General features: G+C 30.4%; 3 protein-coding genes across 5 annotated transcripts; 1 reads left to right on the forward strand and 2 right to left on the reverse strand.

Annotated features, from left to right (window-relative positions):
- Nucleotides 1–6,916: 6,916 nt before the first annotated feature.
- On the reverse strand, nt 6,917–8,698 carry MYB117 (myb domain protein 117). The gene is made up of 3 exons (XM_016338199.3): nt 8,040–8,698; nt 7,502–7,951; nt 6,917–7,418 (listed from the first exon to the last, which is right to left on the reverse strand). The coding sequence occupies exons 1-3, from the start codon at nt 8,470–8,472 to the stop codon at nt 7,033–7,035; spliced, it is 1,269 nt and encodes a 422-aa protein (XP_016193685.1). The 5' UTR covers nt 8,473–8,698; the 3' UTR covers nt 6,917–7,032.
- Nucleotides 8,699–33,122: 24,424 nt separating this feature from the next.
- LOC107631864 (agamous-like MADS-box protein AGL30) lies at nt 33,123–36,946 on the forward strand. 3 transcript variants are annotated; one of them, XM_016335435.3, is made up of 12 exons: nt 33,124–33,429; nt 33,578–33,763; nt 34,066–34,125; nt 34,244–34,262; nt 34,388–34,452; nt 34,541–34,556; nt 34,647–34,708; nt 34,798–34,894; nt 34,976–35,023; nt 35,124–35,248; nt 35,705–36,116; nt 36,346–36,946. In XM_016335435.3, exons 2-12 carry the CDS (start codon nt 33,579–33,581, stop codon nt 36,355–36,357), a joined length of 1,101 nt encoding a protein of 366 aa, XP_016190921.1. In that variant the 5' UTR covers nt 33,124–33,429; nt 33,578; the 3' UTR covers nt 36,358–36,946. The 3 variants fall into 3 exon arrangements, with proteins under 3 accessions (XP_016190920.1, XP_016190921.1, XP_016190919.1); XM_016335434.3 differs by lacking the exon at nt 36,346–36,946 and having other exon boundaries at nt 33,123–33,319; nt 35,705–36,267; XM_016335433.3 differs by lacking the exon at nt 36,346–36,946 and having other exon boundaries at nt 35,705–36,267.
- A 2,218-nt stretch (nt 36,947–39,164) lies between these two features.
- Nucleotides 39,165–40,790, reverse strand: LOC107631863 (expansin-A1). Its single transcript, XM_016335432.3, has 3 exons — nt 40,540–40,790; nt 40,118–40,430; nt 39,165–39,996 (listed from the first exon to the last, which is right to left on the reverse strand). The coding sequence occupies exons 1-3, from the start codon at nt 40,667–40,669 to the stop codon at nt 39,690–39,692; spliced, it is 750 nt and encodes a 249-aa protein (XP_016190918.1). The 5' UTR covers nt 40,670–40,790; the 3' UTR covers nt 39,165–39,689.
- Between the last annotated feature and the right edge of the window lie 31,299 nt (nt 40,791–72,089).

The following is a 72,089-nucleotide window of genomic DNA, read 5'->3' on the forward strand; positions in this document are numbered from 1 at the left end:
TTGTCCCACTAGGTAGAGTCGGCTACATGAATCAAACAATGCCATTGAGCTCTGTCATGTATCATGTCTACAGAAAAATCGTTGACATGTAAATCTCGTTTGACCACCTCATGGATGGTCTTCTTAGCTCTTCCTCTGCCTCTCACCCCTTGTCCATCTTCCATCTCATCCACCCTCTTGACTAAGTGTTCTGTCGGTCTTCTTTCTACATGTCCAAACCACCTAAGATGCGATTCTACCATTTTTTTCACAATGGGTGCTACTCTAACTCTCTTTCTTATATCCCCGTTCCTTATTTTAATCCAATCGCGTATAACTATTCATTCATCTCAACATCTTCATATCTGCCACACTCAACTTATGTTCGTGCTCTCATTTGGCCTTCCAACACTCCGTACCATAAAGTATAGCTGGTCTTATAGTAGTGTGATAGAATTTACCTTTAAGTTTTAAAGATACTTTTTTGTCACATATAAAATTAGATACACTTCGCTATTTTAATCAACCTACTTGAATCTTATAATTTACATCCTGTTCAATCTTTTCATTATCCTATACGATGCACCAAAGGTTTTGAGTTCGAGACCTTGTAAATACAACTACATATATTGTATTCTAAAACTCACCCATCATAATCAAATTAAATGTTCAATTGGATAAGTATTTCAGGACATCCATATGTTTAATACGTAGTGTGTATTTCACTATATATTTTGGATAATTTTTAGACCAATTTATAGGTGTGTAGTAGTGCTTGTGGCATGCATTGTAATAAATTAATTGTGAGCAGTGCGTCCGTACAGTCACTGAAATTGTTGTCCAATTAATATAATCAATTTGCTACAATGCAACAACTCTACAATTATGGGAGGGAAGTACAATCCTTAGTAGTATTAAAATTAAAAAGGCAGCTTTAAACATTTCTCGCTGAAAATAATGTGAAGTGCACCACCTTTATTGACATATATCTAAAAAAGAAAAAGACAAGCAAGAAGTCTATACAACTTTTGGTAATTTGGAGCATAGCAACATATAATTGGTTGATTGATAGTGCGAATGCAATAGGATAATATTAATTCAAAAATGTTATTCTTATATCAAAATTAGCTACTAAAATTAATTAATATATTTATATATAAATATATGTGTGAGTTTAATTTATTTTTAATATATATTTATATTTTAATATATATTTTATATTAATAATTCATTTTAATAACTAATATTAATATATACATAACATAATCGATATTAATTTCATCGAAGGGAAAAAGATCAGAAGAAAATAATTATACTAGAGTATACATTAAAGTCGAACATCAACATACAGTGGATTATTCTAAAAAGGACATATGATACAAGAAGAATCATGTTTATATACCATTTAATTAATTATCAAATTAATTATTATATATTTATATATTATTTTATATATTTTGAATATATATTTTATATTTTAATATATATTTTATATAAATAATTTATTTTATAGTTAATTTTATATGTACATAATTAAAATAGGATTTTAATCCAAATACCCATAAAACGTTTCAGATACAAATTAAACATGCATTTTGTGTCCTATAATAATAAGATTTTAAAAATCAAATAAGTAGAATTAGAGGTTTAAAAATTTAAAAATTTAATCAAATAAAAAGAATATTTTTTATTTTATTATTTTAAACCAATTAACCAAAAAAAATATTTTACCAATTCAATCGATTAATCGATTATTTGATTGATTTTTCTAGTTTTTTGATCAATTTGTTGCCAACAAATTTTTTATCTGAATCATATTATTTTAGTGATGGTTTTTCGGTTACTCCAATTGAACCGATCAATTCGGTCTGGTCCCAGAAATATATATAATAGAATAGTTTCTATTAACTACTAAGTTGAAAATGTAATATTCTCTAAATGAATAAATAAAAAAAAATGATGTTGTTTTAATTTTTAAACAAGAGTTAAGCGATTCAGATGTGTAAAGATAAATATCTTTTGTTTTCCACCGTATATTTTAAGTTTTTAACTCGATATGTTAAGCATTAATCAAGAATAAATCCCTTGCATATTAAAGCTTCATCATTAAAGACTAACCACTAGAATACTAAGCCAACCCAAGTTTTCCTTTTTATTCATACAACTTACACTCTACTAGGGGTGGAAAAAGATCAGGCGGCCTGCCAGGGGCCTGCAGCCTGGCCTGTGTTTGGCCTGGCCTGACCTGGCCTGTTATAAAATAGGTACAGGCCCAAGTTCTTTTAAAAGCTTTAATATATTAATAGGCCAGACCCAGGCTTACTAATTAGCCTTATAGGCCTGTCAGACCTGTCTGGGCCTGTTAAAATATAATTAAATATATAAATAATTATTTATTATTAATAAAATTATGAGATATTTTAAATTTATTATATTTTATTATAAATATTTTTGTATATTTTAAATATGTTAAAAGTTTAAAATTTTTTATAAATATTAAATATATGACATATTACATATAACTATTTTTATTAAAAAATAATTTTTTTAAATAATATTTTTATTTTTGTAAAAAAAAATTAGCAGGCCTTTTAACAGGTTTCAGGCCAGGCCAGGCTGAATAACAGGCCAGACCTAGTACTTTATAAAGAGCCTATAACAGGTTGCAGGCCAGGCTCAAGCCAATCAACTGTATGACAGGCCAGGCCTGTTAAGAGCAAAGCCTGGCCTGACCTGGCCTGTTTCCACCCCTACACTCTACTTAAAGGTTCTTAATTCACTGTTTTCATTGAGACTCGAATCCTGGGATGTGGTCTATGAGACTTACATATTTATACTAGCTTCGGATCCACACCACACTAAGCCAAGTTCATTAAATATCTTTTATTTTATCAAAGTTAAATATTTTTCATTGAGTTAATAGTCAAATTAATCCATAAATTTAAATTCGTTTCTAAAATATTTTTTTTAATCAAATTGATCATTCAAAGATTACGAAATAATCATATTTGTCCTTCAGTTATTCCATTCACAATTTTCGTCAACAATTAAGAATGTAAAATGTTAACTGATAGCATACATGACACATAACATGTTCAATTGTGTTTACGAAAATCTATCAATTTAGTCACTAGGTCACATTTAGAATAGGATTTTTGTAATTGAAAAAAAATAACTAAATTGATAAATTTTCATAAATATATTTGGTTAATATCCAATTAGACATATCATGTATTATATATGTTATCAACTAACGTTTTACAACATTAATCTTTGAAAAAAATTGTTAATCGAATGACTGAAGGACAAATATGATTAATTCGTAATCTCTGAAGGACTAATTTAATTAAAAAAATTAAAAAATGTCTTATTTTTAAGGACTAATTTAATTATTAATCATCTTTTATCACTTGTTTTTAATTTTTTATATTTTCTTTTTTTTTTTCCTTTTTGGTAATGACTTGTTTTATGTTTTCGGTCAACCATACTGTCACAGTTCTAAATATGGGCCAAACCTCTAATATCTGGGCTCAAGCCCTTTTTCAATATCGGCTTCCATTTATTGATAAACAATTAACACTTTTACCAAAAGTCGCTATTGACCCAAATCTTTAATATTGCGTCTAACAAGTAACAACAAATATTTGTTGTTTTTACCAAAAAAAAAAAAAACAAATATTTGTTGTTTAAAATAAAAACAGCAACTAATATTTATAGTTGTAGTCTTGTAGAATCCTTTTCAATATTGTGCCACATGCTAGATTGTTATAATCCATAAGCTGATTTCTCTCTCTTTTTTTTTTTGGGTAAGGACTAGGGATAAACTGATTTCTTTAATTTGAAGCACTATAGTGCTAGAGGAATGGTTCATGGAGATCGCACATTGTTGAATTTGGAAGATTTATCTTTTTTTTTGTTAGACAACGGAGCTTAAAAGCCCAAGAAAACTACCAGAAGGCTACTCGGGGCATAAAAACCCTAACCTTGGCCCAGGATTTTTTTATAAATTAAAGAAATTATTATTTCCAAACAAAAAATAAAACAATATTATTTACCAAAATAGAATTTTTTTTTTTTTGGGATATTGCATCCAATTCACCAAATGAGTAGACGAACTGTGTTCGCCCAGTAATTAGATAATTGCTCCTCAACCGTGGCGAATTAGTTACAGCCCAACTTGATATAATTTGGTACAATTTGAAATGTATTGATATATTTTTAATTTTTAATTAATTTAATTTTATTTAAATAATCTAAAATTTTAAAATTATTAAATTTTGAATTAAAATTTAAATAAATAAAAATTTAAATTAATAATTAAATTTATTTTGATAAAAATAAATATACTCGTATTATTGTATTTTTATGATTAATTATATTAATTTGATTTTAAAAAAAATAATTGTTTAAAACCGTTAATTTTAAATTAAAAAATAAATATCCTTGTATTATTTTTAAATTATAAATTTTAATTTAAAAATTTAAAATTAATACAAGTATTTTTTTTTAAATTATTAATTTAAAACAATACGGATACGTTTATTTAAATAAAAAATTAAAATAATATAAGTATGTTTATTTAAATTTAGTAATTTAAAATTTAAAAATAATACTAGTTTTCTTATTTTTAAATTTAAATTTAACTATTTCAAACATTTATTTCTTCCAAAACCGAATAAACATAATTAATTTTACGAGAATAATGATATGAGTATCAAATTATATCAAATTGGGTTGTAGATCATATTATTTGTCTTATCACTAGGAAATAAAAATACTGTTTGTATATTAAAATCAACTACTAAAATTAGTTAATAATATATTCTATATAAATATATGTGTGATTTAATTTATTTTTAATATATATTTATATTTTAACATATATTTTATACTAATAACTAATTATAATATACACTCAGCATAGTTGACCGAGAAAACTACTTGAAGAGTAGTTTGCCTATTCAAGTATTCATTCATTGGGCGAATTACATGTAATATCCAAAATAAAATCGTATAGTAATAAATAATATTGTTTTATTTTCTTTTTGAAAATAATAATTTTTTATGATATAAATAATAATTTTTTTTAATTTGTAAAAACAAAACCCCCTTGGCCCACGTCCTAATAGATTTCTTCGCAATTGGACTGATGGCCCACAACCGTGGCCCTTTTAGTTCTTACAACCCCAAGAAATTCAGGATTTTATGGTCTATCATTCTATAACTTTTGGAACTGTTTTTGTTCAAAGAAAATTGGACTGCGCATGTATATTAATCAGAAATGAGTCTAATACAAACCTCACACCATCTGTTGAAAAATTCTTATTTGCTATTAAAAGAATTTTTTATAATTAAGAATGTCTGGAACACAAGAATACTTATAAGTAATACGGATATTCTCTCATTTCACGTGCTACCTTTCATTCTTGGCTACATTTTAAAAATAACTTGCACACGTAAGCAACTTTTTCAAATGTCTTGAAACATATATTTTCTATTTCGAAAACAAAACTCATGAATTGTAGAATTGATTTCCATCCCTCACATGACAGTCCACATTCTGCGCTAACTGGCTTTACCTATATATATAATAATCGTCATGGTCTCATGAAATATAGCCAAATTTGTTTGGCAGAATATGACAGTGAGGGATGGTGATAGGATTCAATTTATCTCATACCCGGAAACAAATAGCTAATCATCTTTGCCCTTCAAATAAATATCTACTAATCATGCACGTTTAATCTTATATTTTCGGTTAAAACTGCCTCAGAAAGTGGAACACTTAGTGCGTTGGTGGTGATTGGTGTTGCATAAGAGACAAACAGACTCAAAATGTGAATTTTCATCTACGCATAAGATTTCACGGTGACACTCCTTAAAACAGTTAACATGAATGTGTCACTTCCCCCAACAACCAAGCTACTTTTCTTGTGCCAATGAATAATAGTTCAAATAGCAGTCTTCACATACTCAATTAAGAGAGGTTGTGGGTTCGAGTCTCATATCTTTTGTTAAAAAAAATAAAAAAAAGCTACTTTTCTTGTCTCAAAAATATATAAAAAAAAATTCACGGAATTCTTCTTTTTGAGAGACAAAAGACTAATTCTTTGCTAATAAGGTATTGCATGAACAAAACAAAATTCAATCCTGTCATTTATTTAAGCCTGAGACCACCAAAAAAGAAACTCTTTGATCAACACACAAAAAATAAAACAACAAATAACAACCCCATGTCATGTGAGTGGCATGAATCATGATCCTTAATAAAGATTTGATGAGAGAGAGAGAGAGAGAGAGGTTGATGATGTGCGTTGAACAGTTTTCCCCATCTTGAATGCACATTTGGGAATCAGTTGCTGAATTTGTGCCTGAGTTATTGCAATGGCAGGGCCATGAGAAAACGATGTTCCAAACACAGTTCCCATTCCCAAACCCCCAACCCTCTTTATTTTCTTTTTTAGCTATCCTCATCAATTTCATCATCATACCCCAAAATAGTCCAAGAAATCCTCTTTTATGTAGCGACAAACTTAAACAACCATTCCCTCAACCCAAACTAGAAACACACATCTTTCAAACGAAAATAACTCCCCCCAGCTATCTACATTATTCCACACCCTAAATAATTGTTTTAGTTAGTACCTTCCTTTCTTTAACTATTCTCTGTACAATGCCCCCAAGACACATTTAATAACACAAATAATGATCCCCATTAACAATGAATTAAAATGAAAATGAAATTGAACTATATAGAGGTAGGGGAAGAGGGCGTAGGGGGGGGTCCTCATGTGAGTCAGAAATGAAAATCACAAGAGAGAAAAGGTTTGATATATGTTAATAAGAGAAGTGACGCAATGGGGTACACAGTCACCAAACTGAAGCAAAGTATCCTTTCTGTTTACCTCGAATGGCTTCTAAGCAAATGTTGGACCACACCTATATTGAGAATCCTCCGCTGGAAATAAAGGCTTGCAGCTTTTTTTTTCTTTTTTTTCTTTTTTTTTTGGGTTCTAAATTTCTAATAAATATAAAAAGAAACTTTGGTTTCATTCATGTTGTGGCTCCTACTCCAAGGAAGTCAATAAATAACGGAGTCTCTGGGATTGTTGTTGGGGGGTCACTGGCTTCTTCATGATCTCTGTGTTGTTGTTCTGCCATGGATGATAGTGAAGGATCACTGCCTAGCACCTGTGCTACTGTGGTGCTTGAATTTGATGAGAAGCTGTAAAAATTCTTGTTATGGTTGTTGTTTTGATGCTGTTGCACTGATGGCATCATCATCATCATATACTGATGATTAGGATAACGAGTGTAGTAAGCATGATTATTATTATGTGCTTGCTGCTGATTATAATGATGATGATGATTACTTCCATAATAATACTCTCCTCCTACCATCTCACTGTTACTACTACTATTATTATTGCCTCTACCTCCTGCATTAGTTAATTCAACAATCAAATATTAACTTGGTTGAAGTAGCTAGTGTGAGAGATAGAGGAACAGAAAAGACACATACCAGAGAAGAAATTGAAGGTGGAAGAAGAAGAGGAAGCAACAGCAGCATAAGGCTTATTATTGGCACCAAAGTCAAGAACACCACCATGAAACGGTAGTGATGAGAAGCCAGCCACAAAACAGTGTGGTGGTGGTGATGATTCTGATGATACATTATTATTATTATTATGATTATTATTATGGTCAATTCTTCTGTAAAAGTTGTTTGATTGTGTGAGCCTTCTTCTCCTATAAGCACTGGATTGTTCCCTATACTTTCTAGCCATAATAACATGCCAATGATTTTTAACAGCGTTATCGGTTCTTCCAGGGAACAACCTTGCAATCATGGCCCATTTGTTGCCATAAATCCTATGAGCCTGCATCAGCCTCTCTTCCTCTTCTTCACTGAAAGCTCTCCTCGTTATTCTCGGGTCAAGCTGGTTGAACCATCTCAGTCTACAACTCTTCCCTTCAATTCACAAAACAACAAACGTCTTCAATAATAATATTATAATATCATGTTACATGTATATCTATCTATCTCTATATATATATACCTGATCTTCCTTCTAGCTTTTCAGCTATGAGGTTCCAGTTCTGAGGGCCATAAAGAGCAACAAGCTCCTTCAGTTTTGAATCTTCTGCTGGTCTCCAGTGACCTCTTGCACAAAGCTTTGACTGTCCGCTACTACTCTCTCCCTCTTTATTATTAGGGTTGTTATTATTGTTGTTGTTGTTGTTGTTATTGTTTTCTCCAATAACCCCATTATCTTCGCTGCTATCAGAACCTTTTGTAGTACCCTCCACAAGATCACTGTTGTGAGTGGGGTGCTCCTCAAAGGGGAAGCCCCAGCTGGGTGCGGAGGGGGTGAGAGTGTAGTTGGAGCAAAGAGAAAGAGAAGCCATGTCTTCATAAACCATCCCCATTGAATTACTGGTATTTTGCTGTGATGAGGAAGAGTATATAAAGGTAGATGGGCATGAGTTCATACTAGTGTATAAGGAAAGCACTCAAAGGGTTTTTGACATGACAGGCAGTAGTGAATGAAGAAGAAGAAGAAGAAGAAGATAGAAGAAGGAAAGTAAATTAAACAACTGAAAACAGCAAAAGTACTTTCCAAGTTTTGGAGGGTTTTTCAAACACATACCCACACGGATTCTTCAGAGTTCAAGAAAGAGATGAAGTAGTTAAGAAAAAGAGAAGAGAGTGAAGGATATAGACACAGATGGATGTGTGATTTTTCTTTTAAAACCAGTTGCTGTCATTATGTTAGTATTTATTCATTCTCTCCCTTTTAACAAATCATCACACAACTTCTCTCTCTTCTCACACGTGTGAGAGTGAGAGTGCTAACTTGAGCTTGTGCACCATCAGGGGCACCTTTCTTGTCATGCATCAATATTCAATATTTTACAAGATTACTATATTATAGACTAGATTAAATTAAAGAATTAAAGTTACTTAAAATATATTGATTTAATGTAAGGAAGTATAATTGAGGAGGTAAGGTGGTAGTTGCAAGAGAAGAGAAGAGGGGGAGGTAGGGTAGTAAATGATGGTATGATATGATATGATAGCAATTTTGATGTCTCTCTATCTGTCCAAGTCACAATCAGGATCAGTGTAGCATGCAGCAAGTGTATGTGAATGTGTTTGTGTCATGTTGATGTTTGTATTAACTTAACTGGACGCACTTGTTTCTTTAACCTTGGTTTCAGTTGATGAGTTAACCGACTGAAGTCGACCCAACAACTAAACACTTTGGGTAACTAATTACTCCATCCATCTCACTCCTCTTCCTCCCTTCTCTAACTAATTTTAACAGCTCCCAAACTACAATTCTCTTTCTCTCATTAATGCTTTCTCTAATTATATTCATGCTTTTTTCTCTTATTCTTCAATGCAATTGCACTGTTCACTTCTTTTTATTTTTTTAAAATCTGCTGTCACACAAAAAATTATTTGCCGAACGGATTCTTAAACATACAATATATATATAAGATATGCCTATATAAAATAATAAATATAAAAGATAAAAATATGAGTTTAGTGAATATATAAATTTTATGTCTTCTCATCATATATTGAATACGTAAAATATAAGTTTAATTTTTCGGTGTCCTAATAAAATAATTTATACATATAATCTCTCAATCACATTCTCTTTTTATAACCATTTACAAAGTAAGTAGTATAGAATTATTGCTATTAACGATGTGCAAATCTTATTTGAAAAAAAAAAACACATAGTAAAAAGAAAAAATATAGATATAAACAATGGTTTTTTTTTTTTCTTTTTTTCGGTAAAAAGTTATGTCAATAATATTCTTAATATTAGATTAAATAAAATATGAATAGATTTTGACGTTAACAAGAAGGCATGATATATACAATTATAGCCTTCACTAACTGCAATTAATTAACATAACAGTGAGCTTGAAAGAGCCGTTAAATGTTTAAATAGTTGGGGACTTGCTAGTTGCTACACTTAGTTGATTGAATTCCTAAATCCTATATATTCATTCCATCGTAGCTGATTTGTACTGATTTTAGATCTTGGAAGATTATTTTGTCCTTTACTCCTTTTTATGCGCCTTATTGCTTTCATTTTTCCATCGTGGCCAAACAGCATGATAGTAGCAATGTATATATTCCACTTCAATTTCATGGTTTTTATGTACTTGCGGAAATTAAGTCCAAACTTATTGATAAGGCACTGCCACTAATTAATTATCAAACAAAAATTTGGCCAACTGAACTATTATTCCGTGCGTTTTAGAATAACCAAATAAATAAAGACATTCCCCTATACCATGGACTTACGTACAATTACTATAATACCTTGGCTAATTATCCAAACTAGCTCCTTAAGTATTTATTTGGTCCATTGGTTTTGATTTAATAATATTTTAATAAAAAAACCTTGTTGCTGCTACTGCTACTACTACTAATAATAATAATAATAATAATAATAATAATAATAATAATAATAATAATAATAATAATAATTACTCTATGTATATTAAAAATTAATTATCAGATCAAACAATATATATTTAGGTATATATATATATATATGTATAAATTCACACTTTTTTAATTAAATAATTAATTAAATTTTTTTATAATAATATTCAAAATATATATTTTTATAACTGATTGTTAATTGATTTTTTGTGTGCAACAACAACAATAATAATAATAATAGATACTAGCTAGTTTCTCACATTCTTGTACAACAAATAATTTAGTAAGTAACAGTTGTTGGTAAGTTATAAAAATTAGTTAACTTGGAATTAAACAAATAAAAAGTAATGTATACATGAGATAACATTACAAATAAAGAATATGTAATTTTTTTTTTTTTTTGAGCTGCTGTAACATATTAATATCATAATTCTAAAACGATGGGTGTTTTACATTAAATTAATATATATATTTCATTCTCAACTTTAGGGAACACGATAAACTTGGCCAAAATATAAATGTACGAGAGATTAGACAGGCTGTGTATAGCTAATTTTGGCACCAAATTAAGTAAATCAAGTAGCTACTAAGCTAGTAGTAATTCAGGCAGGCCAGGCTAGATTAGCTATATATGTTATAGTAGTTTAATTAATTTAGGCATTTAATTACTAGTACATGAATCAGTTGCAAAATATATTGAGTGATTGTAGAGTTGGATAATTAAATAGTGATGAGAAATGAACGTCAAAAACGTCTCATTAGTATGTTGCATTGCATCACCATTTTCCAAAAGTCAGCTGCCAGGCCTACATATAATTAATGTATCTGATCAGCAAAGTAAGAATTCCAAGGAAGACATCTGCACATTCTAAATTTCTAACCTAACTGAATCGCAAGAACCCCAATCCAGCAAGAAATTTGAAAACAAGATGTTGAACAAGAGGGTAAAGGGCATGTTCCTATGTATACTTGCTATCTTGGTCTCTCATTATTACTAATTAATTCATATAAAGTTATTGTGTAATGCTTTTACATCTTTTAAATAAGGGAAAAAAATAAAACAAACTGTGGAGTTAATATCTTTTCATTTTTGTCTCTGATGAAGGTTGGGAAAACCCAATTGCAGACGTTTCATTTATTTCTGTCACAGTGACACAGGAATGTACGGCACATCAATATCTGTTACGTGAAATCAGTACACCACTGCTCACTTAATAATAATATAAACATCATATAATTAAATTTTTTATATTTTCCCTTCATTTTTAATATTTTTTTTATTTTATTCAATGTGTTTAATAATTAATGATAAATATAAAATTAATTATGAGTGAAAAAATAAAATTAATCAAAATACTAGATATTTTAAAATTAAATATTAGGAACAGAAAATTTTTATTTTTTTTAAATATTAGACAACACAAAAAGAAAGAATGTTGTCAGTTAATTAATTAGTATTTATTTAAAATTGAATTTAAAATTCAATTTTAAAATATATTTTTTATATATAACATTATATTAATTCACGATTTAGGATATGAGAGATGTTTCTATAAAGACGCGTAAAACGTCTTTTTGTCCACATTATTATTAGAAGGAAACTCTGAGACTCTCAGTAAACTAGGACCTGCTATATGTCCAAAATAATAATAATAATAAATCTTTCTTATAATTCATTTTCTTTCGTTTTTTTTATTTCTAAGAATATTGTTAAGATTAATACTTATTATCATTAATGAGTAAAAAATTAAAGTTTTCCTTATTAAATGAATTATAAATACAGAGAAAATTGTAACAATTGAATTCATTTGATGAAATGTTGTGTAACTAGTATTCTTAAGGTACTTAGAATTGAGAATTATGCAAGTAAGGAATTACTATGTATTGGTATAGTATTGAGAATTGAGAAGAGAATGGGAAGAGAGAAAAGTGGAGTATTAGGTGAGGGATTGCAATGGGAGGGTCCTAGGCAATTGAATAGCCATAGGCAAGGTTGCATTATTCATTCTGCCACCACTTTACACAACAAGTCGATCAAGAGTTGATGAAAGATTGATGGAGATATACGTAGTGGGAGGTTATAGTACTGTTTTATGCTATTATTAGTAAGTTGCATATATGTTCATGTGAGCAAGATTTGTGAGATTTTGTTTCGTTCATGAAATCATCTTACATTGGGAACCTGCGAGACCAACATATATCCTACTAGGATTGCACTATTTATTTTAGCTTCCTGTTTTTGGATTGCATTCTGACGTAAACCCCATAAATGAAAGATTAGGACATGCTTTCTTTCTAATTGCACCTTCAACAATTTATTGTTATCAAAAGAGTAGTATAGTGTAATTGAAGAAGGAAGTTTATTATATGATTCCAAGGAAGATGAGATGGATTAGTTAGAAATTAAGGACAAAAATGTTTTTTGGGGCAGTTGGGGAGACAAGTGATTAAACCTTTCCAAATCCCAAAGGACCCTTATGTTATTCATATATTCTCATTCTCATATAAATAAAGACAAAAGGGGTTACTTGGTTTCCAACTTGTGAGACCAAACGGAAAGAGATTGAACCATCATCAATACGTGTGTAGTATGTGGTGGATTGACAGCTGAATTTTTTGCAGCACCTTGCAGTAAGCGTGGGGATCCCTAGAATATACTATTATTTTTTCTTTCTTCAAAATTCAAAAAAATTATATTAATAAAAAGAGAGAAAAATTAAGATGACATATTATAAATAAGTCAAGTCTGGAGGGACTTCTTTTTTTTTAAAAAAAACATAGATTATCAATAAAGTTACAAGAAAATCAAAGAATTTTTAAAATAGTTAAAATTAAATTATGTAAGACTTTTTGTCAGGTATTCTGCCACGTATTAAGATTTGTAAGGGGTTTACACCATTTTCTCAATGTCACTTATCAGGTAAACATTTTCGTAATTTCCTTTAACTCAAAGTAAATGATTATCTTTACATTTAAAATACAACCAATTCACTTCTATTAAATTAGTTCACATCTAAAAGAATGATTTCATTTCATTAATGAGTCCATTTGGTTTCCTTCGTTTGACCCAATATATATATAGAGAGGATCTCTCATGCTCTTTTTCTTACCAGATTTGAATCTTATTAGACTCTAATTAGTAATAATCATGCTTTAAAAATACATAATATTTTTTTTATTTTTAGGTAAGATAAAGTATATTCTTAATTCTTAATATTTGTCAAAAGATTTTAAATTATCTTTAGCATTTAATTTATATAATTTTTGTATTTATTATTTAATATTTTAAAATACAAATAATTTTATCATTATCTTCAAATTATTAAGTTTCTTCCCAAACATCCTCTACTCACACCCAAAGACAAAGCTACATACATAAAAAGAGGGACAATGACCCCTCTAATTTTAATTTTTTATATATAAATTATATATAAATTTTAATTTAGTCCTCTTTTAGAATTTTATTTTAGTCTTATTTTATTGTGTAAATATTTTTGGCTTTTCTCTAATATTTTATCTAGCTCTGTCCCTGCTCACACCTCTCCCACTCGTTGAAATTATGCTGATACTTTTATAAACTTCAGATATTTTAATTTTCATAAGTTTAGAAATAATCTAACCTAAATTTAGGCGGGTCCTAGTCCTACTGATCGTATATATTCCTCTCCCACCATACAAATCTTTCTGTTTTTACCTATGCTCAAACAAATCAAACACACTGCACAGATGGTTGGATTTTCATTTGATTTAGGGTAAATACGAAAAACAATAAAAAAAAATAATAATTAATTAAAATAAATTTTAAAATTTTGAGATATATTAGTTAATTTAATTATTTTTTTTTTTGGTCGTCCCATTAACATGACGGTTTTAATTTAATGATTTGATAAAAACGTTTTTGAATTTTTTCCCTATCCTCTAGTAGGAAGCAGAGAGTGTCCTTATTATAGAGTTGTTTGCACATGCAGTGCTGAGCCATGGTCTGCATTGTCATGGGCCTACTCAAAAACCATTATTGTCACTTAACTGCTTCCAACCTACTTAGGATCCCCTCTATTGTCCCATGGTCCCTTTGTCCTTGTATCCGGTAGAGCACTCTACCCTCCCATCCATGCCCCCCTTCTTTCATTCATAACTCAATAGTGCAACACTACAAATTTTTAACCAAATAGTACTTACTAGTAACCCTGATCGATCGGTCTCTATCTACCAAATTCATTTTTCTTTTATTTATGCAATCATGTTTTAAAAAAAATATTAAATAAATAGATAACAAAGTTCAGTTTGTTAGTTATGCTGATCCTGTGTATTCAATTATTCACATCATCAGGACAATAATACAGCATTTTTATTCACCCCAGATAAACCCCCTTGGACAGGTACAATTATTATTTCCTTTGGAAAAAATTAAAAAAAAAACACTCAGCAACTACCAAAATTCTTGAATGGATGGCAAATTCGTTATTTAGAAATACTATCTACACACTAAAATCAGTCACTATATATTTATATATAAATATACGTATAATTTAATTTATATTTTTAATATATATTTTATACTAATAAATTGATTTTAATATACACTTAATATAATTATCTATTATTATACAATAGCATTATTATTATTCATTTTGTTGTAGTTAGTCCTGGTTTGTTAAAGTTGTTAAGTCTAGTTACTATTAGCACGTCATGCGTGAAGAATAAATGTTTACAATGAAAATTTCCATTAATTGTTCCAATTTAATGAATTAAATGAAGTTACAAAATTTTCTTACATATATACATAGGCAATGACCAAACTAATAATTAATGATGACCAGACTTTTTGTACTACATACAAAGATAGATTACTGTGGTTTGTGGTGTGTGGGGGTGACTATGCAACTACAGCTACTACTACTACTACTTATCACATCAAATGCATACATATCTAGTTAATTAATTTTCGAAGCCAAGAAAACCAAATATTTGTTGACCTTGAGAGGCTAGTAGGTGGCAAAATTGGGAACATGTCTTGAATTTGTGTAAACATAATAACATGTATGAAGAGAGAGAATGGAGATTTTGATAGTGAGCGTTGCTTGTAGAGAAGGAATAATGCATGGAAGTAGGGCATATATTAGTAGTAGAATAGGGAACACAACACAAAAGTACAGGGAGTGGTGTGAGATATTGATGTGGGTTTTGAGTGAGTGTGTGTTGGAGTGAACATACAAAAACACAAATTGAGAAACATGCTTTGTGGAAATGCATGACCCAACCAAGAAAGAAAGAAGACGGTGTCAACTAAAAGGGCCAGATGGAAGCCAGAAGGGCATAAATGAAAATCAGAACCTTGGGGCAATGGGCCCACAATATTGATGGTACGGTTGATCCATAAGATTCTGTTGGGGCTGTTCCCTTCCAAGTACTTCAATTTCTTTTCTCCAATCACTCTAAATTATTAAGGATCAGAATATATAACAATTATTTTTAGACATCATTTTAATGAAAAAAATCAAATCATAAATTTTTACGGCATGTAAGATATTGATCATTGAACTAAATACTAAATTGTACATTTCTTTAATTTAGATCCCAAATTAGTGTAGTTATTATTACACACTTGTCTATAATGAATTTTATATTATTAACTATAAATGAGTTAGATATCGAGGGTTTATGAAGTCAGTTAAGTTCGTCTTGACTGAGGAAGCACACAATTGTGTGTCCATATTATAAACTAAGGTTTAATTTATTAACATTTCATTCTAATGATTTTGTTTTAATTTTTTTTAAGTAGTTTGTTGAAGTTCTTGAAGCATTTCTTACTTTTAAATTCATCATCTGAAAATTCATTATGAAATGTTGAATCCGTAATTTTTTTTTTAATGAAAAACACATCTCTTAACCACTTCCTTCTAGTAGTTCTAAATTCACATTCACTGAACCATTAAAAAAATATACTGATTTGGCTCTGGTTGAGAGAAAAAAAATGAAGAGAGTGAGAGAAATATATATATGATAATGTTAGAAGACTATTAAAATTTATTATTTTTGACTAATAATTAATTAATAATATTTAAAATATGAGTTAAAAATATATTATTAGATTGTTAGACTAAAGAAATTAGACTGATAGTTAAAAATATTTGTCAAAAATAATAAATTCTACTTATTTCTGAACTTTTTTCATATATATATATATAGAGAGAGATAAATGCGTACATATTGTTAACTAACTTGCTAATTATTAAGCAGTTCAACTAACTAACAGATTGATAACGAACTAACTAACTCCTATTAACTTATTGGTTCAGCTACTGCTACTTATTATTTCAGCAATTGGTATTAGGATTATGTTGTTTGAGATTAAGTAGTATCTACTAATTGATAATTGAAAGTGAAATTTTAAAAATTGAAATGATCCGCATTTAAAAGGATTAACATTTTTTTTATCTTGAATAGCCGACGAGTTCTCCTCCCTTGGATCTAAATATAGAAACTGATAGTGAAGATGCATCTCATCTTCTCTGGCTTACATAATAATTAAACTCGAAACTTCTCTAATAGAGTTTTGGTTTACCTGAACTTTGTTATAAAAAAAAAAGTCTAATTAAAGAAAATTATTGTTGATTTATTTATTTTTAAAATCTGAATACTTAAATAATGTTCAATTCTAGCTCTCATAAACAAGTATAGAGATGACAATTAATAATTAAGTTTCTTCATTAATCTTCGTTAAATAATAATGTTAACACACATTCTCACACATAGTTTATTACTAATTACTAGATTTATGGATGAAATGCCTATGGTTTTGTGAGCATGTATAATTTATACAACAATTATAGTTGAGTATGAAATGCTAGCTAAAAAATTCTTTATGAGGATTAAGGATGGCAAAATTCTCCGAGATGCGAGGATTTCTGTGGAGATTGCTTTGAATGGAGATTTAATAGTGGAAAATTTTTTTCGCGGAAATGGGGACGGAGGACAAAATTCTCTCGAGACAGGCGTAGAGACCCGAGCGGGGATCCCCACCCTATCCCCGCTAATCTCCAAAACCTAAAACATATATATATATAGAAACTCAAAACTCCTAATCATCATTTGCATAACCCTTCTTCACTTCAGAGATCCCTAACGCTGTCCATACTCTATATTCCATCCAACCTCTCTACAGCCACTCCCTCGCCACTCTCCCTTCTCACCGCATCGTCGCACCTCACCGTGCGTGCCATCACCCTCACCGCGTCGTGCTTTCTATTTGCGGCGTTTCGTTCCGTAACTCTGTCTTCGTGTCCATTTTTTCCTTTGTTGTCGCATCTCCTACCTCGTCTACTACTCTGTCCTTTGGCTTGCCATTATGTCCCCGCACTGGGTCATTTCAAAAGAAGTTACCATCTTGTCGTTTAGACTTTTTGTATAAAATCTTACTGTTTTGTATAGGATGGATACTTGCAACTCTATTCATATGAAAATTAATAATTAGTTAGAACTATCAGATAGATGAGAAATGGGGTCCCTGCGGGGAATGAAGCCCCGTGAAAAATAGGGATGGAGAGCAATATTCCCCCACGGCAGGGAACGGAAATGGGGACGGGGAGCAAATCTAAGAGTGGGGATGAGAAGTAGGGAGGCATCTCCCTACCTCGTTGACATCCCTAATGAGGATCATGTTGAAACCAATGTTATAAACCCGAACCGAATTAGTCAATTCGACTAAAAAATTAACGATCCAGACTTCTATCCAATTGATTTTATATTCTAGTCGTTTGAGTTTGAAAATTGATTAAATCGAAAAATCGGGTAAGAATCAATGTGGAGTGTGTACACAATTAATCATTGACGCACGAATTTGGAAAATTTAATAAAAATAAGCACCTCATTTAACAATTGAGAAATTCTAGGGGTCAGTACTTTTATTATAATCTGGCCAGCACTTAACCATCAAAAGAAAAGTGAGTAATCACACACCATTAAAAACACTGATGATGGTTAATTGATGACTACAAATCACAAAATTCGCTGTCTTCCTAGCACTCTTCTTAACAATTTTCATGATAATTAATGTTGGATGTGTAAATTTTTTGGTGCTTAAAGTCAGATATCATGACTTAGAAATGACGTATTAATTTTTACTTAATCATGCGAGATATAAATACAGTAGCAGACACTAACATTCGCAGTATGTAGAATTTTCAATGTCTTAAAAGGAATTTGAGATGAGTATTCAGAAGAATAGTCCTGCGACTCCTTAATCCCTTAGGACTTTATTTTTCTTTTTTGCTTAATTGTTTTAAATTTTTAGTGTAAAAAAAAAACTTGCAATCACTAAGCCAAACTACTTTTTGTCAGGTGTGATTTCTTTTAATATATAACACATACGAAATTAAATTATATTTTTAAAATTATATTTATTAATTATAATTTAAACTATTCAATTCATGATCCATCAATTAAATCAATTACATAGTAATTTAACATTTTGATCGGATTGATTATTGATTCAGATCCGAGAACTTGGGGGAAACATACACTTCCCAAAACACCACAAGTGGTCTTTGAATTTCTTTTATTTCTCTCTTTTATTTATTTATTTTTGTGTCATTAAGTTGAAGTTCTTTTAAATATAAAGCATATTATGCTACTAATAAGCCTTGGGCAAAATATGCTCAAATATCGTGCAAGTATAGACTACAGAATTCAGAGAAAAGATTGATTCTTTGCACTTTGCAAGGTAACTGGCTAACTGCACTGGACAGGAGAGTCTTAAATATGAAAGCCTGTGTCTATTACTCCTGCTTTAGCCATGTAAAACGGTAAAAGAACCGTACAACTTACACAAATATATAGGAAGATGTAGAGTATTCAAATTTAAAAAACAGTTAAAAAAAATTACACCACGAACACCCTAGAGTCACAGTGTTTAGAACTTAAAAGAGTCAAACTTGTTGGACTGTATGTACTTCAAGGCTATAAAGACTAGAGCATAGGTAGGGATAATGTAACAGCTAATAAACCATGCCCTTAGGCCATGCCACGGGTGGTGAATTTTTTAAATTATTTTCTTTACATCACTCTTACATCATTTCATCTAAGTAGAAAATAACCGGTGAAAAAAAAACATTCTCTTTCTTTAATTATTTTCCATTGGGATCAATTTTGGAGGGGGAAGATTGGGAAATGAATGTGACGAGGGAGTAAAAAGCAAAAAATAAAATAAAATTTTCACATCTTAATAATCATGGGTGAGGACAGGCACATACAGAAGAGTGTAAATGCGTATATAGACTATAAAGAAATTATTTATTGCAAATAAAGAGAAGAGATTTCATTTTGGACAGTAGAAATCATTTTGTTCAACATGGTCTAGTCAGCTCTGTGGACCAAATGCATTAACCACAAAGAGTTGTTTGCATTTAGGAATAGTGACAATATATAGTATTCTAAGAACAAAATATAAATGGTGCTACCAATCTAACTTCTTACATAAAGCTGCAGGAATATTTACTGTGATGAGGCAACAGTCTCGGAAATGCAGCAATTCAAAGGGGAAATTATGAAGGTTAATTCCATATCCTTGTCTCTTTTTTATTATTTTTGAAAATTGTTTAAAATTAAATAGGTCTATAAAAAATATATATTTATATGACATCAAAATATAATAACGTGAAGAAATTTTTAGAAATTCATTTAACATGACTAATATTACTTATATCTAAGGTAAATTAGACGACCTTATATAAGATCTTTAATTCTTCATCACTAAAACTAGTCTTTATAATATAATTTTTATAAGATTATTTTATATTTGATGTTGGATAACTAACTTTTTCATTTATGATAGCTAGCTTTTGGTTTTGCTAACTAATGTAAAAAAAAATAATAACATAAAGTTAAACTTTCAAAAATTAATGTGATAATATATTGCGATACAAATCTTTGACTAAGGATTAGAACAGTTAAAATGAGTCATAAAAAAAAAAAAAACCGTTAAAATGGGTCAAATTTATCGGATCAGTCCGTTTACCTATTTAAATGAGCGAACTTTGCTTTTAAAATTAAGCTCGTTTAATTTTCAGGCTAAACGGGTTGAACCCGATTAACTCAAAAAAATGACGGATTAAACGGACTAGCTCGCGAGCTAAACGGGTGGCTCGTATAAAGTTTTTTTTTTTACATTTTTTTCAAAAAAGTAGCACTTTTAGCCGGCATTTCTTCTGATTTGACTCAAAAATCGGACCCATTAACTAAAAAATATTGTTTGTTTAAGATTTTTGACTTAAAAGTGATATTTTTTTACCAAAATATGTTTTAAAAAAATAAATAAACTGACCCGTTTAACCCATCAGACTGATTATAAACAATACGAACTAAAAACTTATGGTTCATGAATAAAATAAACTTAAATAGTCCAGCCCATTTAACCCACAGACTTAACGGATCAGACTTAAATGGGCTGGACTAACCCGTTCAATAACCTTACATACATATTACAATTTTTTAAGTTATATAATAACTTCCCATAAGAAGTATTGCACATGCATGTGGATTATGGATCACACAGAAAGGACAATTTATAAACCCAAATGGTCAATTCAAACATGGGGCAGCCAGAATATGAAAATCTAGAGCTGAGATTGCAGTGTGTGAGTGTATCATCATGTGTGATGAGAGAGCCAAAATAATAAAATAATATTTTTTATGTTAATAATTAATTTTTTATAAAATATTTAAAATAACAAATATTAAAAACAAAAAAAAAATATTTTGGCAAACCAGAAATTAGAATATTCTATTCCTTTACTAGGTTTCATAATTACGTATACACTTATTGGTGTATGTTACTGACTTTTCGTGAATAATTGTATTTATCCCAAAAAAGGGATGAAATATAAAAAGGTTATGATGCCACATATAGTTAGATATAACAATACTTTTGTCAATTCTACAGTGCATATTATTTAATTTTAAATTTTTATTTATTTTATTTTTAAAGAAATTAAGCGATACTTTTTAGACATATCTTGAGAATCCTCTAATAGTAAAGCATAAAGACAGGGTGTTTTAGAGTGTCATAACTCATAACACAGCCTAACCGGCAGTAACACATACATTAATTACTACTGAATGATATATAAAAGAAAGAAAAGAAAAATAAAATAAAAGAAGGTGGACAGAAAAGAAGCAAAAAAGTAGATGACCTCATTGTTGGAGATTGAATTCCAATTCCAATATATGGTTGGTCTCAGTTTCCCATGGATGGATGTGAACAAGTCGTAAGAAATGGTTGTTTTGAGAGGCACAGTGAAAGGGTTGTTTGATGCTTAAATATGCTTTTTACACAAATTTGGACTCTTTCTCTGTCTCACACTGTCGTTTCTCTCTGACTCAATAGTGGTACTGTGTACCAAAATGCATGAAACATCAAAAGAAAGAAAAAGATACATAACAAGCATAGCAAATGCCATATTGTGTATCTGATCATCAGGGACTTGCATTGTGTGTTTTCTATACAGTCATTGTAAGTGCTGAGAAGTTATGTAACTGCATGGGATGACCACACACACACCAACACACAAAGGACACACCTCCTTTCATTTTCTATCACATTTCTTCTAGGAAAAGTATATGGAACCAAAATCTGACCAGCCAAAAAGTAAACAAAATCGTTTAATTAAAATCACTTTTTGAATAATATGTTTGAAAATCGCTTATGAGATCACGGATCACAAACCAAAACCCAATTTTTTATGGAACCCAAACATATTTTGGCTGATTTTTGACTGATATGCTTTTGGTTCCCTAATTGTTCTCTTTCTTTTATTATCTCATATTTTTCAATCATTCCTTCCTTTTATTATTTTTCACAAAATTAATCTTCTTTTTTTTTTTTCCCATTTCAGCTTTAACTACAACATGCAATACTAGGATTTATCTGTGCAGCTTCATATTTTCAATTAAATCTTGTAATAATTTAATTACGAAAACATACAATGCATAAATATAGAGTTACGAATGATTTAATGAATTTGAAAAAGGTTAAGAGTGTGGATAAAGTAAACTAGTGTATTCGCATAGTTATGTAGTTAGTACTTAGTAGTGACTTATTAAGTAGTCATTATTATTATTTAGTGGATATAGTATGTTGACGTGTCAATTGTTGTATTTAATACAAAAGTTAAGTGAAGTTTATTATCAATCATTTCATCACATGTATTCTAAAAGGTGGAAACTCAAGTGCAGTCGACCTCAGGTTAAGTTGATAGTTGAGAGTCGTTAGATGAAAATTTAATCAAATCAGTTAAATAATCTAACAGTTTTCGGTTATTAATTTCACATGAAGTCGACTGCACCTGAGTTTTCACCATTTTAAAAACAGAAATGCATTTCTAGATAATTAAGTATTTTTATTTTAACTAAATTTAATAAAGTCAAATTTATATTAGTGCAATTATATTATTGTTATTGTTTTTGTTTTTTGTTTTTTTCGATCTCTATTTTCATTATCATCTCATAATTATTGTTATTATTACCATATCTTTTATCATTGTCTCTTTTTTTTTCCTCCTCCTATTATTTTATTATCATTATCACTATTATCAATATTATCATCTTTTTCTTCTTTTAGTTCAGTATCATATAATTAATTTAAGGATAATAAAAGTGACAACAAAAAATTTTGATTAATGACACAAAAAACCGTACCTGTTAAAAATAACATCAAAGTTTTTGATAAATAACACAAAAAATCTTTAAAGAACTACAGATTCAAAATTTTAACTCACTCAACTAACAAAATATATTTAAATTTGTTTTAGAATAACAAAAATACAATATTATAAATGATACAAAAATAGTTAGACCTCTTATATATGAATTCAATATTACTCAATTAAGTCAATAATAAAAAAAAATTGGTTAAGAAATTTTATTTGTGACGATTAAAAAATTTCAGTATCAAAATTAAAAAAACTTCGTGTATCACAGTTAACAAATTTCAGTGTTATTTTACTAATAAATTTTACAAAATTCAAAATTTTCATTCCTCTTTCTCTTCTTTTTCATTATCATATTCTTTTTTTCTTATTTCACATTCTCATAATTCTTCTTGTTTCACCTTTTTAACAAGAACTTGTGTTATGGTTAAGAAATTTCGGTGTCAAAATTAAGAGACTTTATGTGTCATAATTAAAATTTTTCAATGTTATTTCTAATAAATTTTGCACAATTCAAAACTCTCCTTCCTCGTCTTCTTCTTTCACATTCTCATCATTTTTCTTATTTCACCATCTTAATAAGATCCTGGGTCACGATTAAGAAATTTCAATGTCAAAATTAAAAAATTTCATCTGTCATAATTAAAAATTTTCGATGTTACTTTTTTGGATAAATCCTGCTCAATTTAAAACTATTCATCCTTCTCCTCTGCTTCTTCATATCATCATTTTTTTATCTTTTTCTTTTTGTTTTACCTTCTTAATGAAAATAAAAATAAGAAAAATAGAATAAAAAACCAAATAAAGAAGAGAAAATAAAAATATTGTAATAACCAGAAAGAAAAGGAGAAGGATCGGAAAAGAAACGAAAAAATACAGCAAACAACAACAATAACAAAAAAGTAACGATAAAGAGAAAACACTAAAAAAAAATATAAAGAAAAAGAAATGTGTAATTCATGTATACGTTGCATAAATGAATTTATTAGGTTTAAACTAATTTAGTTGGACTTTGTTGATAATGACGCTTGAATGTGTAATGAAACCCTTCTAAAAATTAGTCACCAATTTGTTATTCTATAAAATAGAGGGTACCTGTTATATTCCTCCAATGTTCTTTCATATTTTGAATTAAAATATTAATCTTTCAAAAATTATAATAGTTAACATATAATTAGACATAATAAAAACATGTTCATTTTATTATCAATTTTTACCTAACCTTTGTGTGTTATTATTCATGTAGGCAAATTCTATTTTCCAGTCTTTATTATATATGGCTCCAACAATCATTGAGAAAGACAATTCATGGAGGACGGTTTCTTGTTTGAATAATAGTGATGCGGCGTTGGAAGGTGGAAGTGGTGGTGATTGTTGCATCAGATGAGGCAGATTATGTCGGAGTGAGTCAAAGGAGAGGTTGAAAGAGCTCATGAATGCTTACATACATGACCATGGAGGTTAATTACATCAGAAGACCTCACAAAGACTCACATAACTGTTATGGTATTTTTGAAGAAAATCAAATTAATGACTATGGACGACATAGACAAAGATAAAATATTTTGTTATAAATTATGATAAAGATATACAACAGGTGATTATAATTTCACCTAAATCATAATCTCTAATGAGATATAAAAAAAAATCAAGCATTCAAATTAACCTAAGTATTAAATACACCAAAATTAAAATACCTATCATATCGTACTAAACCAAATGATATATATTCTTAAACAAGTACAAATACTCTCCACAGTACAAAAAGAAAATACAAAAGTTGAAATATACAAAATTTAATTCTAAAGCTTGCTTAACTACATTGTGGAGTTATACATGTAAATCACCAAACTCTTAGTTTTTATATAAGCAACTAATGTGAAAGTTGCCACCACATATTTATGTGAACCTACAAGTTAAATATACAAGTTGAATTCACACAAACTTCTAATTTAAGGAAAAGTACGAGGAGCTAATGGAATATTTGTACAATGTGTACAATGGAGGTTTAGGGAATATTAGAGATATAACCATTAGTGTTACATTTTTCCATCAGCTGAAACTTTTGGGATGAGTAGTATCATGACATGGTATTAGAGTTCTAGATACGGAAGGTCTTTTGGGAAAATATTTATTATCCCTAGTACTCAGATGGTTATTCTAGATAGTATAGAAGATGTTCATTTTGTAACTCAATAGCCACTAATCAAGCCACTAATCATCATGCATGTATATGAACACGAGTTGCAGTTATAACAATTCTCTAGTTTGAATATACCTAAGTCATTAACTATATATATTGTAATATAACATCTTGCATTCATAGTCAAAGCCATCGTGCATATTCAAATTCTTTAACTATTTTATTAAACTTTGAACAACTTTGACAAATAATCCTTTTTTTTTTTTAATTTTTACCAATTGTATATAGCCATAGTTTGATCACCATAAACCTAAATTCGTTTCGATTTTCTCACAATATGGATTATGTTGTTTTCATAATGTAATTTTATAAGGAAAGAAAAGTTTATTGTCTAGGTTGAACATAGTTAAATTTTTATATTTTTACTATTTTATATTTATTTCATATGATTAGTTGTTTATATTCATTATTAAAAAAATTATATAGACTAATTCGATTTGACAAAAACTCTCATAGTTAAAATTTTCAACCGATAAAATTTTTTTCTTTTTATTTTTCTAGATTCAAATTGAATATATACGTTTTAATTTGTTTATATATTTATTATATCATATTTATATATTCTTCTTTGAAAGATAAAACATAAAGAAACTGCACTCTCTCTCTCTCTCTCTATATCTTCCCCTTTATTCTTCTCCTGTTCTCCAGAGTCCTGAGAGGCTGAGACAATAACTAGAACAAGTGAATCGTACTAGTCCACGTGCGTAGACCCCTAATGTGCTGTTCAAAAGAAACAGCAGACCCAACGGTTCAAGCTCCTTCTGTCACCGTACCACACCCAACATATTCTTCTCCTTCTTATTATTATTATTATTATTATTATTATTATTAGGTGCATATTATGAAGAATATTGAGAAAACAATTTTCAATTTGGCTGGTAATTTATTTATTTATTTATTTTTGGTGTACATTTATTTATTTTGGTATTAAGGGTGAATACCATGCTTTGTTTTGGACCAATACATGGAGTCCATTAAAACTCAATTCAGAAAAACACTACATTATGTTTGTTGGGTCGAGAAGTTGTTTGGTAAGATCTTGCTTTTTAGAGTTGTTCGTATGATTTATTTCCAATGTTTTACAATGTACAATTAATGGGTTGTCTGCTGTAACGCTGTTGAGTGTTTTTGGGTCAATTGTTGCTGAAAGTGAGAAGCAACAGCAGATTATTATCCTAATGGGCCTAATCACGGGCCTATAAAAAAGGAGGGAAGATGATCCAAAAGCAAAGGAGCGAAGAAAAAGTATAACCGAATAAAAGGCCAGGAAAAAAAAAGAAAAGAAAAGTATAATTGTTGACATAGTTGTCAGAACCGAACCGGTGATCGAACCGGTGAGGTCACTGGATCACTGAATTACTGGTTCAACCGGTGGGTTATTGGTCGAACCGGTTAACCCGGTATAATTAAGTAATTATGTAAAATTTAATTATTTTTTTTAATTATAAGTACTTTTATTTTTTTTATAAAAATAATAATTATTTTCAAATTTTAATACTTTATTAATTAATTTATATTTATTGTATTATTATATTATTATAAATAAAAACTTACATACAGTTAATTTTCATGTGAAGTTGATATTTAAAAACAGTTAGATGATTTGACAAGTTTAACTAAATATCATCTAACGATTTTCAATTATTAACTTCATATGAAGATAACTGCATGTGAGTCTTTACCTATTATTATATGCTACAATTATTTATTGAAAAGATAATATTAATAGATATCATATAATCATAAAAAGAAAAAATAAATTATGGTTAATAATTTTTTTATCTTTTTAATATATATATATATATTAATAAAATTTATAGTTAAATAAAATATAATTGATTTAAAAATGAGTGACTTTAAAATTAAAATTAATTGAATATAAGTAAAATAAAAAATTGCTATATGTATTCATTAAAAATAATATTAATATATTATATAATTATGAAAAGAAAAAATAAGTGAGTTTATAATTATTGTTAAATAAAAATATAATTAATTTAAGAATGAGTGAGTTTATAACTAAAATTAAAATAAAATAAATAAAAGTAAACTATTTGATGAAAGATATCTATATATATTATAATTTGCATATATATTAATGAAAATCAACACAGTTCAGCGGTAAAGAGAGGTTTTGATCTTTCAGTAGACAGGGGTTCGAACCCTATATTTTACATTTTGGATAATTTGCCTTTCAAACGGTTCGGTCAGACCGGTCCGATCCGGTTCTGCTAACTATGATTGTTGAGGACATGAATAAGTAATCTCTTTTACCAAAAACAAAAGAATAAGTGATCTCTTATAAGGAGGATAAAATATAATTTTTTGTCTTTAAAATTTATCAATAATTTTTTTTATTTTAATTCTTAAATTTTTTATTTGTATTAAATATATTAACTAAATTTTTTAAAAATTTAGGACCAATCAAATAATAATACATGATAACTATATCTAATTTGTTTGTATTGAAGATTGTTTCTATAAAATTTTCATTAAATTAGTCTTAAATTTTTTGAAAAATTAACTCTCATTGATATATTTGATACAATTTAAAATTTTTGGGATAAAATTAAAATAAAAATAAAATTTAGGAGTATTTTTAAATTTTTTTACAAATTTCAAAAACAAAAAATATACTATACTGCTTATAAAAATTTCATATAATCTTATCATAAGTGAGAATGCTATAACCAATTTGGTTGGTTGAGTTATTTCTAGTTACTTGACTGCTTAAATAAATATTGGGGTTCGAATTCTGCCTTATATATGTAACCATAAAAGTTTACAATTATTTATCTATAACAATATATAATGTCAATACAGAGAATTAATCCTACAATAAACTATTTCATAAAGCAAATTATAAGGACAAAATAGACATAAAATTTGTTTTGAAAAATCCAATAACTTCCCACTAAAATAAAAACAGTTTTGTTACTTCTATAACTATAATAACACATCTTCTATTGCCTCCACTCACTGCAATTTGGTTTTTACTTTTCTATATTTGTCTTGCTGTTCTGTTATTCTCCTTTCTTCAACACTCGCCTCCATCCTCTTTCATTGCCTTCATCATCCACTGCAGTTGCAAATTTCCTTCAGTTTGCAGCAGTTACTACTTTTACGCGCAACATTCACTTATATCTCTTATTCTCTTTAGTTTATTTATTATCTAATCTATATTTTCAGTCATTTCTCTGCTTTTTTAATTTATTCCCAATTTTTGACATATGAAAATAGTACTATATCACCTTTTGTTTTTATCAATTTAATGTAAAAAGAAATAATTTTTTTAGTCTTATCAATTTAATGTAGAAAGAAAACGGTTTCTTTTTATTTGATATATGTTTTTATGTTTTTTAATGTCTTTGACTATCATTGATTGAATAAAAATTTTATAAATATTTTGTTATTTTTTTAAATTTCTTTGCAATAATTTTTGTTATTTTCTAAAATATTGATTATGTAGAGTATTATATTCGAAATTTGAATACATAAATATTTACTTTGAAACTAAATTAAATTATTAATTTTATCTACCACAATATTATTTGTTTTGCATATTGGCTAAGTTATTTGATTGACATGTACATAGGACGCAAGAAAGTTCGTACCTATCAAGGATTCCTTAAAAACATTAATATGTTAATTTTCTAAACTATATAAGTATTGGATTTGATATTTAATTATATAGAGTAGTAAGTTTGACATTTATTAATTTCCTAAATTGTATTGCAAGAAAATTAATTAATTTAATATTATTCATTTGTCACATAATTAACATATAAAAGATAAAAAAACCTACACCTACTAATGGTAGAATGAAAAATTCTCACACATATTTTGTTAATTTTTTTTATTTGTAATCTATTTTACATTGGATAATATTATTTTTTATTGATTATTAGTTCGACAGATAAGACAATAAATATAGCAATATAAGAACTTTGTTAATTAATTTTTCAAATAATCTGGCGACTTAAGATAAGAATTTTGTTAATTGATTTTATTAATCTCTTTTTTATTTTTAATCTATTTTAAATTTGATAATATTATTTTTTATTAATTATTAGATTGACATATAAAATTTAAATGTGGTAAGATAAGAACTATGTTATGATTATTTTCTTCTCTTTATTTTTCTATCTCATGAGCCATGTAAGTTTTAATTTATTATTATTATTATTATTATTATTATTATTATTATTATTATTATTATTATTACTATTATTATTATTATTATTATATATTCTATTTTGTAACTATTTTATTTTATTAGGTTTTTTAAATTTATTTTATTGTATTGTTCTTTTACTTTAAAAATTTTAAGGCCTAACGATCTTTCGTTTAAACGATTCGAATTATATGATGAAAAAGTAGTTCAAGAGAATATAGGTTTGAATTTTAGTAATTTATTAAGTCTAATTATTATATAAAAAGTTAAAAATATTATGAACTTAAAAAATTATTTAATAATAAAATTGAGTTTGTTCAAAATCGTAGAGAGATAGAGAGAAAGAAAAAGTTAAAATTTTTTAACTAATTATAAAAATTCACCACCATCAAAACTATTAAATTTGAGTATATTATATGAGGATTAATAAGAAGCACACTAAAACCATAAATCTAAAAAATTTCTATCTCTCTTTACATAGTGTTTCACTTTAAGTAACTATTTTAAATGGATAGTATTCAAATGACAAGCAACATAATAAAAAGATTCGCATTATATTATAAAAATTAATTTCATCCTTATAATACAGTAGCATTATTTCAAAACATGTAAAATAAAATAATAAAATACACTTTAATTAATGTGCACAATAAAATAAATGTGAAACTTAGATAGTAGCAGTCAAACATGAATAGTAATGGTTGCCTTTTGTCCTAAGGTACTATATTAAATTACGACTTAATTTTTTAATTATTAATTAAAAAACATACAATTAGTATTATTTTTTATTATTTTAGTTAAAAATAATATATTTTGAGATTGTTTTTTGGGATTACTACATCAAATTTTGATAATTTGAAAAAAATAATTAAATGCTTACTTCTTTTAACAAAACTTCAACAACTCATAAAAGTTAACAGAATAGATGGTTATAAATCAAAGTGATAGACAAGATTAAAAGTTGCGATAATAATACTTGGTGATAATTAATTACGGTCGGGTTAAGAGAAGGTGGAAGGAGAAGAAAAAAAAAGAGAAATGAAAACAAGGTAATATAATAATAGCGATGAGACAATAACAAGCATGTGTATAGAGAATAATAGTAGGAGAAAGAATATTGTTTGATATAGTAAGGGGATATAATAAAAATATAAATTAATAATTTTAAAAAATAACAAAATTAAAGATAATTTAAAAGATTAAATATAAAATAAAAAAATTAAAATATTTTTTATCAATTAGAATTATGCACGAAGATAAATAGTGTTTTAAATATAAATTTTTATCTCAACTTCAAATTAGATACTATTAAAAATAAATAACTAAACTTAATAACGTTTATAAATAGTTAATTTGTAAAAAATATTTCTAAATTTTAATTTTGATTTTGTTACACATAATAACAACATAATAAATTTGTTTAATATCTTATTTAATTTAAATTTATAAATTTATACATTCTAAAAGTTAATTTGATAATTTAGGTAAAAATTTTAAATGCTTTATGTCTTACTTCTTTTAGCGAAACTTCAACAACTCATAAAAGTTAACAGAATAGATGATTATAAATCAAAGTGATAGACAAGATTAAAAGTTGCGATAATAATACTTGGTGATAATTAATTACGACCGGGTAACAAGAAGGTGGAAGGAGAAGGAAAAAATGAGAAAGGAGAACAAGAAAATATAATAATGGCGATGAGACAATGACAAGTATGTGTTTAGAGAATAATAGTAAGAGAAAGAATAGTGTTTAATATAGTAAGAGGATATAATAAAAATATAAATTAATAATTTTAAAAAATTAATGAAATTAAAGAAAATTTAAAAAATTAAATATAAAATTAAAAGAAAATAAAATATTTTTTAACAATTGAAATTATGTATGAAGATAAAGAGTATTTTGAATATAAATTTTTATCTCGACCTCAAATTAACTACAATTAAAAATAAATAATTAAACTTAATAACCTTTATAAATAGTTAATTTGTAAATAATATTTTTAAATTTTTATTTTGATTTTGTTACACATAATTTTTAACTAATAATCTTGAAGCGTTTATATAGTTATTTATATGGTCAATAAATCTGACAGTTTTTCAAAAATCGAGAAGTTATCGATAAGGAAATGTATGATGAATTATGAATAATTTTTATACTCTCCTATTTTGCTTATTAATTATTCTTATAGTTTGATATTTAAAAACAAAAAAAAAATAAGCATTCTCATTACTTATATTTTTCAGCATTTATAAAAAAATGAATGCTTTTTCATATTTAGATCCATATTTTGACATACCACTTAAAAAAGATGAAGACAAATATGAATATCCATGATATTTATATAAAAATTATCTTTTGTAAATAACTAATATGTATTTTGATTTATATATACTCTTTTTGAATCAAGATAATGTTATTATCATTATTTTTTAAATTATATATTTTTTTGATAATATATAAATCTCTTTATTGTGAGTTTTTATAATTTAATATTTTAAATTTTTTTATAATAATTTTAATTTTAATAAAATATTATATAAATAAGGTCACGTCAATATTAAAATAAAAAATACTTATCTAATAAATTTGAAGGGTAAATAATATATTAACAAAAAAATAAAATTAATTTCTTAAAAACAATAGAATCGTACCTGTTGAGCCGCTAGTTATATATAATGAAGATTGTAGTAACTATATTGGTGATTTTGATATTTTACTCGTATTTTTTTTTCTAATAAAAAGACTACAAATTTAAAAACTTGTAATTTTAAGTAATTTTACATCGTGTATTATTTCACATATAAACTATGAAGTACGGACACTTTGGTGAATTGTTATATCTATATATCGAACACATTTTATACACAATATTTTTTGGTATTCTTTCGACATGCATATTTGATGTGTCTAATTGTGTCTTAATAAAAAGTAAAAAAATTTTCTTCGAACACGCTTAGACACATTTAAATACCATCACGTGTCCAACCTTGATATATATATTTTTGAAATAAATTTAGAATAATATATTATTATTTGGACTTTGTTAGGTAGACAATGACTTTTGTGAATAATATGAACAATGGACTATAAAATTAGCCCAATAAAGTAAAAACACAATACACTCCCAAATTACCCACTAAATCTTAATATTAGGATAACTATCTGCACACATAGTAAATTGAACATCTCATATATCTATTATTCACATTGTTTAGTATTTTCATTATCTACCTATACTTTTTCTTATATTTATTAACATAAAAAATATTTTAAATATTTTATATAATTAAAATAAGATATTTAAAATAATTAAAAAGTTAATTTATATTTTAATATCAATAAAATATCAAAATATCATTACGATTTATTTAAAAAACACTTTATATTTTATATTGTATCTTATAAAATTTTAAATTTCATATGTGAATGTGTCCCATGTGCGTGTCAATGTACGTGCATCATTGGATATAAACAATGCTATAAATTATTAAAAAAGTTGATAGATATATTAATAAAAAAATTATATATTTAATGATAATTAAACGATGAGTTATGTTAAAGGTTAGTATGGTTGGTAACGAAAAAACAAGATGCAGATATGGTATTAGTACGGTGTTGGAAATTAAAGGATGAGGTTGAGAGGGCAAAACTCATATATGTTAATATTGATTGTTGTAAAGGGAATGAAATGAAATCTGTAACGCTGTTTGAGTTGCCGATTCTATCGCACACCTCAATGACCGTTTAATCGGTCATTCCATCGTGTGTTATGTAAAACCTATTTGTAAGCTCTCTCATTTCCTTCTCTCTCTTTCAAGTTTCAATCTCCCATTTCCATTCCCATTGCCTTTCCTCGCTCGCATTCTGCAACGTTACTTTCATTGCATCGTTTAGGTAATCTTCACTTTCTCTTCTTGTTTTCTTCTAGCTAGGACCGTTGATGATTTCTTGTGCGTAGATTAATTTCAATGCAGACCATTTTTGTTTATGAATTGTGTTATATAATTGATTGAGATTGTTACAAAGATGTAAAATGGTGTAGGATGGGTAGGGTAAAGCTGAAGATAAAGAAGCTGGAGAACATGAATGGGCGTCAAGCAACATATGCTAAAAGGAAGAATGGAATTATCAAAAAGGCTACAGAGTTATCTATTCTTTGTGATATTGATATTATACTTCTCATGTTCTCACCAACTGGAAAACCTTCTTTGTGTAGAGGCAGGCGAAGGTACCTTACCTACCTTCAATTCTCTTTCTACATCATCATCTATTATATCATACTTATTCACAGAAGCATCTAAAACCCTTCATGATTTGTCACAATTATGTAGTCTATAGATGTTTAAGCATTATACATGCAAAACAATATCATCTACTACCTTGGAAAGAGGCATATAATGATATGGACCAATGCTCATATAGGCAACCCTTCGTTAGACATTTCTTATTGTCTTAAAAGTATATTTTATTCAAAAATTATATTATCATTTGGCTAATTAATCATCATTCACTCCCTTTTGTTGCATGTAGTAACTTTGAGGAGGTTATTGCAAAGTTTTCTCAACTAACTCCACAAGAAAGAGCAAAAAGGTGCATAAGGCTTCCATTCATATTGAAAAAATTATTATACGAAGACTTGATTGTTGTTTATTTTATGTTAAATTATACTACACAATTTAACAAAATAGTTTCCTATGAATTGCAACAGGAAGTTGGAGAGTCTTGAGGTAGGTCAATTCTTATGACCCAATTTCCATTCTCCTCCCCCTTCCCCCTCTCTCTTCTTTTCAGAAGCATTGATTGTTGCATTACTAAGATTCTCATAGTGAATTGTGTCAATTTGAGAGTTCAGGCACTGAAAAAGACATTTAAGAAGTTAGATCATGATGTAAATATACAAGAATTTTTGGGTACAAGGTATGTTGTGCTTAGTGCTTAGATTTAACCTTTTAATCCATTAATTATAAGCTGAAACACTGAAATATTTGTTTATTTGTTATTGCAGTAGTCAAACTATTGAGGTACACAACCAAACTATGTCAATTACTATGTTCAATATATATTTATTTTTGTCATTGTTTTATCTGTCAGTACTAACTCACTTTTTGCAGGACCTAAGTAATCAAGCTAGGCTATTACAGACTCAAATTTCTGAAACACAGAAGAGATTAAGGTGCATCTAATTTCTATAGAAACAAACGTTTGTCCAACATATATGTGTTATTATAGCTACATCTAATTTAGTTTGTGTTGACTCTGCAGTCAGTGGAAGGAATTTGAAAAAATCAATAATGTGGAACAACTTGAACAGATGGAAAATTCATTGAGAGATTCAATCAATCAAATTCGAAACCGTAAGGTGTGCATCTAATGAAACAACTGAATTAATCATTTATCCTCTTAGTTTATCTTAGTCTAAAATCTTTGCTTAATGTTGCAGGAACATATTAAAAACCAACAGCTTGTGTCACTGCAATGCAATAACCAGGTAAATAATTGTTCATGTGGTAATTAATTAATATTTCCACGGTTAGACATAATACATATATATTGGTGTAACATTTTTCATTCATTTTTCATTCTTTCAGTTCAATGAAATGCATATTCCGTTTAGAATGGGTACTGAGCAGCATCTCCAACCTCTACCATGGATTGGTAATGGTGACAGCCCAAATCTAGTTTTACCTGATGACTCTAGCTTGCTTCTCCACAAGTGAGTTAGTTTTTCCAAAATAAAACATATTGAGTGCATCAATAATTATTCTTTGACAGCATAATGTGTTTAATTAACCAATTTTTCAAGGATATTAGGCATGTATTACTATATCATAAAGTCTGTTTTCTTAAGCATATGATCTCATAAAGAATGACACATAGCAGTGGATGCTGATGTCTTATTAACATAGTGAAGGTTATCCTTCTCAAGAATTCACCTAAACTTGCAGAGCTTAGATAAATTTAAGAGTTTAGTTTTGATGTGCTAACAGTATAACACGTTTTAAATGATTATCCAGTCAAATACATACATAATTGGATGTCTGCAAAACATGCCTACACTAACAATGCATCATAGAACTCAAAATATATTTAAACTCACAAGATTGAATTGCAGATATACTTTGGTTGTGTTGTTTTGTAAAAATACTTATGATATTGGTTTAATTATCAGAGATGTAGAGGGATCTGCAAGCTCATCATTTGGGAGTTATGCAAGTTACATTGGATCAAGTAGTAAAACAGATATTTCAAACTCAGGGCAAGAAAATGGTGTCCTAAGTGATTTGAGCAGCACTACTGCTCCATTGAGACTCCCATTGAATAATGGACATCAGTTTCCATACATGCCATCATACAATTTCAATTTGCTGAATGATTTCAAGTTCCAAGCAGCTCCAGAGATGAATCATCATCATAATCAGCCACAAGAAAACCATAATTTAAGTTTTCATCATCATGTCAACAATGGAAACTTTGAAGCCCCAAGGAATGCTTATGACTCCAATCACCACCACCACCATGGTTGGGCTTCCACTTCAGGGCCTTGTGCTGTTACTATGTTTGATGAGCATTTGTATGCCCAGGCAAGTTTACCTCAAGTCAACTTTGGTTCAACATAGCCAACACTATTCTTCTTTTCTTTTTTCTTCTAATTGCAGAACAAGCATCCATATCTTTTGTTACCTATATTGATACAACAGTTGTGATTATCCTTTTAATTTATACCTCTTTTTTGATGTCTTATACTTCCAACTTTGCCGTTTAGCTTCAAGTTCACTATCCTTATAAACTTCTACTTTTGTTTGAGTGCAGCAACCAAACTGATTCATCATGGATTTTGCCATCTGCCTTGTAATGAATTTGCTAAAGAATTATCAGTCACCCTTGATAACCTTAGCATCCTCAAAGATTTTTCCACAACAGATGTGTTTTTTATATGCAGACATATATAAGAAACAACAAACCAATTTTTAAAATGTGGCTTAGCTTCCTAACAGCAGGTAAGCCTAGCTTGATGTCATTTACTCACTTAGGCAATGTTTGATAATTAAGACAAGACAGGGCAGAACATTTTTTATATCTCTTGGTTTCTGTTTCTGTGTCTTGTTTCAACGATCAAACACAGCCTAATTGTGTTGAGTTAATGCTGAGGCAGAAGAATGTTACACTAGATCTTTTTAATAATTACCAATAGTAGGTTCTATTGGTGTTGTTGCTTCCACCTTGTCTCTTAGGTGTGAAGGTTACCTATGGCCTAAAGAATCACATTTCTTCTCCCTCATACAGTCAATACTTGTATATATAAGATCACATATAGCAAAAACTAGTAATTCAGTCTTCTGGATATGCATTTTTGCCCAAAACTCATCATGTATTTGCTTCTTGTAAATATGTCATTGTTCAGTTTGCTTAATAATTATCCTTACATATATAGAGGGTCACCTGCAATGGACCTAACTGAATTTGGAAACATAACACAACATACGAAAAATCTAATGTTTTGATTATGAACTCAAATATATTAGAGTTCAAATCACTCATGAGCTAATAGTGTGTTAAGTTTGAAAAGAAGGTTGTGAATGAATAAACTTTCTTGTACAAAAAAGTTCCCAACAGACTTTTCGTCCATTTGTTAGAAATTTGTGTCTTGATTTAAGAGTTTTAATCCCCACACAAGTATGAAATTGATAAGTTGTCAACAATACGTGTCGATTTGTTTTTTTTTTTTTTTTTTTTGTTATAATTGGATTTGACTTTTTTTTTTTTTTAGTATACAAGTTGGTAAAATGAAAGAAAAAACAAATAAATGCCATGAGAGAATTGATTTTCCATTGTTAGTAAGATTCGCTTAATAATTCAAAGATCAGTAACCCATAACTTTCTCACTTCACCAACTAATGCAGTTCAGAAGAGTCAAATTCTTCATTATTAATAAACCAAACATGAAAAAGGCATTTAAGTCAATACTTGCACAATAACATCTTTAATATATTCTACGCTTCAACGTACGTGTTCAATGTGGCTTGCTTTAAGTTAATTATAGAAATTCAGCCTATTTATTGACGTTTTGATTAAAGTTGTATGAACCCTGTCAAAATCCGTAAATCGAATATGTAAACTTTAATCAAATAATTTTTGTTAAACAAATTCACATGAAATCATTAGTCATGTGTGGTAAGCTGGTAGCACTGCACAACTTCAATATAAATTTATAAATTTATAAATGACTAAAATGAGGAAAGAAAGAAGCTACCCGTAAGTCAAGCTTGACCATATTTTTCTATCAATTTAGCTTGCATTATATATATAATTTAATTTTGATGCACCATCAATATAAAATAGTTTTATATATGTATTCAATTACATAATGCTACAATAGTAAAAATAATTACATTTTAGTGTGAATGTTCATCCAAAAAGATGGATGCAATTAGACAAATATGTATATATATATATAATGTTAACCTCTACTCCTTTAGAACGAAGAGCAAATATGAGTGAAGGTCAGCATTTTCTTAAGAAAAAGTAAATGTTAAACTTCATAGCATTTCCGATTTCTCATACATGTGTATAGAGACCAGGTTGTACAAGAATAGGGAATTCAAATTCAAGTTACAACTGAGTTTACCGAACCCAATAAAGGCAAGGGATAAAGAATAAGGATGATTTTTGTAGAATGAAATCAAGGAAAAAGATTGGCCGATTGGGGCTTTTCAATTTGTCGATGCGAATACTGGGGGAAAAAAGGCCCAACTTGGTCTAAGAAACCACGAGAAAAGGGACCGCCAAAGAAAAAGAGGCTTATGTTATGGGCGTTAACATGTGCATCCGATGTCTTAACATCTGCTTTTCTAGTTTTCTTCATGGATCCGCAACTAGATTTATAAAAATAGTGTTACTTAACAGTTAATTCTCCTAATGAAGTGCACAGTTAAGTAAAGTGCACATGGGGACAGGGGACATCTGCTCCCGGAACCCTAGTTCAAATTTCAATGGCTATCATTATTTTAATCGGTAAAATAAATTTCTAAAATTTGAGGGGTCAAGCAAACTACTAATAAATATTAATATTTTTGTGCTCTTCTTGCTATTGACTATTGAGTATCCTATGATGTGATGACCTATTTCTATATGAAAATTGCTCAAATTTATTTTACATGACATATGCATTAACTAAAACTATCACTTTTTTTTTATTTTTTACCAAAAATAAGAGACTCAAACCCGCAACCTCTTAATTGAGTATGAAAAGACTATGTCATTTGAGCTTATAATTCATTGGCAACTAAAACTATCACTCTTGCTAATTGAAAACCTATCGTAATAATAATGTAGGCCCCATTTTTGTGATGCTGTCTCAAACTGTATTTCCTTGGTCACATACAGATCCGAAACATGAGCACAAAGATTGTTTATATTTCAACTTCATGTGTGGCCCATGTTATTAGGCCCTTAGGAATCAAATCTTTACCCATCTTGAGAAGTCTTGATTTGCTTTACTCAGCCGAAGAGAACAATTATTACTACTTTCCTTTTTGTCTTCTAATTCTTTTTAAAAAAATATTATCCTTCTTTTCTTTTAAAAATAGGTAAATGGATATATGGGCAATAAGAAATAAAATACAAAGGAGTAGTTAATAACAGAAACTTTCCATTAGGAAAATTTACACTACAATATTCTCCCATAAAACTAGACATACTCCAAGAGCAAACAATGCTCACAACACGCCCAATAAAGCGGAAAAAGTAACCCCACTACTAATGGCGGGTGGTAACCATAATAGAATCCACCTCTTCCAATTTAGTAGTTGTTCACCCATAATAAAAATATTAAAAAGAAAGTTCCACCCCCTGCTAGCTTCTATTTAGTAGCAGGAAGGTTCACAAAAAGCTTTTCCGAAAAGTGAAGGGCCAATTTAACAAGAGGGTCCCCCCAACTTCTCCATAACACAAGATAAAAACTTAAAAATTGAAGGACCATTTTAAAATAAGCCCTTCTCAAAACCCTAGAAAGCCAAATTTTAAAAAGACCAGAGGCTTGACCCCATGACTATTACTAGTAGCATACTATCTAATACCCTAGTATACTATTTTAGGTCACATACTACGTATGTATATATGTAAAAATTTGAGTTGGACTTTTGACCATAAGGACCCTAGTGGAATTGAGCACCAGTGTAGGTTTGGCCAAAGGTCCAACCAGCTGGGGCAACATTGTTAGAGACCACTGTACGGCCATCACTTGTAGTGACCTTGAATGAGAGGCTTTGGCCATTGAGGTAGTTGTTGCTCTGCCAGTTTTGTCCCCAGTTTCTTGACATTGGCATCCAACCGGTTTTTGAACCCTTGATGGACACAGAATGAACATCACCAGCACCACCAACGTTTGTGATTAGTACTAGGTTGAAGTAGGAATGACCATTAATAGTGAACCTTATTCCTCCTCTTCTCCTGCATGCCACCCTATGAAACCATAAAAGGACACACCTTCAGCACTCTTTGAAAAACCATTCACCAAAATTAACAAACCCTAAACCATAAATAAGCCCAATTTGGGAATTTGATAAAGATAGTAACTTTATACCTCCTGTAAGCGACAGGGACTATTCCAGCTTTGTATTGAGCAATGCGGAGGAACACAGGCTGAGCTAGATCAAAGTGGTGAAGAGGAGGGTTGCACCACCCACCTGCATTGTTTGGCAATGCATTGTTTGGAGGGCAGAAATTAGTGGCAGTGACCACAATGGAGCCAGGGAGGCACCATTTCTGGTCATTCACACACTTAATCTCATAGCAAGAGCCACAGCTCAAGCCATTGTTGAAAAGTGCAGTGCTCAAAGCAGCAGTGGTTGTTCCGTACCCCTGGCTATAGAGGTTTCCATATCCACAAGCCCCACCTGAAACAAACACAACAAATGTTCATGACCCATTAAAAGTTACTCAAATGGGGTTGCAAAAAATTGAAGCTTTTAGAAAAATACAAAACAAAAATGAGTGCATGCATACCCATTGTCCCTGATGCATCACCCCCGCCATAGAAGGTAGCATGAGCATTGGTCCATCCTGCTCCACCATTGGCGTAAGCTGAGGAGAACATAGTAAGAAAACTAACCAAGAGAAACCCAATGAGAGCCATTTTCCTTTCCTTATACTAAAGGGAATTAATTTTGATATTATGGGGACAACAAAAGAGGGGGCTAGCTGCTGCAGCAACACGGGAGAGATAAATGTGATTGTGAAGCAGAGGAGTGAGGAAAAATGGTTGGCAGTGGTACCTAATTTATAGAGGTTTGAGGGGTTTGGACTTTGGAGGGTAGCATAGGGCCACAATCAAAACTTTAACTAACTCTTTTGAACTGTTTGAACCGAAGAATACCGCTAGGGACATAAAGTGGATTGTATTATTTAAGAATTGACATGTATTATATTATATATATATATATATATATATATTAAATAACATAAACAAAGTAGTGCAAGAAAGGCAGTAGATTTACCAAGAAGTAATAGTTCAAATGACATAGTCTCCACATACTCAATTAAGAGGTTGCGGGTTCGAGTCTCCATATCTTCGATAAAAAAAAAAGCAGTAGATTTTTATCACTTAATATTTTTTAACATAAATCTAAAAAAAATTCGAATATAATAAAGTGTTAAAAATTAAATACATAACAAATAACATCTTTATATTTTATATTTTTAATAGACTTATCAAGTATATAGCATTATTGTTTGTGTAGTGTAAGTGTATATTTAAGGGGAATTTTTTGGATGAAAAATAAAAATGGTAGTTAATTTTTAAAAAAAAAATGTATATTATGCATAATGTTTTTATTTTTTAAAATTTTAATTAACTTGTGTCTTAGAAATATATGTTAAAATTATAAAGTTAGAGGTTTTTTTAATTAAAAAGTAATGTATTTAAGTATGTATGAAAGAGTGCAAGTGGGAAAGAGGTCAATTTTTGATGGTGCAAAAGAGTGTTGTGTGGCTACGGGCTACTGGGAAGAAAAAACCGTGAGGTTGAATAGCCATGTGAGCGGGAAATCTGCAAAATCCAAGTGGGCCATAGCAGTAATAGCACTGATAGCTTCCAAGCTTCCACAGGCACATGCACCCAATTCATCATTTGACACAAATACCCCTCTGCTTCTAGGTTTTACAATTTACACTACTATGCCCATGGGTCCCAAACTCTTTTTCTCGAATTTGGATCCCTAAAATTTGAATTTCACTTTAGAGAGTAAAGTGTGATCTCTCACTATTAATTTTATAAGTTGGACCAAGAATAAATATGAAAGAGAAACTATTCAAGGATAGAAGATCATACTTTATTCTTTAAAGTAAAATTTAAATTTTAGAGGATCAAAATCCCTCTTTCTCCTTTCCACATTACCATTTATGTTTTTTTTTTTTTTCTTTTCTAGTATAGCTTTATTTTTATTATATTGTCCCAAAATATTGTGGAAATATTTTTCCTTTGAATTAAATCAAACGTGTGAAATTAAGAAAAATAAAAGTTTAAGTGCATAACATGTAATATTTTATCATTCTTTTGTGCTATTTGAACCATAAAATGTTAGGAGAACCTGTGTATTCCTTATTTTTTTAACAAATTTTTTACACATTTAAATATTATTGTCATTCAAATTTAATCAAGTAGATTTAACACCAATAAAAACTACTCTCATTAAAAGAGCGTGATTATACGCACGGTATGTTATTGTTGTCGTCATCATCGTCTTCTTCTTCGCATTCCTCCTTCTCCTCCTCCTTCGCGTTCTTCCTTCTCTATTTTCTCCTCCTCCTCCTTCTTTTTGTTCATTCTTCTTTGCGTTCTTTATTCTTCCTCACATTATGTGTTTTGAATTGTGCAAAACAACGAGACCAAATGCACCTTGATTCACTCAGAAATGAACCGACATTACATCTAAAATAAATCTAAATTACTTAATGATGATGATACACAAACAAACTTGTTTCAAAAGAAGCACAGACCAAGTGTACCTTATTTAAATCCAAAATGAACCTAAATTACTTAATGATTGCGTTCGAAAACAAGCACACAAACAAAATTGAATGATTAGAAACAGAAATGAACTGAAATTACATCCAGAATGAACCGAAAATTAAATTTCGAATGAACCGAAATTACTTAATGATGACGATACACAAACAAACTCGTTTCAAAATAAGCACAGACCAATTGCACCTTATTTGAATCCAGAATTAACCGAAATTACTTAATGCATTCGAAAACAAGCATACAAACAAACTTGAATCATTAACAAAAAACTCATCCAAATCCATCAAGTGATTTTGCAGCATTATGCGTTTCTTCTTTTTTATTTTATTTTTTCATGTTTTTCACTTGATGTTGTTGATAAGAATTGATCAAATTTTTTATTCCTTAAATAATTTCGATTCATTCATTAGTTTAATTGAGGTTTATTTGGATCTATAAATGAGTTCGACGTGTTTTTATTGATAATTGAGTCTTTTTGACTACTTGTTCAAATTTGAACAAATTTCGGTTCATTTGTGTGTTAATTGAGATTCACTTAATGCTACTGATAAGTATTAACTAAATTTTTTATTCCTTAAGTAATTTTGGTTCATTTCTTAGTTTAGTTATGGTTTGTAACATTCCAAACCACTCGCTAGCACGATATTGTCTGCTTTGGCACATAAGGCCTCATGGTTTTGCCTTTGACGATAGGGATGATAGCCGAAACCCCACACATTCACTCATCAAAACGCGTCATGCTAGGGAAAGGTATCCACACCCTTATAAGGCATGCTTCATTCCCCTTCCCAACCGATGTGGGACCTTACAATCCACCCCCTAAGGGAGCCCAGCGCCCTCGCTGGCACATCGATCCGGGCTCCGTCTCTGATACCATCTGTAACAGCCCAGACCACCCGTTAGCACGATATTGTCCGTTTTTGCACACAAGGCCTCACGGTTTTTCCTTTGACGATAGGGATGATAGCCAAAGCCCTCACACTCACTCGTCAAAACGCATCATGTTAGAGAAAGGTATCTACACCCTTATAAGGCATGCTTCGTTTCCCTCCCCAACCGATGTTGGACCTTACAATCCACCCCATAAGGGAGCCCAGCGCCCTCGCTGGCACATCGATCCGGGCTCCGACTCTGATACCATCTGTAACAGCCCAGACCACCCGCTAGCACGATATTGTCCGCTTTGACACACAAGGCCTCACGATTTTGCCTTTGACGATAGCGATGATAGCCAAAACCCCCCACACCCACTCGTCAAAACGCGTCATGCTAGGGAGAGGTATCCACACCCTTATAAGGCATGTTTCGTTCCCCTCCCCAACCGATATGGGACCTTACAATCCACCCCCTAAGGGAGCCCAGTGCCCTCGCTGGCATATCGATCCGGACTCCGACTCTGATACCATCTGTAACAGCCCAGACCACCCGCTAGCACGATATTGGCCGCTTTTGCACACAATGCCTCACGGTTTTTTCTTTGACGATAGGGATGATAGCCAAAGCCCCCCACACTCACTCGTCAAAACGCGTCATGTTAGGGAGAGGTATCCACACCCTTATAAGGCATGCTTCGTTCCCCTCCCCAACCGATGTGGGACCTTACAATCTACACCATAAGGGAGCACAGCGCCCTCGCTGACACATCGATCCGGGCTCCGACTCTGATACCATCTGTAACAGCCCAGACCACTCGCTAGCACGATATTGTCTGCTTTGGCACACAAGGCCTCTCGATTTTGCCTTTGACGATAGCGATGATAGCCAAAGCTCCCACACTCACTCGTCAAAACGCGTCATGCTAGGGAGAGATATCCACACCCTTATAAGGCATGCTTTGTTCCCCTCCCCAACCGATATGGGACCTTACATGGTTCATTTGGATCCAGAAATAAATTTGATGTGTTTTTGTTGACGATTGAATTTTTTTTTGACTACTTGTTCAAATTTGAACTAATTTCGGTTCACTTGTGTATTAATTGATGTTCACCTGATGCTACTGATAAGTATTGAGCAAATTTTTTATTCTTTAAATAATTTCGGTTTGTTTCTTAATTTAAGTGAGGTTCATTTGGGTTCAAAAATGAATTCGATGAGTTTTTGCTAATGATTGAATCTTTTTTTAATAAAGAAGAATGAAATTATTCATTATCACTTTATTCAATTGTATTAGATTTTATTCCATTCTATTCAATTTATCTTGAAAGTCATCCCAACTATTGGGACAAATTGTTTATTGACAACACATCCAGATTACAAATGAACTGAAAATTGTGCATTCTATAAATTCAAAAACTCATGCATTCTATTCAAATTCAAATTTTCGGTTCATTTTAAATATAATTGCGGTTCATTTCTGAGTGAATTAAGGTGCATTTAGTCTTGTTGTTCTGTACCATTCAAAATACATAATACTGCAAAATTACCAAAAAAAAAAGAGAAAAATATGACAATAACAACAGCAACAAAAGAATGAAAAGAAAACACGCAAAAAAGAATGAATACGAAGAATGAAAAAGAGAAGGAGAAGAAAAAGAAAAAAAAAAAGAAGAACTTATGCGCACAAATTTAGAAAAAGAAGAAAAAAAAAAGAACCGTATATGTAAATGATTTGATTAGACTTAGTTGCTAATATAACTTTGAATGTGAAACATTATTATTTTCTTAATATATTAGCTTTTTTAAAAAAACAAAATTGAAGAGACAAAAGCTGAAGCTCTAGCCGCCTAGGACAACGACCAAAGGGGTTGGTAAATTTAATACACAAATTCCTTTCTATAGCCCAATTTAAGAGCCATAAATATTCATTGTCTAGTTCCTGCTTAAATTTTCTAAAATTTTATTTTCTTTGCTCAACTAAACAAAGCAAGTGAAACACAATCCAGAATCTGTTTTGTCCGAAACAAAAATTAAACCCTTTTTTGCCCGATCAAACTCTATTCACTGGGTTTGTTATTTTTCTTTTTTAAATATTTGGTAATCAAATTAAATAGAAATAGTTAAAAATTTTTATTTAATATTTATTAATTATTGAATACTAAATAAAAAGATTTTTGACCCTTTTCTACTTTTTTTAGTATTATTTATTATTATTATTATTATAGGCCCTAGCCCCTAGGTGTGGGACTTCTTGCCTGTGTTGACATGCAGGGTCGCTCTGAATCTGAAATCTGAACAACGATGTCTTGTAGCTGTTTGCTGTTCATCACTCTTATACCGAACAACCTACTATGCACCACAGATATTATTAATGCAACGACCCACATGCTCTCACCTTTTCACTCACTCACTTCAACTAACTTTTTTTCGATTCTACTTTTTTTTTTTTTATTAAGTATAAAGTTTGATAAAAATTTTAAAAATATTTTTAAGTTTTATTTTATTTCAATTTTGTCCCAAAAGTTTTCTATTTGCATTAACTATACCTTTGACGACTAATTTTTCAAAAAATTTAAGACCAATTCAACAATAATTTCATAAGAACAACTCTCAACACAAGCAAATCAAGCATAATTTTCAAGCATTATTGTTATATTAGTCTTAAATTTTTTGAAAATTTAGCTGTCGAGGGTATATTTGATGCAAATCGAAAATTTTTGGGACAAAATTGAAACAAAATAAAACTTAGGGGTATTTTTGAAACTTTTACCAAATTTCAAGGACAAAAAATATACTTTACTCTAAAATATATAATCATTTTTTGTCTTTAAAAGATAAAAAATAGGCAAATTACTCATTTAAATTGTTTAAAACCATAATTATTAGAATACAATTTTTGAATATTACACACGCAAATGCAATATTTATATTACTATAAAAATCGCGAGAGAATATAGTGGCTTCAGAAATGCACGTAAACCGTTATTGGGTGTATAGCGATTTATATTGAAATGCGTGTGAAGAGAAAGGTGTAACGGTTTTTGAAGGAATGCAACAATAAAGAAACTCCGATACCCCTATAGCGATTACTTCACAAATGACTTATTGCACAAACCACGGGTAGGTGTAGCAATTTACATATGCCTATAAATTCACAGAAAGTAGTGAATTCTTTATTTCTGTTAGAATATAATTAGGATCAATTAGGATCAATAATTGATCCTAATTATATTCTAACAATTTCAATTGAAACCAAAAGTTTAGAGAGAGAAGTTTGTTTAGAGAAAGAATGAGAGAAGGAGTTGTGGATTGAGAGAAGGAAAAGACTTGGAGAGAATTTGGCCACTTGAGATTTCTAGAGGTACCATTTTTAAGAGGAACCATGGCGGCGAAAGCAGTTTGTACCGACTCAATAGCGTTGCTCACGTTACCGGCGGTATCAATGAAGAGGTAAGTTTGTTTTCTTTTAAGTATTAAAGTTTATAACATAAAATGTAGTATTTAGGGTGCAGGAATTAGAATAGAATTTAAGGTTTGTAGTTTAGTATTTGAAATTTAAGATTTAAAATTTAAAATTAAGGATTTCAAATTTTAAACGTATAAGATTTGTTTTTAGTATTTGAGATTTAGGAATCAAATTTCAAATATAGAGTTTAAGGTTTGTAGGTTAAAATTTTAAATATAGTATTTGAAATTTAAGACTTAATTTTAGATATAGAATTAAGGTTTATAGTTTATTATTTGAAATTTAAAATTCAAATCTTAAACTTTCAATTTTAAATTTTACACTCAACACAGCTTCCTTCTTAATTTGGAAAGATTGCCAAATCTAAAATTCTATAGCAAAATTTTTCTCATGCAATCATTTACCCCAAAGGTAGGATCTATATCCAGTTGCTGGCCGATGACATTTAAGTTCAGCGTTAAAAAATGTGGAGGATGATGCTGTGTCCTGAAACTTGATGTCCCTGATGTGTAGGTAGGTTCTTTGGGTATCCTCGTCACTGTCCCCCACGATGTGAGTAAGCTCTTCGTTCGAATCATCCTCTCGCATCACATTTTCAACTCGATCCAGTTCACCCTCACCTGCAATATGCGGAATCATACGGGGTGACCTAGCTATCCCAACTACAACAGATGGAGGATCAATCAACAGACAAGCAGGTGCAACAACAGGCATCGAGGTAGAAGCACCCCACCGTAGTCGACTAAGGATTCGGCGCTGATACCCTAGAACTGTCGATGTCATCTTCCAACTTGGCATACAGGTAGTGTATTCTCACTTTCGAAAAACTTCATCGACAATGAAACAAAAGCTGCATATCTTCGTCCGACCCTATCACAAATGTTTCATACTTCGCACTAGTTGACACAACCACAATAGGAATCTTGTAAAACAACTTCTTCACCCACTTTGTCCCACACATCCCCACCTTTTGCAATATACTCATTTTTACCTCTGACACGTATTTGATTACCGGATAAAAACACTCACTGATTCTCTGTTAGTAAACTTAACGCCGTATCTTTTGTTTTTTTTTTTTTTTTTTAATTTTTTCAGAACAATGCACTAAAACCAAAAAACTCCTCTCACTATCCATTTGTGAATTTGTGAAAATGACAATCTATTACTACATCATTGCCTCGTGTTTGGTATTTATAAGCATTTCTTATATGAATAAACCGCTATAGACTCTCACGGTTTCTCATAGTAGCCATTTGTAAAGAAATCGCTATAGGAGTACCGCAGTTTTTTTTTTATTATTGCACTCCTTCAGAAACTGCTACAAGATGTAACGGTTTCTCCTCACACATGTTTCAACGTAAACTACTACATCATATAGCGATTTACGTATATTTCTGAAACCACCATACCCTCTCACAATTTCTATAGTAATGTAAACATTATATTTGTATTTGCATCTGCAATATTCAAAAACTATAGTCTAATAATTATAGTTTTCAAACAATTTAAATCACTAATTTGCCCTAAAAAAATCTTACACTTATAAACATAAGATAACTAAAGAATGAAATATTTTTTCAACTGATTTCAGTGACTAATTTTAAAGTTCTGTGTAAGGTCCTACATCGGTTGGGAAGGGGAACGAAACATGCCTTATAAGGGTGTGGAAACCTCTCCCTAGCATGACGCGTTTTGACGAGTGAGTGTGGGGGTTTCGACTATCATCCCTATTGTCAAAGGCAAAACCGTGAAGCCTTATGTGCCAAAGCGAACAATATCGTGCTAGCGGGTGGTCTGGGCTGTTACATTATGTATTTAAATAAACATTCAAGTTCGTACATTAGAAGACCATTTAAAATCTCACCAAAAAATGAATAAAAACTTGTGGAATAAATGATCATTTGTATCCATAAAAGATGAAAACACTAACATATGTACCCATATTAGACCGAAATTAAACTTGTACCATGCAAGATGCTCTCCGTGTCACAAAAGTATCCTACGTGGCACTCCAACCCTCCAAAGACAGTGTACTTTTGTCACATAGAGGGCATCTTACGTGGATACAAATTTAGTTTCGATTTAGTGTGGATACATATATCAGTGTTTTCATCTTTCATAAGTACAAATGGTCATTTATTCAAAACTTGTGAGATTCATTTATCATACATCCAAAAATATTTTAAATATCTAGTGAATTTCCGAAATTTATTTAAAACAAAAAAAATATAAAACCATACTAAAAAAATATTTACAAATATTTAAATTACTGTAAAATATCTAAAATAGATCATTATATATATAGAGAGATCGCTAAAAATCGTCAACTAATTAACTGATTGTTGGACTAATTTTTTATTAATTTATTATTGATTGTTTTTGTACCAAACTAAACTAATTTGGTGATCGATTTGCAGTTCATATATAATTTTTTATTGGTATTGAAAATAACTTTTTATTTTTTAAATAAAAGAAAAAAATAATGTGGGTTAAAATGACATAATACAAAAATATGAGTTTCAAGAATTTGTTAAAGGTAAAAAATAATTTCGCTGTAAGCGAAAAACAACTCATAATTTTGTTACTATTGACTCTTAAAAAAACCCTTTCGCCCCGTCTAATAATAATTTGCTGTCGTGTATGCTTCGATCACACGATCAATTCTTCTATATTAAAAGTTTCATCCATTGAAATGAGCTACACATATATCTATCTAACAAAGCAGATCGGCGAATATCTTCTCTACAATTAATGAAACCCCCGTATCAACAATGTTGTATGACCATGTCTCACGTGTGTGTTATATTGGTCTTCTACATTGTAGAATTAGTATTTAGTAGTATAGAGCGGTATATTATATCTTTGGCCAGCTGGAGTTAGATACTTTTAGTTACTAGTATTCGTGAAGTAAATCATTAAATGATGATTATCGAGTACACAAATCATGAATTTTCGTAGATTAGATCTGCATGGAGAATCATAATCTTTTCTAGAAATTTTACGTACAACCAATACCGAGAATCCCGGAGTTTGTGTTTTCTTTTTCTTTTTTTCTTTGGTTTGTTTTTTTCCTTTTCTTTTTCCATCAGTATACACTAAAAGAAATATGCTCAATATCATCGAATTTAGCGTCTCGAATTACCGTCAAATTTATTGACGGATTAATGAAGAGTTTTGTGAAAGAATTTATTACGTCAAATAGTTACTATCGGATTAACTTTTTCAACGGTAAATTCGTCGATAATACTTAACGAGAAATGGAAGGAAATAGACGCAAACTTTAGCGTCGGATTTACCGTCGATAAAATTCGACGGTAAGCAGTTTTAGCTAAACATTGCGTGTTGGTGACATGCAAGGAGTTATCCGACAATAAACCATTTTTGTTAAACATTACATTTTGATGACAGGAGTTACTGTCGGATTTATCCCACGGTAAATCTGACGGTAATTAAACTTAAAATTGAGAGTGAACGCTCTCCCCCTTCATTTCAAAAAGTCTCTCTCTACACTCTTCTTCTCCGTTTCTCTTTATTCTATTTATTCTGGCCGCCGCTGCTCCAGCCCCGGCCTCTCACTGCCGCCTCTCCCTCTCACGAAAATCAGCCAGTTTCCCGTCGCCACCGCTGCATCTCCCTCTGTCTCTGTCGCCGTCAAGTGATGCGTGAGCATCTTATACTCTTTTTCTAGTTATTTTTATATTATTTTTAGTTAGATTTTATTTACTTTTGCTTGATTTTAGTGTAAAACTTACCTTTAGATGCTACTTTGAGTTATCAACTAGGTTATTTTTAGTTATACTCAATTAGGTTTAGGATCTTCTTCCTTCCGCACTTTTCAGAACCCTGTTTTCTTTGTAAGTTATCAACAACTAAATCTCCTGGTTAAGGTTAGGAGCTCTGTTTATTTCTATCGATTAAGATTATTATTCTTCTAATTTAGTACATGTTTGATTCAATTCTAAAGTGTTGTTTTCGTTCTTAATCTTATGAAACTGGGTAGAACTGGAGTATGACCCTTTTTCCATATGAGTTCTTGTGATTATCAGGAGAGTTATCTCGCTTGAACTATAACTTGAGAACACGCCTCCTAGACGGCTAATCACACAACCTGATGGGGATACACAACAACTATTCAGCCGGGATTGGGGTGATTAGGGCCTTTGTGGTATAAACTAGTTTTCTGAACTTCACCCTCCGGCCCGAATTGAATGACCACAGGGAGTGGCGTTTGATGAGGATTAGAGGAGATTAAATCACTAAGGAATTAGGGTTTAATCACTTACAGTTTGCCATACAATGAATCATTCATTATTAAAACAGTTAGTAAGAAGTTTTAATCCGAAAAGATAAAAATATCTGAGACCTTAATTGTTTTCTTATATTGATTTTACACCAAATTCTTATTGCTTTCTTTATTATCTTGTTTTATACGTTTTCAGCCATAATCCTTTTTACTGTTTTCCTGACTAAGTCTAACAGGATAACTATTGCTTGCTCAGTCCGACAATCTTCGTGGGATTGACCATCACTCACCTGAGATATTACTTGGATAACCTGGTGCACTTGCCAGTTAAGTTGTGCGAGTTCTAATCTCGCGCACCATCAGGTTTCACGCATCTCCCTCTTATATAAATTATAATTTAAAATTTATTTACATATTAATTTATTTAGAGACTAGTTATATGTTAACTTAGGATTTAAAATTTGATTATTTATATATTAAAATAAATTATATGATTTAGTTACATGTTAATTTAGAATCAGTTATATATTAAAATAGATTATATGATTTTTAGTGTTTGTTTATTTTACAAAGTTAGATTGCTTTAAATATCTATTAAATGTATTGTGCATTTAAGTTAATTAATAAAAATGATTGAAGCCTCTTGATGAGTGAATTAGGATTTCAACCATTGTATGTTGGTTTGGATGGAACCTTTGAGGGGTGGAGAAATTCAAATTTTAGGGGGAGACTCTGTCAAAATTTTTATAATATTTTGAGTGAAATTGAATTAAAATTATATTTTCGAAAGTTTTTTAATTATGTTTAGGGTTGATAGATATTTGTGTTAATTGTGACATGAATTGGTTCCTCCTTAAAATTCTTATTTTAAGTGTTTTGAGTTATTTGTTATAATTATTTGTTACTCATATCTTTTCTCATATTTGTTGTAATTATTTTGTTATTTCTTGAGTTTCTTATGTTTTATTCTTTGGTATTTATTATGTTATTAATATGTTTACTATATTGAGTGTATTAATATGTTTAGAGTTGATGAATTTAATTGTGTTTTAATTAGTTTAGTAATATATTCGTTGTGCAGATATAACGACAGGTAGCAAAGGTAGGTCGAGTGGGTCATGTGGTCATGGTAGAGAGCGGGCATCCACTGAATCCCCCAAGGATGCCCAGTCATCACCCTCAACCCTGGCTATCCCTTGACCCCCTATGATGTTACAGGAAGGTCCATCGAACCAGCAATTCATCATAGTCCCAAACCCGAATAGGGTGCCGCCTTCTGCTACGCTTCCTGCAAATGCAGTGACGACGTCGACAGAGCTCGCGGTGGGTGATTCCTCCAATGTCCCCGAGCATGATGCCCCTCCACCACCGCCTGTCATCATCAGGAAGACCTATGACCACTGCGCCGTTAAGCGGTTTCAGTAGATGATAAGCAACGCTAGTCAGAAAAAAGACCACTTGACATCGTGGATCCGTCCAAACATCAAGCGTGACTTGGAGGCTTATTTTAGAAATAAGAAGGAGTTCAAGCATCGCCGTCTGACGAACGTCGCTAACAGGGCTTCACCCAGGTCGTCGAGGTATACGGGTGGGTTAGCGACCTTCATAAAGGCGAAGACTAGACTGGTAAGAATTTTGGCATTGTTTAATGTTTTAGTAGTTACTTGAATTAGTTTTCTACGTTTCTATTTTATTATCAATTTAATTAATTAATTAGTAGCGTAAATGTTAGTTTAATTTTCTGATTTAGTGGATTTAGGTGGTTAATATAGGTTACAATAGGTTAGATTAGGCTTTAAGATTGCTGAAAAATGTAACCCTTCAAGGGTGGCTAAATCCGAATTTTAGGGGAGACTCTGTCGAAATTTTCATAACATTTTTAGTGAAATCGAAAAAAATAAAATTATGTTTCAAAATTACAATTAAGATATTGACCTTCATGCTTATATTTTCCTGACATTGATTAATTTGTTTATTTATTTTGTTGGTTGGTTGATATATTAATTTGTATTTTAAGTCATTGGATTGTGAGGCGACACTAGCGAAGACCTTAAAGTATACCCATACTTTGAAGACAAACAAGGAGAGATTTGCTGACGAGCGGTTTACGGCCCATTATGAGTTTAAATTTATCCCAAGTTTCAATTTTATTCGGTTTAAAGTGAATTATTTAACTATTATCCTAATCATAACTAACGTGTGTGACGCAAGACAGAAGTTGGAGGCCGCGACCCAACAATCTCAGCCGCCTAGTTGAGCCGACGAAGCCGACTCCGAGACCTCCATGGTGGATCCCGATAGGATTTGGCGCGAGACTGCCTCTGAATCCCACAAGAATCTTCGCTTCAGGTTGGAGTCGTTCTTTGCCAGTGGCATCCGCTCCTCTGTGTTGGCGGCTTCCTCTGCGTCTGCCTCTGTCACCAGCCCTGCGGATCCCAGGAAGTTGTCAACTTGAAGGAGGAGGTGCAGAAGCTAACACAGAAGTTTCACCAGCAGGTGAAACAGTTTGAGCAGAGGTATCGAGAGATTCTTGCATGCGTTGCCGTCAACTCTGACCTAACCAAGAAGTTGGAGCAGTTCGATCAGTTGCGATAACAGATGGAGGAGTACAGCCAGTAGATGCGCACTGGAGGCAGCAGCGCTACTGGCTCCAACGGTGACGCTGCTGGTGGGGCACCGACGACAACATCTTCTCCGCCACCGGAGTAGGGGAACCACGATGCCGATGACAAAAATTACCGAGATCTGTAGGATTTAAGGTTTATAAAATTAACATTACCATCGGATTTATCCGACGGTAACATGGCGCCTAAACACGTGAAACAGCGCCAAAGTGACGATATCCATCAACACAATCTCGCCAAATTCATTGAAAAATTCGATAAAAAATCTGTCAGTAATTAACGTTAGACAAAATAAATTCGACAATAAACAATTTTTGGCGATATTTATACTGTCAATCCAAAGACGACGATAAATTCGACAGTATTTATCATTTTTTCTATATTGATATATAGTAGTTATAGTTATCAATAGTAATCTAATATGCCAAAGCACCAATAGTAAAATTAAGTATACTTCTAATTTAATATGGGCCAAATATTAAGTGATTGATGAGTTTAGTTTTCAAAATAAATGTTTCACGATGAATTCTTTCCTTGTCATTAACTTCTTATTATTTTAAATTTTCAATGTTCATTTTCACGCTGTGGTTTTCTTCCTTCCCTTTTTGACGCTTGGATGCGGTTAAGTAAAGTACTTAAAAAAACATATATATTTGTCAAGTTGTATTTCTTATTTTATATATATATATATATAAGTTTTTTTTAAGTTATTTCGAATGTGGAAGGGATTGTCATCGCCCATATCAACCTTGCAGGTACTAAGGAGGCTCACTAAACTCGTGGCAAGTTTTTTTTAAATAAAAAATAAAAAACTTAAAAAAACTTATTTAATCAGGATCCCGCCAATGGCTATTGAGTTACAAAATGAGTACTAGCGATAATAAACATCTTTCCAAAATCTTAACCTAATTTTGGGGTTCACCAAGGATCAAACTCTTGACCTTTCAGATCTAGTACTCTAATACCATGTCATGATACCACTCATCCCAAAAGCTTCAACTGATAAGAAAAGGTAACACTAATGATTATATCTTTAATACTCCCTAAACCTCCATTGTACACATTGTATAAATATTCCATTGGCTCCTCATACTTTCCCATTTAATAATGACCTGCCATGCATGGACATTAAATTTGGAACATTTAATTTCTATATTAATTTAATAATGAAGTAAAAAATAGAGTAATTTAAATATATTAGTACATGGTATATTATATATAGATGTGGACCTACAAATATACAGATATATAAAATATATTCTATGATTGACATGGAAAAAGAAAAAAAAAATAGTGTTTTGTAAAGAGGGATAACCAAATGTTAAAACGTGTCTTTTATCCTCTACATGCAGAATAAAACTGCACGTTAATCATATTAGGAGACACTAAACATACATGACCTGCGTTTGACAGGTTCTCATAGTAAAATGTCACCTGCATTTGACAGAAAAATAGCTTGCATGCACGATACGTGTATGTAAAAGGGTAATAGAGGATCTTTATAACGCATTTTGCGTTGTGCTTGGAAGGCAGGTGAGGATACTTAACTCGTTTATGCGTTTTGCTTGCAAGGAAGAAGAAGACTAGGAAAAATATTTAGTGTTGAGAAGAGAAAAAATATATTATTAAATATTTGATCATTCTCAAAGGATAAGTATTTTTTGAATTTTAATTATGAATAAGTTTATTTATTTGTGTTACTATTAGAATTATTAATAAATTTTTGGTATATAAATTAATAATTAATTATTATTATTATTATTATTATTATTATTATTATTATTATTATTATTAGAAACAAGAGACTAAACTAAAGCGCGAGCAAGAAGATCTGAAGCATACTTAGCCTGAGAAAGATAGATGCATGACCTCGAGACCAAAAAAATAGCTGAGAGAACCAAGATCTTTCATCTCAAAGGTACGATGAAGTGAGGCCTTGAGATCAGAGATACCATCAATATCATCTCCCGTAACGATCATGTCATCAACATACAAAAGTAGAAGAACAACTCCACGTTCGCTTTTACGAATGAAAAGGGCATTCTCATGAGGAATAGAAGTAAAACCAAGACTGCATATGGTAGTGCTAAACTTGTCAAACCATTCACAAGGAGCCTGCTTAAGTCCATAAAGTGCCTTGCGAAGGAGACAAACCTTACTAGAAGGACAAGAATATTCCGGAGGTGGTTTCATATAGACTTTCTTTTTCAAATCCCCATTAAGAAATGAATTCTTCACATTCATCTGACTGAGAGACCATTTTTTAACCGCGGCAATGGCAAGGAGAGCTCTAACAGACGTAAGGCGAGCGACAGGAGCAAAAGTCTCTTCATAATCAATACCATACTCTTGCGTATATCCTTGAGCAACCAAGCGTGCCTTATAACGGTCAATAGAGCCATCAGAGCGAGTCTTAATCTTGTATACCCATCTACTGCCCACAACGTCCTGATCAGAAAGAGGATCAACCAAATCCCAAGTGTGTGCTTTTTCAAGTGCCTGTATTTTTTCCTGCATTGCTTGTTGCCAATTTGAATTTGTGGAGGCTTTTTTAAATTACTTAGACTCATGTTGATGAAGAATAGTAGAAAAGCAATGATAATCAAGAAGATGAGGAGGTGGATTCCTTACCCTAAAAGAACAAGTAGGAGGAGGAGGCATGACAGTAGGAGCAGGATCGCCGTCCGGACTGGAATCATCGGGAGATGGAGAAGACGGAGGAGCGGGGGGCCTCGAGGGATGGACTTGGGGTAGACCCTGTAATATCATTACTAGGAAAGAGATCAACAATTGGGTTAGTAAAAAACGGTGACGGAGCAGAAGGAATGGACTCAAAAAAGAAAAAAACTAGAGAACATGTGATGCTCCCAGAAGACAACATGACGAGATATACAAATTCGGCGAGAGATAGGATCCCAACAATGATAACCCTTATGTTCAGAAGCATAACCAAGAAAACAACACATGCGAGCCCGAGGTTCAAGTTTATTGTGTTCATGAGGCTGAAGAAGGACAAAACAGATACAACCAAAAACACGGAGAGAACTGTAATCGGGAGAAGTACGATAAAGACGCTCAAAGGGAGTAGTGTTACCAAGAACATAAGAAGGGAGTCTATTGATAACAAGAACAGCAGTGAGAACAGCTTCACCCCAAGCACGCTCAGGACAGGAAGAGGAAATAAGTATCGCACGGATAGAGTCAAGAATATGACGGTATTTACGCTCAGGTCTACCATTTTGTTGAGAGGTACCAGGACAAGAAAACTCGGACAAAATACCCTGTTCAGCGAGAAAATTTAAAAGTTTGGAGTCACGATATTCCATAGCATTATCATGTCTGAAAATTTTAATGACCTTTGAAAACTGAGTTCGAACCATATTGGCAAAGTTAATATAAATCTGAGGCAACTCAGAACGATTAGTCATCAAATAAACCCAAGTAAAACGTGAATAATCATCAATAAAGACGACAAAATATCGAGCCCCTCCCATAGAAGCGGTGGAAGCGGGGCCCCAAACATCAGAATTAATAAGATCAAAAGAAGAGCATGCAATAGAGGAATTATTATTAAAGGATAAGGCAGGTTGTTTTGCAGTGTGACAAGAAATGCAATCTAAAGACTCATTAGAAAAGCAATTATAATCAAGAAGATGAGGAGTGGATTCCTCACCCTAGAAGAAGGAGCGGGAGGAGGAGGTATGACGGTAGGAGCAGGATCATCGTCTGGTCTGGAATCATCGGGAGATGGAGAAGGCGGAAGAACAGGAGGCTGTTGAGGGTCACTCGAGATAGAATCTGGAGAATCATCACTAGGAAAAAGATCAACATTGGGGTTAGTAAACAAAGGTGACTGAGTAGTAGGAATGGACTCAAAGGATGAGAACCGAGAAAACATGTGGTGCTCCCAGAAGACAACATGACGAGATAGACGAAGAGGTTTAGAGAGAGGATCCCAACAACGATAACCCTTGTGTTCAGTGCCATAACCAAGGAAACAACACATACGAGCCCGAGGTTCAAGTTTACTATGTTCATGAGGCTGAAGAAGAACAAAACATACACAACCGAAAACTCGAAGAGAACTATAATCTGGGGGGTATGATAAAGACGCTCAAAGGGAGTAACATTACCAAGAACAGAAGAAGGGAGTCTATTGATAACATGAACAGCAGTAAGAACAGCTTCACCCCAAGTACGCTCAGGAGACGAAGAAGAAAGGAGCATTGCACAGACAGAGTCAAGAATGTGACGGTGTTTGCGTTCAGCTCTACCATTTTGTTGAGACGTACCAGGACAATAAAACACAGACAAAGTACCCTGTTCTGCAAGAAAGGCTAAGAGTTTGAAATCACGGTATTCCATAGCATTATCACGTCAGAAAACCTTAATGACCTTGGAAAAATGAGTTTTAATCATAGTAGCAAAGTTGATATAGATCTGAGGTAACTCATGGCGATTAGTCATCAAATAAACCCAAGTAAAACGGGAATAATCATCAATGAAACAACAAAGTATCGAGCTCCGCCCATAGAGGCAGTGGGAGCGGGGCCACAAACATCAGAGTGAATGAGATCAAAAGGAGAGCAAGCAAGAGATGAATTATTGTGAAAAGATAAAGAAGGTTGTTTGGCAGTTTGGCAAGAAATGCAATAAAAAATTCATTTGGAACCTGACCTAAAACACCCTGAGACACAAGAGGACGCAGTTTTCCTAAGGAGGTGTGGGCAAGACGTTGATGCCATAAGTGAAGAGTAGAGGGAGAAGAAGCAGCACAAAGATTTGGTATAGGAGGAATATGAAGATTCTCGAGTTCAAACAACCTTCCGACCTTACGTCCAGTCCCGATGATTTGTTCCGTCCGAGGATCCTGTACACGACAACCAGAAACGGAAAAAGTGACGTCAAAACCCAGATCAACAAGTTGACCAACAGAAATAAGATTGAAGTTTAATTTGGGAATATAATAAGTATCAGGAAGATTAAGAGTTGACTGGGATATAGAACCCTTGTGTGTTGCGTGCAAGAGGGAGCCATTTGCAGTATTGACAGAAGGTCCATGTGATTAAAGCAACTTGAGTCAAAGTACCATTTAGAATTACCTGTAGGGGTTGATAAAGCAGCAGGGATATTACCAGAAACAGAGAGAAGACGCTGAAGAAGAGATGCAATATCAGAGAGAGAGACAGGAGATGAGTTGAGTGGATCAGGACGTGGTGGGCGAGTAGGACATGCAGTAATTAAATGTCCCGAGAGCTTGCAGTAATGGCAGAACAGCTGTGAACAATGGTAGCTAATATGACCTGTCTGGTGGCATGTGCGACATTCAACAGAAGGACAGTTGGGGAAGAGGTGCCTAGAACGGTTACAGTTTCGACATAATTTACCCTTTCTGTCGGTGGCAGCAAAAACATCTGACTTTTCCATGATAGTGGTCACAAAGATCAAAGAGAGGAGAGAGAACGGCAATTTCGGAGAAGAAAATGAGAAATTGGAGTGCATAATTGGAAAGGGCTCACCAAAAAACCTTAGGGAGGGTCCCGCGTGTCTACCACGTCAGCGCCACGTCAGCATTGACGTCAGCAAACGATGACACGTGGCGTCACATGAGAGGAGCGAGAAGACAGCTTGGCGACGAGGTGGCACGCGAGTCAACGGTGGGCCGGGTCGGGTCGGTCGCGGATCAGTGGATACCAAGGATGCCTTGCGCGGCGACACGTGGAAGCGCTAGGATCGTCTGATCGCGTCCAAGATCCAACGGCTGCTGAAGCTTCTGGAAGGCAAAACAATAAAGGTGGCTAGCAAGGTTCCGGCGGCGCATGACGGCGCGTCCGAAGGCGTCTGGTGGCGATGTCGGCGGCATTGGAAAGCCAACGAAGAGAAGATCACAATGATGCCGGAGGTGACAAACCAAAGCGTCGGAAACAGATCGAAAAATGAGAGCAAAGAGGCACGGGTGGACTCTGGAAGGAAGATGAACCTGGTCGTGGCAGCGTCTTTCGGCGGCGCGTGGAGGCGCGTTTGGCGGCGATTCTGGTTGCGTTAGAATCACGGCGACAAGACGAACAAGATGGTTACGGGGTGACGAACCAAAGCGTCGAAAAGAGAACGAAAAAATAGGCCAAAGAACCTTGCCGGAAAAGAAAAAAACAATAGGGCTATGAACTAATATTCATTGAAAAAAAAACCTAAACTCTTGATACCATGTTAGAAACAAGAGACTAAACTAAATAAAGTGTCTTGTGTATTATTCAGTCTGGTCAAATGTACAATATACAAGGGGTATTTATAGGTGCTAAATGAATCAGAGTAATAAAGGCATAACTTCCTATAATTAATATACAAATATACTATATAAATATAGACGATACTAATTGATCTAAATTGATGCTAATGATTCTCTAACAATTATTAATATTATTAATTAGTAGAATTTTATTATTATTGTAAGTAATCGGAACAAACCGTTGTTATTATTATTATTATTATTATTATTATTATTATTATTATTATTATTATTATTATTATTATTATTACACGGTTTCTATGAATAATATATTAATAATAATAAAATATTATTAATATGCTGTTAATAATATTCTTAATCATGAATTAATATTAATATTTTTTATTATTATTAATTATTAATAAATTATTAATTATTAATATATTCATACTCATAAATTATTATTCTTAACATATTATTATTAATCTTAGCATATTATAAATAATATATAAATAATATGTTTTTTATTATTATTAACTACTACTACTACTATTATTATTATTATTATTATTATATTATTAATAATATGTAAGTAATAATTATTGCTTTGAATAATAATAATAATAATAATAATAATAATAATAATAATAATAATAATAATAATAATAATATGTCGTTATTATGTTATGATTATTATGATTTTTTAATATATTATTATTATTAATTACTATTATTGATGCTAATTAGAAATATTAGTATTAATATATTATTACGATGAATAGCTGAATAATTGTACTACTGCTACTATTATTATTATGATTAGGAATATTATTATGATTATTATTAGTATTATTATTATTAATATTGTAATATTAGTTAACAGTGCTAATTAGGGGTGGCAAATGGGCCTAAATCTGTCGGGTTGGTCCGCGTAATTCGTCAAAAAAGGCGGGTTGGGCTGGAAAATTGGGACCGCCAAATAGCAAAAGCCTGCCTAATCCGTACCGCTTAAACTGCGGGCTTTGGCGGGGCGGGGCGGGCTTCTCCGCCGGGATTAGTATTTTTTTTCAAGGGGTATTTTTACAATTTTTTTTGTCAAAACTCAACTTTTTCCAACCCAACTTACAAGAGAATGAAGATGAAAATTGAGTGTTTTGGATTATGTTTATTTTATTTTAGAGATAATATTTATAATTATGTTTTAGATTATGCTTATTTTGCTTTGGGAACAATATTTATAATTATGTTTTGGATGAAAACTTGGTTTATAATTATGTTTATTAGATATTTATAATTACAAAGACTTTAATATTTGTGAATATAAAAATTATAATTTGTTTATACTTTTAGAAATTATAATAGTTAAAAGTAAAAACTAGAAGAGATTTTTTTATGCCTTTATATATATTATTTAATAATTAAAAGTAAAAAAAAAAAAAAAGAGGATATTTAGCGGGCTTAGCCCGCTGGCCCGCCAGCCCGCCATTAGGCGGGGCTGCCTGGGATTCTGGGACCGCCTCACTAGGCAGGGCGGGGCGGGGTAGGGCGGGCTTCCCCGCTTGCCACCCCTAGTACTGCTAATATAATAGTACTATTATTATTTTTTACAGACTATCAGAAATTTGTTGTCTAGAAAATTTAATCTGCCAGAAAATTATAACGAGCTAGCTGCAGCAGCTCTAGCATCAACTGGATTTAATTACGTTTCGCGAATAGGCAAGTGGAGCGATAGATGCCGGAAACTCACACATTTCACCTTCCAATCGGCGAAGTGACTGCGACACTAGAAAACGTCAGACATATCCTCGGCCTCCCGGTCATTGTTATTAAAACAGGATCAGATCGGCTAATTTAACCGAAAAATTAGTGAACCGGACTCATTACCGGTCCGGACCGATATTTAGACCGTACAAAGTACAAAACCGAAACAAACCGGTCAAATCCAGAACGAATCGCTCAAATTCGGTAAGACGGTTCGACCGAACCAGTCAAAATTTAAAATTTCTCAAAATGTGTGAACGAGGGTTCAAACCCTTGTCATCTGTGAGAAAAATGTCCTTCTTTGCCACTGAATTGTTTTGCTACTTATTAAAATATATACAAATTATAATAAATATAAATATCTTTCATGAAATAGTTTACTTCTATTTAATTTATTTTAATTTTAGTTATAAATTCACTTATTTTTTTTTTCATAATTATATAATATCTATTAATATTATTTTTTAATAAATACTTGTAGTATATAATAGTATAATAGATATAAACTAATTAATAAATTATTAAAATTAGAAAATAATAGTCATTTTAATATAAAAACAAAATAAAAATATTTATGATAGAGTAAAATTAACAAAATTCTTATTGTTCCTGTTCTATATTATTTTAAAATAGCTAGATATTCTTAAAATATTAGTGAAAATATGTATTTTATATTTTTATTTTAAATTTGGCTATTTTTTATTTTTTATTTATATAGGACCGGGTCAATTGGTTCAACCAGTTACCCACCAATTGAACCAATAATCCAGTGACTCAGTAATCTGACCGGTTTAATCACCGGTTCAGTTCTGACAACTATGCTCCCAGTTTATTTGCGTTTTACTTATTCGATATCGTTATACTAGTTTAGTCATTATTTATTTATCCCTCACCATTAATATTGTATCTTGTAAAGAGGGTTAGGAATTTTGATTGTTACGTTTGTAAGTTATGGTGTAAAGGACTTAGTTATTGTGTGTGTATATATATATATATATATATATATATATATTGTGTGTAAAGGACTTAGTTATTGTATGTATGTAAGTGTGTTTTCAAATATTTTCAGTTTTTAAAAGAATAATTTATACGGTTCGAGTTTTGAAAAGGCTCCTATTTTATTATATAGTATGGAAGTTGTCGTAATACTCCTCACTATCAGAGTGACGCAGCCGGAAGCGTAATGTTATGGTAGTAAGGGTGTTACACGTCCAGTCCCAAATGTTGTTCAAACTTAACGTACAACTCTATCATCGACACTTGAAATCTGGTTTGTTGATGAATATAGAATATCTGTTGCATGCATGCATTGTTTATGATGGGCATTATTTGAAACTGTATTAGCCCACCAAAAATTTGTATAGGATTCTTGTATAAAATATTGCTCATCCTCTTTGAAATATAATTTTATATATTCTCACAAAGACCATTTCACAACTCTACAAAATTGATGGTGCATGGAATAGCAAAAGAAAACAGATGTTCACAAATAAATGTCACTCCCTTGCTTGTGTTTGGTATGATCTCACCGTTATGATACACTCACAAATTTGTAATATCTTCTATAGCTTCAAACTCACATCATCCAAAATTTTTTGACACTGCTAACTGTAAAAAAAAAAAAAACACAAGTACAATTGAGTTATGGAAGAATAATGGTATTTATAGAGAGGTTCTCAAATTAAAATATTTTATTTAAACAACACATAATTTATGCTTTATCAAAGCGCAACTTGCATTTTGCAGGTTTTATTTTTTTAAAATTTCAAAAATACAAAACTCCCGATCTGTGTTCGAAAAAAAGCACAACCTGTGATTTACTCTGATATCATAACAATATAAATATTGTATAAACATTCATTTTATTGTGTAACACTAATTTTTTTTTCATATGTAAAAAAATAGCCACATCCGTAATGAAAACAAAACAAATATGTTTACACAATTAGGGCTGGCAATATATACCCTACCTGCAGATACTTAACTCGGACCAATCCGTTTGAATAGGGTTGTTTATCCTATCCGCTGCGGTAGAGTAGGGTAAGATGTAAATTTGCCTTCGGATAAGTTGGGGTACGGATTTAAGGTATACCCTACCCTATTCTACCCGCATCTTTAATATATTATATAATATATATGTAAAAGTTATGTATGCAGTGAAGAAAGTAAGTCTTGTACTCACAATCTTCTTCTTATAAAAATTTGAAATAATTACTAAACTAGTTGATGATAATATTATTTGTAATTTTATGTTGGATTTCTTTAAAATTTTATTATTTTTAATTTTAGTTTGAACTTAGTTTTTTATTTTTTATTTTATTAATATGTATGAAATTTAGAATAGTTGAATTTTATATTTATTTGAATTTTTTTTTTTGTTTATGCGGGTAGGGTAGGATTTAGAACTTTAGGGTGTAGATAGGGTTAAAATTGAGAGATTCTCAACTCGCGAATAGAGTATGATAGAATTTTAAAAAAGTTTTCAACCCGCGAATAGAATTAGGTTAGAGTCTAAATTCTATCCTATCTTACCTATTACCAGCCTTATACACAATAGGGTTAGTGTTGAGAAAGACATTGACGAGAGTGGTTAAAGTAAAGAAAAAACAGCTTTTGAAACAGGGGAAATTGAAAGACATGCTAGTCTTTAACCGGTAAAAATGTATGTATATTGTGACAGTGTGATACATGAATTAATTAAGGTGCAAGGTATGTGCCATTTGCCAACTGTTGAAAACGATGTGTGTGAATCCTTTAACGGCGCCAAGGGTAACACCTCCATGTGCACCTACGTTGGATTTTTCTTATCTACCTTCAAACTTCAAAATTGGTTCGTTTATTATTGTGGGGGCACCACCCATTACTATTGTAGCTAGAGGAAAGAAAAAGATACACAATCTATAATAAACAGACGAGAGAATTCAAATATCAAATCACAAGATATCATGTCAGATTAATTTTATTTTTGGTACAACATCAATTTGTTATTATTATCTCCGTGATATGGGTTCCCCCCCCCCCCTCTCTCTTTCCTTCTTGTATTGTCCATTCCTTGATGTCAAAACTTTGTACAATTTATGTGTATGCTCGTTTTGATATTGAAGGATTTTAGTTTAACATATTTCATAAACTAATTTATGAATATCTTGTGACATGTTGTCAGGGTGTTCACAGATACGAATAATGGTCAAAATCAACCCAATCCGTCTATAATAATTTTGTATTTAATAGATAATTGGGTGTAATTGGATCGAATTTTGATTAAATCTTATTTTAATTAGTTCGGATATTAATTTTGGAATTACAAAACTTAAACCAACCCGATTTTTTTAATTAGATTTATATTAATTTTTAAAAATTGAAATATTACATATATACAACTTTATCTCTATGTAATGCAAATTATAATATTTATTTAAGTATAATTTTGATGATGTTTTACTTTTTATTTATTATTACATATTATTTACATAAATTATTTATTTTTAGATGTTTTAAAAATTAATTTTTAAAATATTTATAAGTACAAAAAAGGTTTTGTCATTTGAACTAATTTATGAATTAATTAAATCCACTCAATTTTAATATAATATTAGAATATATATAATATAGCCTAACTAAATTATCTATAAGATATTTATTGTCATGTTTGAAGAAAATAATTGGATTAATAGTTAAATTAGTTTCTACTAAAAAAATTTATCAATTGAATTAGTTTTTTAAAAATCATAAGTTAATTACGTTTGTCCTTTCATCACTTTATTAATAATGTTCATCAATAATTAATAATGTAAATTAGTAATAACTGAGAGTATACATAACATTTAACATGTCAAATTAGACTTTTGACTAAATATATTTATGAATATTTATCAATTTTATATTATATTGGAATTAGAATTTATGCAATTAAAAAAATAGTTAAATTAATAAATTTTTATAAACATATATCAATTAGAATGTTTTATATTATGTATGTTATCAATTAATATTTTATATTATTAATTATTAACAAAAATAATTAATAAAATAATGGAAAAATAAACATAATTAATTTTCAATTTTTAAAATACATTAATTAATAAAATATTTTAAACATAAATTTAGAGAATGACTAATTTTTTAGTAATTAATTTAACCATTAATAAAAAAATCACGTTATTGTTTAGCATTTGTCCTCATCATATAATAATTAACTAATCAAATAAATAGTTAGGCCATGAGATCAGTTAATCCAAATCCATCAAATATGTTATATTATTCAAGAAATAAATTATACCCCTGATTGGAATTTTTTTTTATTCAAAATTGCTGAAAATTGAAAGATTCTCTGCAATAAAAAATACTAGCTGGTAAAAAAACAAGGGACCCTTTGGGTAATACAGGTTGACTAGTAGTGGTGGTGTTAACGAGAAAAAAACGTTAGAACATTAACGGCCACAACTTCCTTCTTTTCCAATTGCCTTGTCTCATCTACTGTTGTTTCCTTCACTGTCTTAAATAATCAATCAGGACCGTCCACTTGTCCCTAGGATGATTGCTGCGATGAATTGAACCAAGTCACATGCAAATGTGGTGGACCAGTGTTTTCCACCTTTTGATGCTATTTTCACTTTTGCCAAGGAAAATTCATGTTTGTATTTTCTTGTCTTGCATTTCCAAGCTCTTTAATTACTCTTCTTCTCTTCTGCCACATTTTCAAGAATTCAAATCCCCTATTCCACATTCTCCTTTGACTAACCCACTTGCCTAATCTTCTTTACTTCTCTGTCTCTGCTCCGTGGCCCACCCTATGTTGGACTCTTTTGTAGTTTTCGTATCCTCATTCACACAAGCATTTATAGGAAGGATATCAATATTTTTTAGTCGAATTTAAAGTATAATTTTTAGATTAACTTAAACGACTAACTTGTATTTAAATAAATTTTTGATATTATACTTTTTAAATCATTCTTAACAAATAGTCTCTAACTATCAACTTAGTAATTGCATGGAGAAAACAATTGAAAGAAGGAACAATTTAATTAAGGAAAAGTATAGATAACAATGAAAATATTAAATAATATAAATAATAGATATATCGGATGTTCATTTTATTAGTATACGAATAGTTATTTTAATATTAAAATTTAGAGGGTTAATTTAGAAGTGCGATGTATTTTTATTTGATTGATGGTTGTTTATATTGTTCAACAAAATCATTATCTCTCTAACATTTCTCTTTAATTAATTACACAAAACAAATTACGGTATACTTCACAGGGATAAGTACTGTTTTCCTTGTAATGTTATTAAGGGTATGTTTAGAAAACAAGTTGAAAGAGAATAAGTAAGTTTATATTTTTTGAAAGTTTTAATTTTTGGTTTGTCAAATTTTTTATTCATAAACGTAGAAGTGATTTTACATTCAAAGTCATGTTTACAAGAAGTAACAATTTTGAGATTCTGCATTTTACCAACGAGTTTTTAGTCATTAATATTCAATTTTTATTTGTATTTTTTTAATTTTATCCTTTATGCATATTATTGTATTATTTATGAAATTCTTATTATTTCTGTTTATATGAACTCTTTTTTTTTATTATTTATTATTTTTATTTTTTGTTAATTATTTGTTTAATATTATACATTTTTATAATTGTGATTTTTTTGTATTATTTTGTATTATTTTTTTATAATATAATTTATTGATTCTATTAGGTAAAGTAAATTAAACAAAAAATTAATCATAAATAATAATAATAATAAATTATAACATACTAAAAAAGAGTACTAAGAATACTAAAAATATATTATATAAAAAATGTCATAAATTTTTTTTTATTTATTTCAATCACTGTCAAAGTAAATATTTAATTTTTTTTATTATTCTTAATACTCTCTAAAATTTATATTTTGTTAGTTTTAATTAAAAATATATTTTATCAATTTTTATGTTATTTTTATTTTAGTATATAAATATTAATTTTATTATAAAATTAATTAATAAGATCTATTCAAATATTTAAATTAAAATGATAAGATAATATACAAAAATTATTTAAATTAATGTCTATTTTAGTAATTTTTTTATTTAAAAGTGATTTTGAGTTGTATAATCCAAACAACATTTATTTTACTATAATCCATTTTGATATATAGATTGCTAAACATAAATAATTTTAATACAAACTTACTTTTCATCAAATTCAAGTTTATAAAATTAATTTTATGCAAATTTTTATTTATAAACTGTAATTCAAATATACACAAGTAGTTGAGCTGGTGGTTTGTCTCCACTTATTTGATTCCCTGTTTCCCCTGCCTATTTCTCAATACCTTTCTTTACCAACAAGAAAGAACATTAAACCATTGATCTTTTTTAAAAACTAAAAAGAATAAAAAACATGTGTCTTCTAATATGTATTAAGAGGTTAATCCCACTAACATGTAAAAGTCTAAAAGATACAGTGAAATAGTTTATTTTATTTGAAGATCTGTTAAATTACTGTATAACAAGATAAAATTTTAAATTCGAGTTCTAACACTTGTTTAAACAAATGAGTAAGTTAATTACTCTATTAATTTAAATTAATTGATAGAAAATTAGCTGATGGTGATATATCATGTATTGTTTATTCATAGTGTATAACCAAATCATAGTGGTATAATTAATGATTGATTTCTCATTATTTATTTTAACTAATTTATTTATAATTTAAATAATTAAAATTCATTTTCTATTTGTTGATCATCATTGTGAGATCATGCTACTTTATTTCTAGTATTGTTTCATTATTGGTTGATGCCATATGCTATGCACACAATAGCGAGTGGCAAGTACATAATTTTGAGGCATGGTTTATTTTATTTTTCCGGAAACATGCATGGAGCATGCTCTTATTAATTATTAAACAATGCCACGCAGCCCTGAAAATACATCGAGTTTGTTGGGTTGGCTCGTTTAACGATCTTAAACGAACATATTTGGTTTTAAAATAGACTCGTGAAAACGACGTATTTAATTGGTTCTTCAGAATTAAATTTCTATTTTATATAAATCCTTAAGAATTATTTTTATTGGACTAATTGGAGTTTTAGTCGTTTTGAAATTAATGAAGACTAATTTGTCTTATAATAATATTTTTTGGAATTTAATTTTCTTATAAAAAAATTTGTTAAGAATTTATTTATTCAACATATATAATAAAAATTTGATTGAAAGCTACAGCATAACTAATATGTTCGATGCGAATAAATATAAAAAAATATACTGAATAAAAAATTATTGAAAACTAAAGTATTCGATATAAAATTTATTGAAACTCAATTTGAGTTTTTTTTAATAGTATCTTTTAATCTAGGTCAAAAATTAATTTATCGTAGATCTAACTTTTATTTAAGAATTTGTCACTAATCAATATTTCTAATTCTAACCCAATAACTTATTAAAAAATATAAAAAAAATGGATCCAAAATTAACATTTGAGTCCAAAATTTTATTTTCTAATTAAAAAAAATCTATTTAGACAAAAATTAAAAAACAAAAAACTAAATAAGATAGTCCGTTATTAATCTTCAAACTTTCCTTAAATATATTCAACTTCTATTTTAAAGTTATACTTAATATATAATTAGTTCTCCGGTGATAGAAAAGAAAAAAAAGAAGGCGAAAACAACTAGTTTGACATCCAAGTGTCACGGTTTTGTATATCAATAATGCTTTACATTTATATAAAAAATCTATCAAAGTACTTTTTCTTTAACGTGGCTCCTCCCTCCTCCAAAATTACGTGAAATACACGTGTGTTTCCCTCTCTTTTTTATCAATGTAACAGATTTACGTAAATTTTTTCTTCAACGTAAACATTCTTCTTTTTCTTCTTCTCTTCTTCAACGTTAATGATTTGCATTGTAATTTTGGGATCTGCAATCTTTGCTGATTGTCATTATTCTTCTTTTTTTCTCTTCTGCTCGTTGTTCTTTTCTGCTGCTCGTCCTTCTTCTTCCTATTCTTCTTCTTTTTCTTCTTCGATTTTGTGGATTTATCTTCTTCGTTTTCATATTTCAATATTCTATCAAAACAATGAATGATTCAACTTCAAATCAATTGAATAAGAGCATTTTGGATTATTCTTCTAAAACGAATCAAGCGGACGAGGTTTGATTTCTTTTTTTAATCGAATTGAATGGAATACAATTGTTAAATTAAATTTAATTAAATGTACGTATGTGTTCTGAATTGAATTGATAATCTCTCAATTGTAGACACAGGTGTTTTGAATTTATATAATGGATAATGTTTCGTTCATTTAGTATTATACAATTGTTTCACCATAATAACATCTTCGGTTCATTCTGCAGAAAGCTGTTTGAATTTGATTTTATATAATGGATAATGTTCCATTCATTTAGTACTATACAATTGTTTCACCTTAATAACGTATTCGGTTTATTATGCATAAAGCTGTTTGAATTTGATTTTATACAATGTATAATGTTCCATTCATTTAGTACTATACAATTGTTTCACCATAATGACGTGTTCGGTTCATTATGCAGAAAACTGTTTGAATTTGAATTTATATAATGAATAATGTTCCATTCATTTAGTACTATATAATTGTTTCACTATAATAACATGTTCGGTTTATTCTACAAACGAGGTGTGTTGTAGATGAACAATTTGTCCCAAAGGTTGGGATGATTTTCAAGACACTAGAAGAAGCCGGAAAGTCCTACAAAAAAATTATTCCAAAGAGTTTAAGAGTTTCTGAAACTGAATACTGATAGCAACATTTTTTTTAAAATTATCTCTCTGCTATATTGATATATGCACTTTTTCGGTTCACCCTGTGTATTAATTTCGGTTCATTTGTTTTTTGGGGCTCTTAATGTTTGATAAATACCTTGATTCCGTTCACTGTCAATCTAGAACAAAACAGCAACCAAACAGTTTCAACAGATATATATATTAACATCTCAGACCAACAGGACAAGGACTAATCCATCTTGAATAAGATATATACATTAACATTAAATTTCCAATAACATTTACATTAATATTCACATATATACATTATTTAGTTTTTTAAACAAGTTAAACAAAATAATATTAATTACAACCAGTCAAACAAAGTATATCCTATTTATTATCTATATTCCCAAATGTGAATTTACAATAAGGACTGAAGAGGACAGTAAATGGCTTTGGGAGTCTTATTTCTTCAGATGGCCGAATCACTTGGTCTCTAATTTTGTTCAGTTTGTGCAACAGAATATTTGGACCATATTTGAGCCTGAAGCTAACAAAATTTGGTCAATACTTCACTCAATACACCGACAAGCACAATCATGCATATTTTAATCAAGTGAATCAAAATGGCCAACCCAACTGAATCGAACACCATTCATGTGCTGAATAAAACGTGATAAACATTCAATCATCAAGAAAAACTTTTCAGCATGCAAAAAAACTTAACTGAACACATAACAATCACGTGAATCAAATGACAAACACTAGTGAACTGAACACCAATCATGTGCTGAATAAAACGTGATAAACATTCAATCATCAAGTAAATTATTTCTGTATGCAAAAGGACTCAATTAAACACACTAATAATCAAATGAATTAAAATAACCAACTCTACTGAACTGAATTTCATTGATGTTCTGAATAAAACTTGATAAACATTCAATCAGCAAGAAAAATATTTCTGCATGCAAAAGAACTCAACTGAACGCACTAACAATCAGGTGAATCAAATGAGAAACACTTATGAACCGAATACTAATCATGCGCTGAATATAACGTGATAAGCATTCAATCATCAAGTAAATCATTTCTGCATGCAAAAGAACTCAACTGAACGCACTAACAATCAGGTGAATCAAATGACAAACACCAATGAACCGAATACCAATCATGTGTAGAATAAAACGTGATAAACATTCAATCATCAAGTAAATTATTTCTGCATGCAAAAGGACTCAACTAAACACACTAACAATCAAATGAATGAAAATGAGCAACTCCACTAAACAGAAAGAAAATAAGAACATATTTCCATTCCTATGCCCTAGTTACGCCAAAAAAATAGAATCAGACTAAGTCAATCTACTAAACGAAGTAACTCAATTCAGTAAACCTAAAATACAACTAAGAGAAATGCGAGATTGTAAGATTTTAAATGAACAGTAATTTTTATGATACCTTTCGCAGTCTCTGTTCTTGTTTTCGTTCGTTTTTTCTTCTTCCTTTCGAAATCTTCTCGTGATTCTTCTCCAGTAACGATTTTCGCAGAGAACACGAGTGAAGTTTGAGAGATTTTAAGACAGATTCGAATTTCTTA

This window comes from Arachis ipaensis, chromosome B3, assembly GCF_059453495.1.
Source record: "Arachis ipaensis isolate K30076 ecotype BB chromosome B3, ASM5945349v1, whole genome shotgun sequence".
Lineage (NCBI taxonomy): Eukaryota > Viridiplantae > Streptophyta > Magnoliopsida > Fabales > Fabaceae > Arachis > Arachis ipaensis.

What these genes read in the sequence shown, in the direction of transcription:
- MYB117 (XM_016338199.3), bottom strand. Translation starts at nt 8,472, where the DNA reads ATGAACTCATGCCCATCTACCTTTATATACTCTTCCTCATCACAGCAA. An exon ending in AAAGCTAGAAGGAAGATCAG is followed by an intron (nt 7,952 to 8,039) that starts GTATATATATAT and finishes TGTGAATTGAAG; the next exon opens with GGAAGAGTTGTAGACTGAGA. An exon ending in CACCTTCAATTTCTTCTCTG is followed by an intron (nt 7,419 to 7,501) that starts GTATGTGTCTTT and finishes TAACTAATGCAG; the next exon opens with GAGGTAGAGGCAATAATAAT.
- LOC107631864 (XM_016335434.3), top strand. Translation starts at nt 33,579, where the DNA reads ATGGGTAGGGTAAAGCTGAAGATAAAGAAGCTGGAGAACATGAATGGG. An exon ending in TTGTGTAGAGGCAGGCGAAG is followed by an intron (nt 33,764 to 34,065) that starts GTACCTTACCTA and finishes TGTTGCATGTAG; the next exon opens with TAACTTTGAGGAGGTTATTG. An exon ending in ATCAAATTCGAAACCGTAAG is followed by an intron (nt 34,895 to 34,975) that starts GTGTGCATCTAA and finishes TTAATGTTGCAG; the next exon opens with GAACATATTAAAAACCAACA.
- LOC107631863 (XM_016335432.3), bottom strand. Translation starts at nt 40,669, where the DNA reads ATGGCTCTCATTGGGTTTCTCTTGGTTAGTTTTCTTACTATGTTCTCC. An exon ending in TGATGCATCAGGGACAATGG is followed by an intron (nt 40,431 to 40,539) that starts GTATGCATGCAC and finishes TGTTTGTTTCAG; the next exon opens with GTGGGGCTTGTGGATATGGA. An exon ending in GTCCCTGTCGCTTACAGGAG is followed by an intron (nt 39,997 to 40,117) that starts GTATAAAGTTAC and finishes ATGGTTTCATAG; the next exon opens with GGTGGCATGCAGGAGAAGAG.